General features: G+C 47.1%; 1 protein-coding gene across 1 annotated transcript; it reads left to right on the top strand.

Moving 5' to 3' along the window:
• Positions 1-14,864: 14,864 nt before the first annotated feature.
• Positions 14,865-61,537, top strand: piwil2 (piwi-like RNA-mediated gene silencing 2). The gene is made up of 16 exons (XM_068001597.1): positions 14,865-14,948; positions 16,091-16,215; positions 17,967-18,047; positions 22,249-22,362; positions 23,313-23,501; positions 24,971-25,055; positions 25,742-25,831; positions 31,911-32,024; positions 35,092-35,280; positions 37,585-37,686; positions 41,416-41,532; positions 46,448-46,536; positions 53,350-53,455; positions 54,518-54,774; positions 60,118-60,225; positions 61,381-61,537. Exons 1-16 carry the CDS (start codon positions 14,865-14,867, stop codon positions 61,535-61,537), a joined length of 2,007 nt encoding a protein of 668 aa, XP_067857698.1.
• The last annotated feature ends 10,382 nt before the right edge of the window (positions 61,538-71,919 follow it).

The following is a 71,919-nucleotide window of genomic DNA, read 5'->3' as shown; positions in this document are numbered from 1 at the left end:
CAGTGGCTGAATGTCCATGACTGCTGAAGTCATGGACATTCAGCCACCGACCTTCGGGTAAGCATACTCCAAGGCGGCCTTCGAGACACACGACAACGCAAAATCGTCGAGCAGAAATTGATAGCCAAGTTCCGCACCCATGAGGACGGCCTCAACCGGGATCTTGGGTTCATGTCACACTACACTTAACCCCACCAGCGAACAAATGTTATCTGTTTTTAATATAACGGGTCATTGACTGTCTTCCTTCTCTTTTTTTGGGGGGTTTGTATATTCGGTGGCCTTTTCAGGTGACACCTTTCTGTTTGCTCACTGTGATTGCCTTGGCAACGGGCATTGTTCTGGGATTTTAAAATGCGAAGGATTCGAAAATGTCATTTCCATACCGTTCACCTGACGAAGGAGGAAGCCTCCGAAAGCTTGTGGAATTAAAAATAAATTTGTTGGACTATAACTTGGTGTTGTAAAATTGTTTACAATTCCCTTTTTTTGAACAGAGATGTAGCATTTGCAATTCTCCATTCCTGTGGCACCATCCCCATATCTAAGGAGGATTGGAAGATTATGGCCAGAGCCTCCACAATTTCCACCCTTACTTCCCTCAGTAACCTAGGATGAATCCCATCTGGACTGGGTGACTTTTCTACTTTGAGTACTGCTTATCTTTGAAGTACCTCCTTTATCTATTTTTATCCTATCCAATATTGCTACTACCTCTTTTACTGCTCCAATGGCAGCATCCCCTTCTCTGGTGAAGACCGATGCGAAGCGTTCCTTTAATACCCCATCCATGCCCTCTGCCTCCACAAGAAGATCTCCTTTTTTGTCCCTAATCAGTCCTACCCTTTTACTATTGATATTTTTCTCTGGTTATAGGAGGTAAAATGGTAGGTCAGGGTCCATTACGATATACATTGCAAATAGCCTGTTGGAAGGCGTGAGCTCAATAAAGCAAACGCCCTTATCTCCATACTTCACATATTGCTCTTTGTAGAAAATACACTGGTACTAAGCCAGTTATAAAAACAGAAAATGCTGGAAATACTTGGCAAGTCAGGCAGCAGCCGTGGAGAAAGAAACAGAGTTAACTTTTCAGGTCAATGACCTTTTCAGTTCTGATGGAGGGTCTGCGACCTGAAACTTGAACTTTTTCTCCGCAGGTGCTGTCTGACTTGGAGTATTTCGAGCATTATCTGTTCTTATTTCAGATTTCCTGCATCCGCAGTATTTTGCTTTTTATTTTCTATGGTTCCTGCTTTGTGCCACAGGAGGGTGCTGTCGACGCTCGGCCAAACAGCAGTATGTAGTTTTGATGTCACTGATTGTCAGACTATCTCGTCTTGCTACAGAGAAAGGAAGGAATTTCCTTTTAAGCGGCGTTGGTCAGGCCCCTGAGATTGGTATGTTGCTTCGTTGCCAGCATGTAGTGCAGTCCAAGCTGTAATAATTCTTGCCCCTGCTTCGGGTAATTGAAACTGATCTATAAGGACTTGTACCAAAGCCCACATGGATGACAGTCAAATGTTGCTATTAAATCTTTTGCTATGAGGGATGGACAACTTCCACAATATAATAATCAGATATCGTTCATAGTTGAACAATGATTCTGTATTTCTCAAATCTTGGAAATTGAAAAGTTAGAATCATGCAACACAGAAAGGAGGCCATTTGGCCCATCGTGCCTGTGCTTGCTCTTTCAAAGAGCAATCCAATTCGTCCCACTGACCTCTTTCCCCTTGGCTCTGCAAACTTCTCCACATCAAAAATTCACCCAACTCCCTTTTGAAAGTTACTATTGAATCTGCTTCCACCACCCTTTCAGGCAGTGCGTTCCAGATCATAACAACTCGCTGCGTAAAAAATATGCTCCTCGTCTCCTCTCTGGTTCTCGTGCAGATTACCTTAAATCTGTGTCCTGTGGTTACCGACCCTCCTGCCAGTGGAAACAGTTTCTTATTAATTTTTTCATTAATCTTCTCTCCAATGCAAACCATCCCTGGCCAAACCGGGACCTTGTGAAGTGTCTTCGGTCTGGCTTCTTGTTCCCTATACAGAGCTGTACGTTGAAATTCACCTCTGCTATTCTGAAATTCTTCTAACCCGTGTGCTTGTCAAGTATATCAACTCAGCGTGTCTGCGATGAATTGTTTTGAGTGAGAGCTGGCTTTGTTACTTGTCTGTTATTTGACAAAGTGGATGATGTGCCTCTGGTTTGTTTGTACTCTTGTCTCCTCCCCCCACATCCACCGTCCTGGAAATCTGCTTCAGAAACTGCTGCCGGAGCTCCTCTGCACACCGTTATGCCCCCTACGCTGGCCGCTGATGAAGGGGTTTCCGGGCGCACGTCAGAAACCACTTTGGTTTCTTATATCTCACAACTTGAGCACAAAATCTAGACCGACACTCCAATGCAATACTGAGGGAATGCTGCAGTGTCAGAGGTGCTGTCTTTTGGATAAGACATTAAACCGAGGCCCCGTCTGCCTTCACGATGGATGTAAAAGATCCCCTGGCACTATTTGAAGGAGAGCCGGGGAGTTCTCCCCGGTGTCCTGGACAATATTTATCCCTCAACCAACATCACTAAAAACAGATTATCAGGTCATTATCACATTGCTGTTTGTGGGAGCTTGCTGTGCGCACAATGGCTGCTGCGTTCCCTACATTGCAACAGTGACTACACTTCACTGACTGTAAAGCTCTTTGAGATGTCCTGAGGTCATGAAAGTTGCTGTATAAATGCAAGTTCGTTCTTTATTTTTAACTGTCTGTTTGTTTTCACAGCCGCTGGGCCGCTCGGCGGGCCTGGTCCGAGGGCTCGCTTCGCTGCCGCATTTCGAAGCATACGGACGAGGAGATTACCTCGGCAAGTGGACCTGTGCTTCAGTGCCAGATAAGAATCGGCTCCGGATGTTTGAAGCTGCTTTATTGACCTCTCTCAGAACCGTTAGGCGCCGCTCGCCAGTTCGCCCCGCGCCCTAATTGTCCCGTTTGTCCTTCCCACCCCACCCCACCCAGCGTGCGTTGGCTTCGGGTGATGCGCCTCCATCGACTCGCTCAACGGTGGCAGAGGGCAAGTCCTCGAGTCGAGACGTACCTCGCACCCCACTGTGGCTCCGTGTGTTCGATCAGGAGCGAGGGGGCCCCAAGCCCCTATTCCCACTGCCGTGCATGTTTGCTTGTGCCTAACACGATGCCACAGAGAGCTTGCACTTTTTTGGCCTTTTGAATTTGAGACTTTTTCTTTAAGCAATATATAGGGGCCATAAATATCAGATCGTCACTAATAAATCCAATAAAGAATTCAGGAAAAACTTCTTCACACAGAGAGTGGTGAGAATGTGGAACTCTCTACCACAAGGAGTAGTTGAGACAAATAGAATAGAAGCATTTAAGGGGAAGCTTGATAAACACATGAGGGGGAAATGAATAGGAGGATATGTTGATAGGGTGAGATGAATTAGGGTGGGAGGAGGCTCATGTGGAGTATAAACACTGGCATAGACCATTTGGGGCGAATGGCCTGTTTCTGTGCTGTAAACTATGTGAGATGCTGCTTTCCCAGGCAGCTGGAGTGGGAGTTGCAGTGGAAATATTGTTGCATCTCACTATCATCTGGTGCCTGATAAATATTGTTTGGGTGTGGATGGGTAGGAACACTAATCCTGGCCACATATATGTTGGGGAGTAGAACATTGTGCTACTCGATCTGCATTCATTTCTTAAATATTGTACAGAAATAGATGAAGTTGTGTCTGGGGGCAGTGGGGCCCCCACGAGGGTCAACTCTGGGCCTCCTGTTAGCCATCGTACGTCATGTCGCTGGAAGCACCCTGAACTATATTGTGGTGGGTTCAAGCCCCACTCCAGAGAATTGAGCACATAATCTAGGCTGACACTCCCAGTGCAGTACTGAGTGAGTGCTGCACTGTCGGAGGTGCCGTCTCTCAGATGAGATGGTCCCACCTGCCCTCTCGGGTGGATGTAAAAGATCCCACAGCACTATTTCGAAGAAGAGCAGGGCAGTTCTCCCGGGTGTTCTGGCCAACATTTATCCCTCAACCAATGTCGCTAAAACAGATGATCTGGTCATTATTACACTGCTGTTTGTGGGATCTTGCTGTGCGCGAATTGGCTGCCACGTTTCCTACATTACAACAGTGACTACACTTCAAAAGTACGTAATTGGCTGTAAAGCGCTTGGGATGTCCTGAGGTTGTGAACGGCACTGTAGAAATGCAAGTTCTTTCTTTAGCTTAAATTGCAGGCGACCTTGTGGCATAGGTAGGAAAATGGGAGTGTGGGGGGGCTGCCAGTGGGTGAGAGGGGTGGTAGAAGGCACAGAGTTGGGATAAAAGGGGCAGTCTTGGATTAGTGGGCAGTGGCAAATGGTGCCCCCCACGGATTTGTGCTCGGGCTTCAGATTTTATGTATAAATATATAATTTATATTATAACATATATAAATTATATATTTATACAATATCTCAGCTAAGTATGCATGACCTGGTGTTGGGAGTAGAGGGGCATGTTCTGACACGTTTTTTTGTCCTGTGTCAAATAAGGAAAAAGTATCTATCTTGCGTTTTACAATTTTGAAACGTTGGCGTTAAGATGGAAGCGGCTTAACTTAACCAAACTTCAAAATGGAACCTAGTTGTCTGCAAGATTCAGGGAGGACCTTGGATGTGTAGATGAGCCAGGATGCAGAAGCTTGATTGTCGGTACTAATTAAATTGTCGGTCTTCTGAGGGACAATGAGTCTCACCAACCTTTCAGTATCAAGTATGGTTTCAGTTGCATGTAACTCGTAGGAACATATGAACAGGAGAAGACCATTCAGCCCCATCGAGCCTGTTCTGCCATTCGATTAGATCATGGATGATCAGGCAGGCCAACAGAGGAATTAATGACATCTTGGACGGTTGAACCATTAAGAGGGCTTTGCTATAAGAGGAAATGAGGTTCCCTGTTGAAAAGCTTTGGCAGGTACAGGCAAACTGGGCAAGGTATGTTTTCAGTCACCAGCAGACGAACCGAGGGGGCCTGCCTATAGGTCAATGGGTCACCCCGGGTGTGATTTACAGCCTATCGTGATTTTCAGTTTGCTGCGTTGCACTGACTCAACCATGTGCAGCAGTTAAGAGGAGATCCATAGGAGTCACCTTCCATGCAACCATTGTCAGACACTCAAAGGGGCTCCTGAAAAAAGGAAGAATTTTGGACTAAAACAAAGCAAAATGCTGCAGATGCTGGAAATCTGAAATAAAAACAGAAAATGCTGGAAACACTCAGTGGGTCAGGCAGCATCTGTGAAGAGAGAAACATAAGAACATAAGAACATAAGAAATTGGAGCAGGAGTAGGCCAATCGGCCCCTCGAGCCTGCTCCGCCATTCAATAAGATCATGGCTGATCTGATCCCAACCACAAATCTAAAGAACACAAGAAGTCGGAGCAGGACCCGGCCACATAGCCCCTGGGCCCTCTCCGCCACCCACAGGGCATTGACCGATCCGAACTCAGCTTCATGTCCAATTTCCTGCCCGCTCCCCATAACCCCTAATTCCCTTTACTTCTAGGAAACTGTCTATTTCTGTTTTAAATTTATCTAATGATGTAGCTTCCACAGCTTCCTGGGGCAGCAAATTCCACAGTCCTACCACCCTCTGAGTGAAGAAGTTTCTCCTCATCTCAGTTTTGAAAGAGCAGCCCCTTATTCTAAGATTATGCCCCCTAGTTCTAGTTTCACCCATCTTTGGGAACATCCTTACTGCATCCACCCGATCAAGACCCTTCACAATCTTATATGTTTCAATAAGATCGCCTCTCATTCTTCTGAACTCCAATGAGTAGAGTCCCAATCTACTCAACCTCTCCTCATATGTCCGCCCCCTCATCCCCGGGATTAACCGAGTGAACCTTCTTTGTACTGCCTCGAGAGCAAGTATGTCTTTTCTTAAGTATGGAGACCAAAACTGTATGCAGTATTCCAGGTACGGTCTCACCAATACCTTATATAACTGCAGCAATACCTCCTTGTTTTTATATTCTATCCCCCTAGCAATAAAAGCCAACATTCCGTTGGCTTTCTTGATCACCTGCTGCACCTGCATACCAACTTTTTGATTTTCTTGCACTAGGACCCCCAGATCCCTTTGTACTGCAGTACTTTCCAGTCTCTCGCCATTAAGAAAATAACTTGCTCTCTGATTTTTCCTGCCAAAGTGCATAACCTCACATTTTCCAATATTATATTGCATCTGCCAAATCTCCGCCCACTCACCCAGCCTGTCTATATCCCCTTGCAGGTTTTTTATGTCCTCCTCACTCTCTACTTTCCCTCCCATCTTTGTATCATCTGCAAATTTTGATATGTTGCACTCGGTCCCCTCCTCCAAATCGTTAATATAGATTGTAAAGAGTTGGGGACCCAGCACCGACCCCTGTGGAACAGGTAGATAAGGTGGTTAAAAAGGCACATGGGATACTTTCCTTTATTAGCCGAGGCATAGAATATAAGAGCAGTGAGATTATGCTAGAACTGTACAAAACATTGGTTAGGCCACAGCTTGAGTACTGCGTACAGTTCTGGTCACCACATTACAGGAAAGATGTGATTACACTAGAGAGGGTACAGTGGAGATTTAGAATCATAGAAAGGTTACAGCACGGAAGGAGGCCATTCGGCCCATTGAGTCCGCGCCGGCACTCTGCAAGAGCAATCCAGCTAGTCCTACTCCCCTGCCCTATCCCTGTAGCCCTGCAGATTTTTTCCTTTCAAGTACTTATCCAGTTCCCTTTTGAAGGCCATGATTAAATCTGCCTCCACCACCTCCTTGGGCAGTGCATTCCAGATCACAACCACTCGCTGTGTAAAAAAGTTTTTCCTCATGTCGCCTTTGGTTCTTTTGCCAATCACCTTAAATCCATGTCTTCTGGTTCTTGACCCTTCTGCCAATGGGAACAGTTTCTCTCTATCTACTCCTTAATGATTTTGAATACCTCGATCAAATCTCCTCGCAACCTTCTCAGTTCTAAGGAGAACAACCCCAGTTTCTCCAGCCTATCCACGTAACCAAAATCCCTCATCCCTGGAATCATTCTAGATTTACGAGGATGTTGCCAGGGTTGGAGAATTTTTGCTATGAGGAAAGATTGGATAGGCTGGGGTTGTTTTCTTTGAAACAAAGGAGGCTGAGGGGAGATTTAATTGAGGTGTATAAAATTATGACAGGACTAGATAGAGTGGAGAGGGAGGACCTATTTCCCTTAGCAGAGGGGTCAGTGACCAGGAGGCGTAGATTTAAAGTAATTGGTAGAAGTATTAGAGGGGAGTTGAGAATTTTTCTCACCCAGAGGGTGGTGGGGGCCTGGAACTCACTGCCTGAAAGGGTGAAAGAGGCAGAAACCCTCAACTCATTAAAAAAGTACTTGGATGTGCACTTGAAGTGCCCGTAACCTACAGGGCTACGGACCAAGTGCTGGAAAGTGGGATTAAACTAGATAACTATTTTTTGTTGGGCACGGATGTGATGGGTCGAATGGCCTCCTTCTGTGCCGTAACTTTCTGAGATTCAGACAGGAGAGTGTGGCGAGAGCCTCGTGGTCTGTGTGCAGTGTTATTGTTGAGGGACAATTCTTAGTTTGATATCACACCATCCCAGTTCAGGCATACATGGGTTTTGCTCCATGGGAGACACAAGGTTATGAGATGCAATCACATGTCTAGATTTGCAGATGATGCTAAGCTGGGAGGTATAATGAATTGTGAAAAGCGCAGAATAGCAGTTGTCAGCACAGTCCAAATGAGGAAGCACTGGGCTGAAGAGGGATTAGCATACATAAGTCGTTAAAAGTAGTAGGGGCAAAAAGAGCTTCATTGTAAGAGATGCAGACTATAAATGAAACTGGGTACCGCTGCAGTTGTAGAGTGTGGTGGTCAGATCTCGTTTGGAGTATTTGTGTTCGGCTTTGGGCACCCGCCTCGGACCCGAGCTTCTACCGATGGCTCCTCACACACTGCCCAGTGACGAGGTGACCTTTGCAGAGGAGCAAGTGAGAACGTCAACGGACGAGGAAGAAGGATGGCAGCCATCATAAGTAAAGGTAGCCGTCAAAGCCGTTCTCACCCGGAGCCCTTGCAACCAGCAACGAGAGCCACGGTAACCCTTTCAGATTCAGCTCCAATTCCTCGAGGTGGGGTGCTCCAACCAACCGTGCCACGTGGTTTCCCCCATCAACCAACGCATTTCTAAAACTGTGGTATCATCCTGCAAATAATGGGACAACTCAAGGTTTTGCTTCAAGGCTCTTGGGTGAGTTGGTTCCATTCTCTTCGCTCCTAAAATATGCCATGCAGAATAGGAGCGTTTCACGTTTAAAGCAAAAGTTGAGTCTCCATCAACAACAACTTGCATTTATACAGCGCCTTTAACGTAGTAAAACGTCCCAAGGCGCTTCACAGGAGCGTTAATTTGACACCGAGCCACATAAGGAGATATTAGGACAGGAGAGTCAAAGTAGGTTTTAAGGAGCGTCTTAAAGGTGTAGACAGGCGGAGAGGTTTAGGGAGGGAATTTCAGAGCTTTGGTTGGATGACTTTCGTTTATTTATGAATTAACCCCAACCCCCTCCCCACTTATCTGTTTAATGTAGTCGCTGTGGCTTTGCCGAGTTAATATTCTTTCTTCTCCTGCAGGCAGAGGTCTCTTAGGTAGAGGAATATCCAGCTACCTGCTGGGAGGGTTTAAACATGAAGTGGGTCAGGCAGCTGGAGACGTCTTTCCGGCAAGAGTAGCAAAGCAGTCGAGCTACGACCAAGGCAGGTAAGGACAGCGATACGAGGTGGGGGGGGGTGGTCAGAAGGAGAAAGGGCTGCAAACAGTGACTGGTGTTTGATCTTACTTGTAAGAGTGCCAATCTGCTCTTGTCGCTGACCGAGCTTCAGCTACTGAGCCTTGTAGTTAATTAGTCTACCGTGCCTAGTGGCACATGAGGCAACCTATTTCTTCCACTGCTGCCTGCCCAGACCAAAATATTTAATTCCGATCGGATTATCTCCTTGCCTTACATCCGGCAGATCACAGTTGATGTTGATATTTGCCAGTGTGCAGCAGATTCGCCTTGTCTCTGGATTGTTTCAGGAACCAAAGACATTTTTACTTTGACAGCTCATTAGTCTGACTCCCAACCCCCTACCAGGAGGTCAGTGCACTGCCTTTAGTCTGGTTCCTACCTTTCGGGTTGTCTGGCCCTACCAGGAGTTGTATTCCCGCCAGCATAGCTGATAGGAACTCTCAAGCCTTTCACCACGTCACGGTGCAGTCCCTCGGGAAAGGGGAGTTATCGGGCAGGAGGAGGTCACAAGCATAGGAAGATTTGGTGGTGGGAGTCTGGAACTCACTGCCTGAAAGGGTGGTAGAGGCAGAAACCCTCAACTCTTTTTAAAAAGTACTTGGATGTGCACCTGAAGTGCTGTAACCTACAGGGCTACAGCTGGAAAGTAGGATTAAGCTGGATAGCTGTTTTTCAGCCAGCACAGACATGATGGCCTCCTTCTGTGCCGTAACTTTCTATGATTTTATGAAGTCAGGCCGTGAAGGGATTTCAACACAAGGATGAGAATTTAACATGTTAATATGGCTGCTTGACTGTCAGGAGCAGGTTAATAATCAATATTTCCGTGACAAAAGGCATTTTTACATGAACAGGTCAATAGGCTGACTCTCAATCCCCTACCATGTGGGCAGTGCACTGCCTTTAGTCTGACTCCTACTGTTCAACCAGGCTGGCCCTGTCAGGAGTTATACTCCCGCCAGCATAGCTCATAGGAGCACACAAGGTGCAGTCCCTCAGGAAGGTACCGCAACTTGTCGATACAACAAGGGTTCCAGCCAGGGTGCATCCCGTTCCGTCGGAGAGAGTTCTTAGTGCGGGTGACTGCACTATTTGCGGGAGCTCCTCTCCCAGCAGTTAAAGTCTAGCTGCTTAGAACATGCAGGTCGGCGAGTCTGCTGTGTCTAAACGTTGACGTGAACTGCAGCTCCAAGCGTCCCCCTGCGCTGTTACACTACACGGGGTGTTGACTACCTGCTCATGGGAAAGGTGATGGGAAAAGACCATTGGGTCATCCATGCCTGACTACCCTCCCCAATCACTGGTATTGCTAACTCCTGGCGGGGGGGGGGGGGAGGCAAAAAAAAAAATAGCTTCAGGGGAAATTCTTCCCCAACTCTGTCAGAAAGACAGACTTGTATTTGTATAAGTTCTCGGAGATCATGGTTATCCATGACTCATCACTAGATATGCATAAACTACACCCAATTTCCTTAGCTTAGAACTATACAAGAATGGAAACAACCAGGCAGATAGTAAAGGCCACTTTAACTTTGGTACCTTTCAGGAGGCTACGGTACCTGTTTTCAGTGTTGCTTCTTCATTGGTTTCAGCAGAAAGAAAAAGAACAAACGACCTTGCATTTCTACAGCACCTTTCATGACCTCAGGACGTCCCAAAGCGCTTCACAGCCAATGAAGCACTTTTTGAAGCGTAGTCACTGTTATAATGTAGGAAACACGGCAGCCAATTTTCGCACAGCAAGATCCCACAAACAGCAATGAGATAATGACCAGATAATCTGGTTTATTGATGTTGATGGAGGGATAAATATTGGCCAGGACATCAGGGAGAACTCCCCAGCTCTCCTTCGAGTAGTGGCCGTGGGATCTTTTACATCCACCCGAGAGGGCGGTCGGGTCCTCTGTTTAACGTCTCACCCGAAAGACCGCGATTGCGACAGTGCAGCACTCCCCCAGTACTGCACTGGGAGTGTCGGCCTGGATTATGTGTTCAAGTTTCTAGAGTGGGACTTGAACCCGTGACCTCCTGAATCCGAGAGGTTGGAGTTCAGCACAGCGAGGTCGGAATGAACACCTCCCTGGCAGGGCGAGTGGTGCCTGGGATTTTGGGTGGTGCTGTGCCGCAGAGAGTTAGCCCGAATGCTGACAAGCCACCCAGTGGGAACGATGCTGCAGCGTCTCCCTGCAGTGGAAGGAAAAATCGCAGCAAAGGTCGTTCCAGGAGACCCTCGGCGCTTTTTGAGGGCTTTGGCAGTTTGGGAGCAGGCAGTCCCATCAACAGAGGTGCTGAGGCCCAAGTGTACCAAAGATCTAAAGATGGCGGATGATTTAATAGAAAAATGACAACAGCCTGCATCTAGCTTAATGGAGAGCAGAAAAATACACAACTTAAAAAAAAAAAAATGCGTGCACACAGACACATGAAAGATCAGGCCACAGATTTAAATTGTAAACTTAAATCAGTTGCTGGGTGGAAATGCTCATTTAGTCGTTGGGGGGGAAAATTCTACCTATTTTAAAAAGTTTTGTGTATAATATTGGGTAATATTTACATGATGTATTCTCCTTCCCCCACCCCCAGTTTTAGAGGTAGAGGGACAGCTCCTGAGTCTCCACTCTCCAACACTGAGGAACTTGCAGCCCAATTGAAGGGATTGGAGTTGGGACGAGCAACGTTTGGGAGGAACAGAGTTCTTCCTCCCTCGGCCGTATTTGCACCCGGTGACAGGAGGTTGGCTCTCTTTGAGGACGTCTCTGGGGCAGAAGAGAAAGAAACTCAGGGGTGAGTAAGTAGCACAGAACTCTGCGCTGATGTGGGCTGCTTTACTCTGCGCGCTGATGTGGGCTGCTTTACTCTGCGCGCTGATGTGGGCTGCTTTACTCTGCGCGCTGATGTGGGCTGCTTTACTCTGCGCGCTGATGTGGGCTGCTTTACTCTGCGCGCTGATGTGGGCTGCTTTACTCTGCGCGCTGATGTGGGCTGCTTTACTCTGCGCGCTGATGTGGGCTGCTTTACTCTGCGCGCTGATGTGGGCTGCTTTACTCTGCGCGCTGATGTGGGCTGCTTTACTCTGCGCGCTGATGTGGGCTGCTTTACTCTGCGCGCTGATGTGGGCTGCTTTACTCTGCGCGCTGATGTGGGCTGCTTTACTCTGCGCGCTGATGTGGGCTGCTTTACTCTGCGCGCTGATGTGGGCTGCTTTACTCTGCGCGCTGATGTGGGCTGCTTTACTCTGCGCGCTGATGTGGGCTGCTTTACTCTGCGCGCTGATGTGGGCTGCTTTACTCTGCGCGCTGATGTGGGCTGCTTTACTCTGCGCGCTGATGTGGGCTGCTTTACTCTGCGCGCTGATGTGGGCTGCTTTACTCTGCGCGCTGATGTGGGCTGCTTTCATTTTGCTAAATTTATTTTGGCCATAAAAATGCAAACATAGCACTAGGGTTCATTTCTTGAGGAATAGAATTGAAAAGCAGAGAAGCTATGTTAACCTCTTCCCACACTTGGAGCACTGTGTATAGTTCTGGTCTCCATATTACAAAATGGATATAGAGGCACTGGAGAAGGTGCAGAAAAGATTTACAAGGATGATACTAGAACTGAGAGGCTAAACATATCAGGAAAAATTGAACAGTCTGGGGCTCTTTTCTCTAGAAAAAGAGAAGGCTGAGAGGTGACCTGATAGATTTTTTTAAGATTATGAAAGGGTTTGATATGGTAGAGGTAGAGACGATGTCCCCACTTGTAGGGGTGACCGAAACTAGAGGTCGTAAATATAAGATAGTCACTAATAAATCCAATAGGGAATTAAGGTGAAACTTCTTTACCCAGAGAGTGGTTAGAATGTGGAACTCTCTACCACCAGGAGTAGTTGATGCGAATAGCATGGATGCATTTCAGGGGAAGCTCGATAAACACATGAGGGGGAAAGGAATAGAAGGATATGCTGATAGGGGGAGTATAAACACAGCCACAGACTAGTTGGGCCAAATAGCCTGCATCTGTGCTGTACATTCGCTGTAATTCAAGATCCAGTTTGTGTGGTGAACGTTTCCTGATCAAAAGCTAAACTGCTTCATTAGTCCCGGTACTGACAGCGCCTTGAACCTTGAAAAGTGCAGAAAATTGTCTCAGAAGAGTTCACCTCTCAGGCTAGGAGTTAAGCTGAGGACGGCCCTCAACCCATTTGGTCTCATTGCTCCCGTATACCAACCCTACCGTCGTCCCCTCATTCCCTCTGGCTGTTAAGCAGCTCTTGTGTTGGGATCAGGTGGCGTGTGAGCCAGGCTTCCTGGCTGATGGTCATAGCCTCTGGCTGCGTGAGGCTGTTGGGAGCCCACAGTGCAACCAGTGCACTAAAACCCAGTGTAAAAGCAGCTTGAAATGAGCTCGGCGTCCAGGTCTCAATACTTCCCAGGCAGCCGGTGCCAGCTGTGAGTCATCCTTTGTAACTCGAATTACAGCGAATGTACAGCACAGAAACAGGCCATTCGGCCCAACTGGTCCATGCCGGTGTTTATGCTCCACACGAGCCTCCTCCCACCCCTCTTCATCTCACCCTATCAGCATATCCTTCTATTCCTTTCTCCCTCATGTGTTTATCCAGCTTCCCCTTAAATGCATCGATACTATTCACCTCAACTACTCCTTGTGGTAGCAAGTTCCACATTCTAACCATTCTCTGGGTAAAGAAGTTTCTCCTGAATTTCCTATTGGATTTATTAGTGACCACCTCACCTTTATGGCCCCTAGTTTTGGACTCCACAAGTGGAAACATCTTCCCTATGTCACAGTTGTCCTTCAAAATGAATGTTCTTCAGGGGATTGTTTGAGTACTCGTTTCACCTGTTGGTTGCTGGATACTTCAGGCCGAAGCCTGAGTTGAGGAAGAGTTTTGCACCAACAGGATGCGCTGGCCGGTGCTAATTCCCATTGTATGTTTTATGTAGGGAGCCGGTTGTGAAGAAGGGGTCATCGGGAACACCCGTACCTCTGGCAGTGAACCTGATCAAAATACACTGCAGGAACGAGGCCGTGTACCAGTACCATGTCACCTTCAGGTACGTGACTCCAGCCTTTACACCTCCTTCTGGGAGCCAGGCGGGTTCACACGCTGGGATGTTGCGGGTTTACTCTTCAGGCACTGGAGCTGGGTTAGGGACGGGCCTCGAGGTTTTAATTTCAGCCCGGTGCCTTTCCCGCAAACGGGATTCACAGGCATGGGTCAGTCTTAATAATGAACCCCACTATCCAGTGAGGCCTCGTGTTACAGCAAAGAGACACTGAGTTAGAGGTAAAAAACACAAAGAGTAGAACGGGAAAAGAGCAAAGGAGAGAGACAAATAGCAGAGACGAGTCTAGGAAGAGAGAGAAGTTGTGGGGAGGCGAGTGACTGAAATGAAGAAAGTAAGAGACATTTTGTACTTCAGCATCAGCTCAAAGCATTTGAACCCAGCCTTCCCTGTAATGGAAATGTCCCCTTTTGTCAAATGTGACCCACTCACTAGTTGCCTTTCCAAGATCTGGCCAACTGTTGTGAAAGTTTGGACATCCCCGGGCTACTGCCTGCTCCAGAATTCTAATTCAGCAGCTTAGCTTGGCATTGAAAGGTCTGCAGACAGGGCCCAAATGTGGTATTAAGCTGCTTAGGCTGTATTTGCATGAAAGCAGCTGGAGGAAATGGCAGAACTTCAAATCGTTTTCATTGTATTTTGTACCTGGCATATGAATCGCTTAATTTTCACGGTATTAGTCCATAATCAAGAAGATGGCATCCAAATTTAAAGGTGAGACCCTCGGATGCATTTGCACTGCTCAGGGTGTGCCTGATTCTAACCAGTGCCGCTCTTGGTACTTAGTATTGCTGAGCGTACACATTAAACTCCTGGTTCAGTTCATTTCTTCGTAACAGTAAGCCCTGCCGTAACTTGCTTTGGTTTACTCCACTCGTACAAACATTGCTGTTCACTTCAGTCCTAATGTAGAATGCCGGAATGTACGCTACGCAATGTTGAAGGAGCATCGACCAATTACTGGACAAGTCACTGCTTTTGACGGCACCATACTCTACCTGCCTGTGGAACTACCTGAGGTCAGCTCACCTTTTACGAATTCAGTCATTGTAAAGCACAACTTTAACTGATCAATATTTGAATGCCTCTGAGTCAGAAGGTCGTGGGTTCAAGTCCCACTCCAGAGACTTGAACACATGATCTAGGCCGACAATCCCAGTGCAGTGCTGGGGGAGCGCCGCACTGTCGGAGGGGCGGCGCGGGGGGAGCGCCGCACTGTCGGAGGGGCGGCGCGGGGGGAGCGCCGCACTGTCGGAGGGGCGGCGCGGGGGGAGCGCCGCACTGTCGGAGGGGCGGCGCGGGGGGGAGCGCCGCACTGTCGGAGGGGCGGCGCGGGGGGGAGCGCCGCACTGTCGGAGGGGCGGCGCGGGGGGGAGCGCCGCACTGTCGGAGGGGCGGCGCGGGGGGGAGCGCCGCACTGTCGGAGGGGCGGTGCAGAGGGAGCGCTGTATTTATATAACACCTTCAACATAGTAAAACACCCTAAGGCCCTTCACTGGAGTGTAGATACAACTTGACACCAAGCCACGGAAGGAGATATTAGGACAACTTGGTCACATGGGTGGGTTTTAAAGAGGGTCTTAAAGGAGGAGGAGAGTGAGGTGGAGAGGTTTAGGAAGGAAATTCCAGAGCTTAGGGCCTAGGCAGCTGAAGGCACGGCCGCCAATGCTGGGGCGAAGGAAGGCAGGGATGCACAAGAGGCAGGATTTGGAGGAGCGCGGAGATCTTGGAGGGTTGTAGGGCTGGAGGAGATTAGAGATGGGGGGGAGGGGGCGAGGCCACGGAGGGATTTGAACACAAGGATGAGAGTTTTAAAAACGAGGCGTTGGTAGACCGATTTAAATAGATAAGTTTTCCATTGGGTGATTGTTTTAAACTATTACTTTTTGTAATATTAAATAACTCGTCATTATTTCTGTGCATTGCCAGTGCTAAATATGGAAAACAGGAGGTGCTGCCTCCTAAAAGTGCTCTTTATGCAGCCACAGTGAGGAATATGAGTTTTGCCCACTACTGCACGCCATGTAAATGTGAGCTGTGCTTTCAGTGTTTGGCAATGACTCTTCAAGAGTCAGATGGTGGAGGCGCCATTCTGAAGCTGGGCTATTCCAATTTGTGCATCGTTGAGAAACTGAGATCTTAATCTAGTGTTCCATGCTAGGTGGTCAGTCTCAAATCGCAAAGAAAAACCGACGGCTCGGAGGTGAACATCAAAATTCAAATGACCAAGATTCTGCAACCAAATTCTTATCTATGCGTCCCCTACTACAATGTGGTATTCAGAAGGTAATGTGGTTGTAATGTTTCCTCGTGTTAACAGATTAACACAGACCCTCTCTCTTTCTCTCCCTCTCTTTCTCATATCTCTTTCTCTCTTTCTCCCATCCTGCTTATCTTCCTGTAACTGGCTTAACACAGACCGTTTCTGCCCGCCCGCCTGGCGCGCGCTGGCGCTCTTCTTTCCTTCCTTTTCCCTCTTTCCCCCCCTTTCATATTTGGGTTAGTGTAACTAAGCCTAACAATCATGATCACAGTATATCGCTTAAACAGAATACATAAGACTCCCATTATGTCTCCCATCACCTCAGACACATACCACTACACCACTTTATACAGGTTAAACTACTCTTCCAAATTTATTTCCAAATAAAAAAAATACACTGGCGGGGAAAGTTAGCAAAACGCTATAGCAGACTATTAAAACGACATTGTGTTGAATGTTTTTAAAATGGACCATGCTTATTCCAGCTTCTCTCAGCAAACTCTTAGGAGGGTCTCTGGTGGTTGCGGAGGTCCACTGTGCAGCAGTGCAGTGAGTAAGAGACTGAAGGATGGCTGAACATCTCCACATTGGATCCCTTTGATGCTGCCCTCTCGATCTCTCTGACAATTGTCTTCAAATGAAGTTTGAGCAGACGAGCGTGCCAGCAAACAATGACCTGGAATCGTGTTTCCTGGCATCATGTCTTCCAGCTGCCGCTAGGCTGAATTCACATACAATAGCTCTGGATGATCCTAGAATATCCACGTTGAATTAGATGACTCGGACTTCTTGCATTGCTGCCATCTCATGTGTATTGCCCATCACAGTACTCATGCCATCACCACACCCGGCAGGTGCCACTGGAGTGAATATTGACTCATGGGCGTGACGTTGCTCGAGCCCGGCCCAAGTGTTGGTGCAGTGTTGGTGCAGTGTTGGTGCAGTGTTGGTGCAGTGTTGGTGCAGTGTTGGTGCAGTGTTGGTGCAGTGTTGGTGCAGTGTTGGCGCTGTGTTACTTGAAGCACTTTACTTTGTTGAGTTCTGCACTTAGCCATGTAAAGAACTTCAATGCAGTACCGTCAGTCTACAGCCTGACCGTATCAAATGACACATTACACTGCTTCGTGAATTGTACCGGTGGTGTAACTAAACACAGCCGACTCTGCACACGGAATTTCTCACTCTCCTGAAGGCAGTGGTAAATGTCGGGAATATGGTTAACGTCCCACAGAATTTTAATGGAAACGCCCCAGAATCAGGGCCCCTTGTACAGTCCCACTAAGTGAATTGTAGTGGAGCAGCCCCTTGTAATGGAGGAGCCCCAGGATCAGGGTCCCTTGCATAGTCCCACTCGGTGAATTGTAATGGAGCAGCCCCAGAGTCCTGCCCCTTGTAATGGAGGAGCCCCAGGATCAGGACCCCTTGTACAGTCCCACTTGGTGAATTGTAATGTTGGAGCCCCAGAGTCAGGGCCCCTGTACAGTGCAAATCAGTGAATTGTAATGGAGGAGCCCCAGATTCAGGCCCTAATAAGCTGGAGTGTGTTACGAGGCAATATTTCTGATGAATTCAAGCTACAAGCAGTTGAAATGGCTTGTTTTCAGTAAGTACGTTTTGTTGGTAACTGATATGGTGGGCCATGTAACAGCCCGTCATTTGATTTTCAGTTTTGTTGATCTTTATTTTACTGTATATTGCAGGGAAACAGCTAGACCATATATACTGTCAGTAAGGGTACTGTTGTATTGAAGACGCTGCTTTTTTTTATATACAGAGCCATGAGGATTCTGGAATTAAAATTGGTCGGACGAAATTTCTATGACCCAACAAATGCTATTGTTCTCCCCCCGTACAGGTGAGTGTGGTTAATGGCAAAATATCCATCGCCAAAAGCCCATTCATGACCTTGTTGTGATGGGCTCCTCCAGACTGGCGGAAAAAAGGTGACTGACGAGCTTCAATATCCAGTGGGTCCCTGAGTCCGATGGGATACATCCCACAATCTCCAGGAATTAAAGGAGGAAATTAGTGATCTGTTGGGTGGTTTTTTTTAAGAGCTCCATAAAGGATTGGAGCAGTGCCTGAGGGCAGGAGAATAGTCTTGTAGTATTTGAAAAAGGGGTACTGTACAAACCTGGTAATTACAGCCTTGCTAGCATAGTGTGGGAAATCGAAGGTGAGTACGGAGGAGGGAGCCAGTTGTCCCCTGTAGCTTACCTTTGGATAGAAGCTGATGAAACCTCACAACACAGTGAACTAGCTGACTCCATTGTATTTCCTCCATTCCCCTACCTGCAGACCACCCTGTGTATGTAGAAGAAGCAGCACTTGCTGACATTAGTCCTCAACTTACCTTTTGCCAGGGTTAACCTTTCCGTTCTAATAATTATCTTCTACACCTCTCTTGGGTCCCCTCTCGTTTTACCACCTTTCATGTCTGAAGAGCTTTTCAAACCTTTCCCCCTCACCCAGTCCCCTGACACCAGGGATTATCCCCATGCCCTTTCTCTCTGCCTGTTCCAGGGTCAGATCGTTCCCCTGTCCTTGAGTGACCAGAACGGAGCACGGCACTCACGGTGCAGCCTGACCAGAGCACACTGCAGCTTCAACATGAGTCTCAGAGTTGGATCCTGTTGATTTGGCAGTTCTGTTTGCTCATCTGCACTGATTGAATATGTCAATGTTGACTAATAATACTCCCAGATTGCTTTTGGCCAGGTTAGCTACTTCAGTATCAATCATAAAGTAAATATAGCCCCCAATTTTTTCTTGTGTTAAACCCAGTAGTGAACAGTATTGAATTTCATTTGTCACATTTCTGCCTACTTGCAAATAGTATCTCGGTGGTCCTGTAACGCCTTGGCTGCTGCGTTACACTCTACTAGTGGCCACCCCAGTCTGGTGGTATACGAGTCTGAGCAAGTTGCATTGTGTTTCTGAATCCAGCTGGTTTATGAAGATTAGGACATCCCAGAACAATGAAGGAGGTTTTTGTCGGAATAGCAGGGGCACTACCTTAATTTTCCAAAAATCTTCAGCCACAGAAGTTGTCCCAAAGAACTGGAGGGTGGTAACTGTTCACCCCTTTTCAAGAAAGGCTCGCAGTTGACCTGGGAAATCCAGCCCATTTGGTCTTACCTTGGTTATGAGTAAACCTCCAGAGTCCTTAATATGGGATTAAATTAGTGAAAGGCACAGGCTAATCGGGGACAGTCAACATGGATTTGTAATGGGGAGGTCATGCTCGACTTCATGACATGTTTTGAGGAAATCATGGTGTATAAATCAAGGGAATTCAATGGATTTTGTGTGAAACCTTTCAGCAGGTGTTATGGAGCAACATAAGAGACCTGAACGTTGAAGTATTGGTAGAAGGGTGACTGAGGGCCAGAATCCAAGAGCAAATGGCTATTTTTCAGATTGGTGGTATGTGGGTACTGGTGTACCTCCATTTATATATTGATTTGGATGTGGGCACAAAAGGAGCGATGCCAATTTGCCAATACCGATGGCAAATGGAGGAATGCAAGAAATTGCAGGACATGGGCAAGGAGGTGGCAGAGGCACAGAGGTATGAACTAGTATATTTCGGGGAAAAAGAACAGAAAAAGTAAACCTTAAATAGCAAAACTTAGAACGGGGTTGGTGGGGGGGGGGGACAGCGATTGAGGAGGATTAATAGAGAGAGTTTTAAAGGTGGCAGGGAAAGCAGAAAAGAGTGTTGAAAAGGTAATGGGATCCTGGGTTTTATTCATGAGGACATTGAATAGAAAAGAAGGAAGTGATGCTTTATTTATGTAAGACATTGGTTAGGCTGCAGTTGGCGCATTGTGTGCAGCTCTGGGTATCATAGGATAGATACGAGAGTCACGGATAGGGTTACAGCAAAGATTGAGGGAAGGGAACCAGCCAAACATGAGAATGCAGGTAACCAGGGATGGGCAACAAATGTGGACTTGTCAGGTTGTCTCATCGAAGGACAATTTGCAGTTTTCCCCTTGTCTCTAAGGGGAGTTTCTGTTGCCTGAAGTCCAAAGGATGCAGACTTGAACGTTTATGGCGGACAACTGGTTTAGCCATTCGTCCAGATCTGGCTGGACCACATAAAGCACAATCTGGTCCTGCTGCCTTCTGCCAAAACTGCTCACTATTCCAGGATCATCCTGGAATGCAAAGATAACCCCCGGCTTTTCTTCATTATAAACCGTCTTATAAAACCCCTTTCCCCTGCCCCCTCCACCCTCACCCTCAACGAAAAGTGTGAGGAGCTCATGGACTTCTTTGTCACTAAGCCCATCCGTTCAGCTGTCTCTGCCTCTTCCCTCCCTTCCCCTAGTCCACCAAGCCTAACTTCCCCTATGAGTCCCCCCTGCCCTAGCCCTGAACTCACATCTTTCTTTAGTTTCTCTCCTATCTCCCCTCATGCCCTCTCTGAGCTCATCTTGACCATGAGACCCACCTCCTGCCCCTTGACCCTATTCCCACTAAACTGCTGACCACCTAACTTCCCTTCCTGGCCCCCATGTTAGCTGATATTGTTAACGGTTCCCTCTCCTCAGGTACTGAGTCCCTCTCCCTCAAATCTGCCAGCATAACCCCCCTCAAAAAAACCACCCTTGACCCCTTTGTCCTTGCAAACTACCGCCCCATCTCTGAAGTCCTTGAACACGTCGTTGCTTCCCATATCCGTGCCCATCTTTCCCACAACTCCAAGTTTGAATCCCTCCAATCAGGTTCCCGCCCCACCACAGTACTGAGATGGCCCTTATCAAAGTCACAAATGACATCCTATGTGACAGAGACCATGGTAAACTATCCCTCCTCATCCTTCTCGACCTGTTTGCAGCCTTTGACACGGTTGACCGCACCATCTTCATCCAACACCTCTCCTCCTTCGTCCAGTTGGGTAGGACTGCTCTCTCCTGGTTTCATTCTTTTCTATCCATTCGTAGACAGAGAATCACCTGCAATGGCTTCTCTTCCCACTCCTGCACCATTACCTCTGAAGTCCCCCAAGGATCTATCCTTGGCCCCCTCCTATTTCACATCTACGTGATATCATCCGAAAACACGTTAGATTCCACAAGTACACAGATGACACCCAGCTCTACCTCGCCACCACCTCCCTCGACCTCTCCACTGTCTCTGACTTGTCACACTGCTTGTCCGACATCGAGTACTGGAAGAACAAATATTTCCTCCAACTAAATATTGGGGAGACCGAAGCCATTGTCTTTGGTCCTCGCCACAAACTCCGTTCCCTGGCCACTGACTTCATCTCTCTCCCCGGCCACTCTCTGAGGCTGAACCAGACCGTTCACAACCTTGGTGTCCTATTTGATCCTGAGATGAGCTTCTGACCACATATCCGCTCCATTACCAAGACCGCCTACTTCCATCTCTGTAATATCGCGCGTCCCTGCCCCTGCCTCAGCTCATCTGCTGCTGAAACCCTCATCCGTGCCTTTGTCACCTCTAGACTCAACTGTTCCAATGCTTTTCTGGCCGGCCTCCCATCTTCCACCCTCCATAAACTTGAGCTCATCCAAAACTCTGCTGCCCATATCCTAACTCATACCCAGTCCCGTTCACCCATCACCCCTATGCTCGCTGACCTATATTGGCTCCCCGTCCGGCAATGCCTCGATTTTAAAACTCTCATCCTCGTGTTCAAATCCCTTCATGGGCTCGCCCCTCCCTATCTCTGTCACCTCCTCCAGCCCTACAACCCACAGAGATCTCTGCGCTCATCCAATTCTGGCCTCTTGCGCATCCCCGATTTTTATCGCTCCACCATTGGCGGCCGTGCCTTCAGCTGCCTAGGCCCTAAGCTCTGGAATTCCCTCCCTAAACCTCTCCACCCCTCCACTTCCCTCTCCGCCATTAAGACGCTCCTTAAAACCTACCTCTTTGACCAAGCTTTTGGTCACCCGTCCTAATATCTCCTTACGTGGCTCGGTGTCAAATTTTGTTTGAAAATCGCTCTTGTGCAGCGCCTTGGGACGTTTCACTACATTAAAGGCGCTATATAAATGCAAGTTGTTGTTGTTGTGCAGGCTGCAGATATGGCCAGGATACTCGGCAAGCATTCGAAGGACAGACGGAGGATTGATGTTACTGGTTGATGTATCCCATAAAGTAATCCGTAACGACTCTGTCATAGATGTTATGTGAGTATCGGTTCAAGCTCCTACATATTTAACCCATTCCTGTTTGGTGCCCCAAGGTGGGATCTTTGTACTTGGTTTGTGATCTCCCGATCTAGTAATCCACTGTACTTTCAGAAACACTTTGACCTCCACACAAGCTTTGCTTAAACTCAAGGTAGATCCTTCTTGGAGACTTTACTTTCTTGACTCTCTGTACTCACTAACCCTGGGTAGGCAGGAGGGCAGCGTTGAACCCACACCTCAGGGAAGGGTATCAATGGGTATGGAGCAAAGGCAGGTAGATGGAGTTGAGGTACAGATCAGCAATGCTCTAATTGAATGGCAGAACAGGCTCGAGGGGCTGAATGGCCGCCTCCTGTTCCTACATTTCCTGATGGTAGCTTTGTATTTGCTTCTTGAAGAATTGTCATTGTAATGATGCTGGGTTAGTAACACTATCAGTTTCAGCCAGGAGACGACCTTCGGTCCATCAAGCCCACCTATCCACAGTGTCCCCTTGGTGCATTTCTAATAACCCTGAATCCCATTTGTTGACCAGAATCTGTCTAGTTCCTTCTTGAAACCCATTCAGGTTTCTTGTTCCACCCCCCCATGCCGGTAATCTGTTCCAAACTCTGTTTAATGCATACGCTCCCCTCCAGTCTTACATAGAATTTACAGGACAGGAACAGGCCATTTGGCGGAACAGGCCATTTGGCTCAACAGGACTATGCCAGTGTTTATGCTCCACACGAGCCTCCTCCCACCCCTCTTCAGCTCACCCTATCAGCATATCCATCTATTCCTTTCTCCCTCATGTATTTATCTAGCTTCCCCTTAAATGCATCTATTCTATTCGCCTCAACTACTCCTTGTGATAGTGAATTCCACATTCTAACCGCTCTTGTTGGGTTCTATTTCCTCCCGTTCGCTCCAGCATATTGTACCCCATGTGGTGCTTTTCCTTGCAGGCAGGCTATATACCAGAAGAGCAGCGAGAACTTCCAGGACGACTGTACGAAGCAGTTGGTGGGCAGCATCATCATGACCAAATACAACAATCGCACCTACCGCATCGACGACATCGACTGGAACAAGGCTCCGTCGAGCTCCTTCCGGATGGCCGATGGGAAAGACATTACGTTTTGTGACTATTACAGGTCAGCAGGTGTTTAGTTACCAAAAATATGGAGCAACTGTCGCTAACTCGTGTGGCTACCACGCTCCGTGTGTAACATAGAATTTGCAGCACAGAAACAGGCCATTCGGCCCAACTGGTCTATGCCAGTGTTTATGCTCCATACGAGCCTCCTCCCATTCCTCTTCATCTCACCCTATCACCATATCCTTCCATTCCTTTCTCCCTCATGTGTTTATCGAGCTTCCCCTTAAATGTATCTTCGCTATTCACCTCAACTACTCCTTGCGGTAGCGAGTTCCACATTCTCACCACTCTCTGGGTAAAGAGGTTTCTCCCGAATTCCTTATTGAATTTGAGTGACTATCTTATATTTACGGCCCCTGGTTTTGGACTCCCCATAAGTGGAAACATCATTTCTGTATCTGCCATATCAAACCCCTTCATCATTTTAAAGATTTCTATTGGGTCACCCCTCAGCCTTCTCTTTCTCGTAGTCAGGAGTGTGATGGAATACTCTCCACTTGCCTGGATGAGTGCAGCTCCAACAACACTCGAGAAGCTCGACACCGTCCAGGACAAAGCAGCCCGCTTGATTGGCACCCCATCCACCTCCTTAAACATTCACTCCCTTCACCACCGGCGCACAGTGGCTGCAGTGTGTACCATCCACAAGATGCACTGCAGCAACTCACCAAGGCTTCTTCGACAGCACCTCCCAAACCCGCGACCTCTACCACCTAGAAGGACAAGGGCAGCAGACGCATGGGAACAGCACCACCTGCACGCTCCCCTCCAAGTCACCCATCATCCCGACTTGGAAATATATCACCGTTCCTTCATCGTCAGTGGGTCAAAATCCTGGAACTCCCTTCCTAACAGCACTGTGGGAGAACCTTCACCACACGGACTGCAGCGGTTCAAGAAGGCGGCTCACCACCACCTTCTCAAGGGCAATTAGGGATGGGTGATAAATGCTGGCCTCGCCAGCGACGCCCACATCCCATGAACAAATAAAAAAGAATAAGAGCCCCAGCCTGTTCAGGCACAGAACGAGCCAGCAGTACCTGGGGAACTTACAACAGAAATGCTGGAAATACACAGCAGATCAGTCAGCATCTGTAAAGGGAAAAGAAAGGTGATGATTTGAGTGTATGCTTCACCGGAACTGCGTTGCGGTGCAGCGTGTACACTTTGACCATTGTGCCCTGCGTTCTCCACAGATTCCAACTGACCGGCTCTGTATTTTCTGTGTTTTATTTTGGATTTCCTGCATTTTCAGTTTAGCTCCCGTTTCTTACTGAAAGTGAGCCTTTAGCCCACCCCCACGAAAGCTTAACCAGTTTGCAGTTCACGCTCTGTGACACGGGCTGAAGCAGCCCCATTCAGAAAATGCAGAGATTTGGGATGGAATCCGCTGTGCGTGTTGTGGCGCGCTGTCTCACTGACCACTTCGCCAGGATTAGTGACCTGTTGAATTTACTATTGCAGCAAAACCTATGGGATTAGCATCCATGACCTACACCAGCCTCTCCTCGTACATCGACCGAAGCAGAAGCGTGGACCGCAGGGACAGGTACGACGTAGAATCAGAATCTTTGGAAGAGCTCTCCGATTAGTTCCACCGCTGCTCTTTCCCCATTGCCCTGCAGTTTTCTCCCCTTCAAGTATTTATCCAATTCCCTTTTGAAAGTTACTATTGAATCTGCTTCCATCTCCCTTTCAGGCAGTGCATTCCAGATCAGAACAACTCATAGCATAAAATAATTTCCCCTCATCTCCCCTCTGGATCTTTTGCCAATTACCTTAAATCTGTGTCCTCTGGTTACCGACCCTTCTGCCGCAGGAAACCATTTCTCCTTATTTACTCTTATCAAAACCCTTCATGATTTTGAATGCCTCTTTTAAATTTCCCCTTAACCACCTCTGCTGTAAGGAGAGCAATGCCAACTTCTCCAGTCTCTCCACATATCTGAAGTCCCTCGTCCTTGGTCCCATTCCAGTAAATCTCTGCAGCCTCGCCAAGGCCTTGAAATCCTCCCTAAAGTGTATGACGTGTGTCGGGATTAGTCTTTGAGCCTCGCATATTGCCAACAAAATGCGGTGTTTGCCTGTCGCACGGTGATGGTTCGCAAGTGTAGGTCTGAATGGAATTGCCCACTTAGTGTAGAACTTAGAGGCTAACTATTTTCTGTGGGCAAACCTGGTCCCAATACGAAGGCCGACTTTTAAAAATTTAGCTTTTGTCCGTTTATATGTTAGATTGTCCACAGCGAGATCCTTCTCGTGCCCGAGCTGTCCTTCATGACTGGGATACCTGATCAGATGAGGAAGGATTTCCGCGCAATGAGGGCAAGTAGCAGTTCTGCTGATTTTCTTCCACTTCACATTCAGTGTGACCTTTAAATGTGCCTTTTAGTGTCAGGAATAAAATGCTGTCAAACCAGTGCCACTAGCTGTTGTGGGCAGGTGCCTAACGTTTGGCTCAACAGAGTTGCTTTGCAGTAATAGTGATGTGCAAACTTTTTCTTTATTGTAGAATCAGACAGCACAGAAGGAGGCCATTCGGCCCATCGTGCCTGTGCCTGCTCTTTGAAAGAGCTATCCAATTAGTCCCACTGCCCTTCTCTTTCCCCATAGCCCTGCAAATGTTTTCTTTTTCAGGTAGATATCCAATTCTGTTTTGAAAATTACTGTTGAATCTGCTTCCATCACCCTTTCAGGCAGTGCGTTCCAGATGATAACTCGCTGTGTTTAAAAAAAAATATTCTCGTCTCTTTTCCCCCCCCCCCTGCCCCCGGTTCTTTTGCCAATTATCTTAAATCTGTGTCCTCTGGTTACCGAACCTCCTGCCAGTTGGAACAGTTCCTCCTTATTTACACTATCAAAACCCCTCGTGATTTTCAGTCTTCCCCTTTAACCTTGTGTTGAGAAACCTAAGTGAAGCACTAGGCCCTGTTCTGCAGGACACCACCAGGTTGATTAGATGAGTCAAGAAGATGGTGGGTTGGGTGACTTCAGGCTTAAGGTGTAAAAGCCTGTACATTTAAAGGAGGCAAGACTGAGGGAGAGGAGTCGTGTCTCAATTTTGAGGCCTTATGGAAGGGTAGGAGACCGGATGTCTTGATTTCAACACAATACAGATACAGAAGGCCGTAGGTGGGTGTATTTCTAAGTTAGACATGAGGAAAGTCCAGGGAGCACTGACCATAGCAGTATTGATAAACTAGAGAAACAACATAAGAAGAGATTAGAGGCCAGAGGTGTGAGTACTTTTCAGCATGACCACCTGTATAAGGTGAAAATGGGCGGATTTACTGAATAGCAGCCCCAAAACTGGGGGTCTGGTAGCGTAGTGGTTATGCTACTGGACTAGTAATCCTGATACCTGGACTAATAATCCAGGCAATATGAGTTCAAATCCCACCATGGCAGTTAAAATTGATTTCAGTTCTTTTTTAAAAATAACAAATCTGGAAGTAAAAAGCTGGTGCCAGGAAAAGTGACCATGAAGCTGTCGGATTGCCATAAAAAGGCACCTGGTTCACTCGTGTCCTTTAGGGAAGGAAACCTGCCGTCCTGACCCGGTCTGGGCCTATACGTGACTCCAGTCCCACATCTCTGTGGTTGGCTCTTAACTGCCCTCTGAAGTGGCCTAGCAAGCCACTCAGTTGTACCTCCACCTCGAGGGCGAGGAGGGATGGGCAATAAATAGCCAGCAGCACCCAAAACTTGAGAATTAATTTTTTAAGAAGCACCGGTAAAAGTCCCAGATTAGTGTTTGCCTCTTCAGTCACTGTAAAACTGTGGCTGTGCCCATTTCAACAAAATTGTTGAGATGTGACCTGCCCAAAGAGTGTGGTCCTGGGGGAGGATGGAAATGAGCTGTCACCTTTCAGGCTGTCCTGATAATTTTCCACAGAAAGGGATTCAAAATGTGTTCGGTATAAATTTTATAAGCAAAAGTGTGTGTTCACAAGGTCGTGGTGGGGGAAAGGCTCCTGCACCACAGACGATTAACTAGAAAGTGTTCTCCCTCAGGGCCTAAACAATAGGTAATTTGTTAGCTCCTCCAGGCAATCAGAAAAAGCACCTCACACTCATTGCGCTGTCCGTTGAATAGAAAAGGGCTTTTTGGGTACCAGAATGCTGTGCAGGTGGTCGGGCAGCAAAGGGCAGGCTAAGAAAAAGAAACAGGAGACTACGGGGAGAGGAGATTCTGCCCTAGGATGTAGGACAAGATACAGAGGGGTTTTTCTGTTTAAGTCAAATCAGAGAACTCACGAAAGGGGGGTAAGGTAGTGCATTCATTATTTTTATATAGTTATGTGAACATAAGTTTCACCAATTTCCTCAAAGTGAATCTGATCACAACTGTTGCTCTGTGTGTTCACCTTACTGTGTATTAAAGCAGCTTAATGTTCATTATCACCCTCGCTTCACCTAGAAACATCTAAGTCGGTCACCTGAAGAGATTGGAGAAATGCATGTGCGAAAGACACTTGTATCCGGTCCAGATCGTAAGGGGATGCTCTTGTTACGTCCTCGTTTTATCTTATCGTGCGAGTAGATATTGGGCAGTGAGAGTCAAATAAACGCCCATAAAACTAAAATTGGACCTCTCGGGAGTGAATGACACCATTGAACCCTACAAGGTGTCTTACGGCAGATCTTCTGACTGTCAGACTTCTACCAACTTTCGACTGTTTTGGCATGTCTACTAAGCAGTGGTTATTCCGATCCACCACAACTTAAATTTACTCCTGATGGCAGCGGGTGTTCCTTGTGAGAACTTTCAAAAAGAAAGACTTTCATTTCTATAGCGCCTCAGGACACCTCAAAGCGCTTCACAGCCAATGAAGTACCTTTTGAAGTGTAGACACTGTTGTAATATAGGAAATGTGGCAGCCAATTTGTGCACAGCAAGATCCCACAAACAGCAATGTTATAATGATCGGATAATCTGTTTTAGCAATGTTGGTTGAGGGATAAATATTGGCCCAGGACACCGGGGTGAACTCCCCTGCTCTTCTTCGAAATAGTGCCATGGGATCTTTCACGTCCACCTGAGAGGGCAGTCGGGGCCTCGGTTTAACGTTTCATCCAAAAGATGGCACCCCTGACAGTGCAGCACTCCCTCAGTACTGCACTGGGAGTGTCAGCCTAGATTAAGTGCTCAAGTCTCTGGAGTGGGACTTGAACGCATGATCTTCTGACTCAGAGGCGAGAGTACTACCCATTGAGCCATGGCTGATAGGCACCAGAGTATTCAACAGTGCTTCCAGTGGTGGTCCTGATTTCTGGGTTTCGTTTGATCTTGTAGGACCTGGCTGTGGAGGTCAACCTGAGTCCAGAGCAGCATTACCTGGCTTTGAAAAAGCTCCTGAACAACATCAAGAAGAACGCCACTGCCGGGGAGGAGCTGGCGCACTGGGGGCTCGTCATAGATGATGACATTTATAAGGTGGGTATTTGTTGCTTCACCCTGTCGGGAAGCAGCTTTCCACTCTGAGACGTTGGGGTGGGAGAGGGAAGTCGCATCAAGCACAGGCTGGCCACTTCCCCACATTGGGAGGGGAAAATCCAAGAGCCCACCTCCTGAGGAGCTCTCGTGCTGATCCTAGGGGGTCCTCCGAAAGCCATCGTGTCGTGCTGCAAAACGGCTGGGCGTGGATTTGTGAGATTCTCCCCGGGGTGAGTTTGGTACTTACCCACAGAGAGCGAGGGAAAAGTAGAGAGACAGCCTTATATAGAATTACAGATTCGTACAGCACAGAAGGAGGCCATTCGGCCCATCGTGCCTGTGCCAGCTCTTTAAAAGAGCTATCCAATTAGCCCCGCTCTTTCCCCATAGTCCTGCAAATTTTTCATTTTCAAGTTTATATCCTATTCCCTCTTGAAAGACACTATTGAATCTGCTTCCACCTCCCTTCTTCCATCAGCAGCTTCAGGCTGGCCTTGATGGAAGTCTGGCAGCAAGTTGTCTGCATCGCTGTCCCTCTTGGGTTAGGAATGGAGTATGGTTTGGAGAGATCCAAGAAAGAAAGACTTTAGGACGTACCAAAGCACTTCACAGCCAATGAAGTACTTTTTGAAGTGTAGTCACTATTGTATCGTAGGAAACGTGGCAGCCAATTTGCGTACGGACAGCAGTGGGATTAATAACCAGATAATCTGTTTGAGTGATGTTGGTTCAGAGATAAATATTGACCAGGACACTGCACTTCTTTGAATAGTGCCATTGGATCTTTTGTGTCCAACTGAGACAGTAGATGGGACCTCGGTTTAACGTCTCATCCGAAAGACGGCAACTCCAAAAGTGCAGCTCTCCCTCAGTACTGGCACGAGGAGTGTCGGCCTGGGGTTATGTGCTCAAGTCTCTGGAGTGGGGCTTGAACTCTGAGGCGAGAGTGCTACCCACTGAGCCACAGCTGACACCTTTCAAGAAACAAGGCAAGGGAACACAGGAAGAAAAGGGACTGTCATTTTTTTTTAAATGGGAGGGAGACAAAGTGAAAATTTCTCTAAAACAAGCCAATGGCTAGCTACACAACAGCACTTGAAGTTTTTTCTTTTATTTATTCATGGGATGTGGGCGTCGCTGGCAAGGCCAGCATTTATCGTCCATCCCTAATTGCCCTTGAGAAGGTGATGAGTAGCCGCCTTATTAAACTGCTGCAGTCCGTGTGGTGACGGTTCTCCCACAGTGCTGTTAGGAAGGGAGTTCCAGGATTTTGACCCAGCCACGATGAAGGAACAGCCGATATATTTCCAAGTCAGGATGGTGTGTGACTTGGAGGGGAACATTCAGGTGGTGGTGGTCCAATGTGCCTGCTGCCCTTGTCCTTCTGATGTGGAGATGCCGGTGATGGACTGGGGTGTACAAGTGTAAGGAATCTAACAACAGGTTATAGTCCAACAGTTTTATTTGAAAATCACAAGCTTTCGGAGGCTTTCTCCTTCGTCACTCACCTGACGAAGGAGAAAGCCTCCGAAAGCTTGTGATTTTCAAATAAAACTGTTGGACTATAACCTGATGTTGTAAGATTCTTTACACTTGTCCTTCTAGGTGGTAGAGGTCACTGGTTTGGGGGAGGTGCTGTTTTAGAAGCCTTGGCAAGTTGCTGCAGTGCATCTTGTAGATGGTACACACTGCAGCCATGGTGTGCTGGTGGTGAAGGGAGTGAATGTTTAGGGTGGTGGATGGGGTGCCAATCAAGCGGGCTGCTTTGTCCTGGATAATGTCGAGCTTCTTGAGTGTTGTTGGAGCTGCACTCATCCAGGCAAGTAGAGAGTATTCCATCGCACTCCTGACTTGTGCCTTGTCGATGGTGGAAAGGCTTTGGTCAGGAGGTGAGTCACTCGCTGCGGAATACCCAGCCTCAGCTGTTCTTGTAGCCACAATATTTATGTGGTTGGTCCAGTTAAGTTTCTGGTCAATGGTGACCCCCAGGATGTTGATGGTGGGAAATTTGGCGATGGTAATGCGTTGAATGTCAAGGGGAGGTGGTCATTGTCTGGCGCGAATGTTACTTGCCACTTATCAGCCCAAGCCTGGATGTTGTCCAGGTCTTGCTGCATGCGGGCGCAGACTGCTTCATTGTCTGAGGGGTTGCAAATGGAACTGAACACGTGCAATCATCAGCGAACATCCCCATTCCTGACCTTATGATGGAGGGAAGTTCATTGATGAAGCAGCTGAAGATGGTTGGGCCTCGGACACTGCCCTGAGGAACTCCTGCAGTGATATCCTGGGGCTGAGATGATTGGCCTCCAACAACCACTCCCATCTTCCTTTGTGCTAGGTATGACTCCAGCCACTGCAGAGTTTTCTCCCTGATTCCCATTGACTTCAATTTTACCAGGGCTCCTTGGTGCCACACTCGGTCAACTGCTGCCTTGATGTCAAGGGCAGTCGCTCTCACCTCACCTCTGGAATTCAGCTCTTTTTTGTCCATGTTTGGACCAAGGCTATAATGGGGTCTGGAGCCGAGTGGTCCTGGCAGAACCCAAACTGAGCATTGGTGAGCAGGTTATTGGTGAGTAAGTGCCGCTTGACAGCACTGTCGACGACACCTTCCATCACTTTGCTGATGGGACGGTAATTGGCTGGATTGGATTTGTCATGCTTTTTATGGACAGGACATAGCTGGTCAATTTTCCATTTTTTTGGGTAGATGCCAGTGTTGTAGCTGTACTGGAACAGCTTGGCTAGAGGCGCGGCTAGTTCTGGAGAACAGGTCTTCACACTGCAGCCGGGATGTTGTCGGAGCCCATTGCCTTTGCTGTATCCAGTGCGCTCAGCCATTTCTTGATATCACGTGGAGTGAATCGAATTGTATATTTTTGAGTTAGCAAGTCTGCCTCCATGATTTACTGTAATTTTTTTTCCTTTGCATTTTATTTTTCTCTTGGCTGAATTCTCTGACAGACGGAAGGAAGAGTCCTGCCTCCCGAGAAGATCATCCTGCGACACAAGTCCTTTGTTACCGGGGCTGACGTTAACTGGTCGAGAGAGGTTGCGCGGGAGATAGCGATCACGGCGGTAAGCACTGCAGCGGGCAGACACAGTTCCACAGGCTGAACTGAACTGTTCCTTTGTTTCACGGCAAGTTAAGATTGATTGATGAATTCAGTTGAGTCACAGAATACATAGAAGTTGCAGCAGGCAAACAGGCCCAGCCAGCCCGTGTCGGCATTTGCCCTCCACGCATGCAGTTAGTCCGAATCATGTTTATAAATCCCACATCCCCTTTTCCTTCACCCACCTATCCAATGTAATCTCGAATGGTGACTTAGTTTCTGCCTCGACCACTAACCCTGGAAGTGCCATCTCCTGTAGAATGCCTGAGTGCAAATTCACAAGAAGTTAGGTGTGCAAAAGACCACCCAGTTTAATGCACTCATGTCCTGTATTATAAACTGGATAGCCAGGTGGTGAAGGATAGAATACTAGAGCCTGGTCTTCAGTTGCTTCCAAGCCTTTATTCACAGAGCTGCACACAACACATACCACACCCTAGATCAGCTCCCTTTGTAAATAGATATGAGAGTTCCCAACTGATACACACCCACCTGAATACAATTAACAGTAATTGATCACATGGATACACTTAACATTGCTCCAGGCTCCAGTCTTGACCAGTGGAATGCATTTTGCTGCTGAAATCTTGTGTCCATTTTTGTCTCGATAATGGAGAGGTCACTCTGGGTGATAGAATCTCAGATGCTGACAAATGACCTGGTCGAAACTGAACTGTACTTTTTTGCAATGGTTTCAGTGGCGGTAAATGAAGTTTTTTGATAGGTTTAACGTTCGACTGTCCATTCACTTAACGCAGTCTCGAGAGCATAAGAACAATGTGAAATACCGAGGGATTAAGAGTGAGTGTAGGGGTGAAGAGGGCTGTATGGAGAGATTCACCTTCGAGTTGATGAAGGGGTTGTTAACATGAAGGGTGGATTAAGGGAAGACATAAAAGGGAAAAAGATACTGATATATGTGAGGGTCAGGGTTGTCGTGTTTATACATGAATGAGCAGAGCATTTAAAATAAGCTTGGAAACTAGCGATACTAATTAGAACATGGGTTTTTTATCGTTTAGCAATTCCTAAGGTCCATCTCGGCCTTCTATCACCCTGGCAGCTGCATGATACAATGATAGTGGAGTTGTTGACTAATCATAGCAATCAATCTCCATCAATTATTCTCCAACAGACCCAGACGTTAGGTGAGGAAAACCCCAGTGGTGGAGAGCTTTGGGAACTACAGGACCAAAGTCACTTGTTCCGGCCAAGCCTGCTACACTTACCACGTCATGTTGCAAATTACTCACATACTGTATCCCAAAATGTTATTTTCTGAAATAAAGCAATCTAACTTGCATTTGAATGAATCAGTACTAACTGATTCCACCGTCTCCCTCGGGCGCCGTCTCCATAGATTGACCACTCGCTCACTGAAATATTGTTTCCGCAGATTAGTTTTGAATTATCTAGTTCCTTTAGAATCCTAAAAACAGCAATCTCAACCATCTCTTTTCCAGTGAGAATATGCCCAATTTACATAATCCATAGAATAGAGAGAAGCGATGATGTAGGCTTGATGGAAACTTGGCTTCAGCAGGACAGAGACTGGGAACTAAGCATTCCTGGCTACAAAGTTTTCAGGAGTGATAAAGGAGGAAAAAAGTGAGATGGGATGATCTTGCTCATTGAGGCCATGGATTTAGTCATAGATGGGCAATTTGTTTTGATCTTGCCAAGACTGCGTCTGTCTGAGTAGAGTTAAGAAATAATAAGCAATGTTTTACCATACTGGGCGTATAGACCATCAAATGGTGGGAAAGAAATTAAATGAGATTTGTGGGCAATTTAGAGAGGTTTGCAATAGTAGCAGAGTTGTAATAATGGACAGGGTGGGGTGCTTGAACTACCAAAGAGTTTCTAGAATGCGTCCAGGACTGTGTCCTTGATCAGTACTCTGCACATCCAACAAAGGAGGAGTCGGTACGGAGTCAGATCCTGGGTACAGAAACAGGACAAGTAAGTCACTTGGACGTAGGAGAATGTTTGGGAATTAGTGACTCCTGTTTTTGAGGTTTTCTGCTGGATAATTTCTTCGGTTCATTGTCATCCGTCATCCATGTAAACTGGCCCCATGATCCCTACGAACTGGAGTGCACCTTTTTCAATGGTGAGACCCAGGGATTGTAATAGAGAATCCTTACTCTGTGTACGCTGGCTTCTCGATGTATCACATGCCACCACATGAATCCTCCCTTTGAAAGCCGATTCACCATACCCTCTTAATAAATCGTGGCGCGGTGTTATTATTTACAAGGTGGATGAGTCAACACTGATCAGTATAACAGTGAAATATATATTACTCTACACTGCTCAAATAAAAAAGGTCTGTCTCTGTCTCTCTCTCTGTGAGCCTTAAGCAGATATCCACTTATTGTAAACTCAGTTTAGCCTACCTCCCTGGCTAACCCAGAACAACTTAAAACATTCAGTCCTGCTTCTGGCGCCTGACTGAAAACTGACCCAATATAATCTGTAAGAGGAGAGCCCTGACACTGAGCTGTCCATCGCAGAGGCTTCCAATCAATCAATGGCTTGGTCCCCTTCTTGAAAGCTGTCAATCAGTCACTCGGCCAGACTAGGGCTGGCCTTTTATTCTGTGACCAAATAACTTGCAACTGCAACCACTCTCCCCGCCACCGCCCCCCCAAAGCAGAATTTCTTGACAGACAGCGTCTCATCCGAAAGGCGGCACCTCCGACATTGCAGCACTCCCTCAGTACTGCACTGAAGTAGATTTTGTGTTCTAGTCTCTGGAACACACAACCTTCCAACTCAGAGGTGAGAGTGCTACCGGCTGAGCTGTGGCTGACACGACAAGGAGTCAAGGGTCACTACAGCAAATGGAGAAACTGGAAAGATTTTTTCCCCCACACAGAAACATTACCCGAAGTAACTTTTGAGACTGATTTGTAACCATTTTAAAGTGTATTTGGAAAAAGAATATAAATGGGCAAAGGGAATGGGATTTCTTTCCAGAATGCTTGAAATGGTGCTGAATATTTGCTTTCTTGCTTTGACCTCAGGCCCCAATGCAATGCTGGGCGCTCTTTTACACCAAGCAGAGTGCAACCCATGCCAAGGATATGGTCAGCATCATGTCGAAGGTGGCGGAGCCCATCGGAATGAACTTCCAGCAGCCTGCGTATGTCGAGCTGAAGGACGATCGCACGCAGACGTACATCCGCACTCTACAGTCGCACCTGGAGAGCAACGTACGTTACAGGTTGCTCTTTGCACAGATTCAATAATAACTTTCAAAGGGGGATTGGATAAATACTTGAAGGGGGACAATTTGCAGAGCTACGGGGAAAGCTCTTTTGGAGAGCCGGCACCGACATGATGGGCCAAATGGCCTCCTGTGCTGTATCATTCGACGACTCGTTTGCGTCTCAGCTGTAATGTTCTTAAAATCCAAACCTACTGATCTGTGTAGTATATAATTGTGTTCGATGTAAGCAGTTGTCCAGGACTGTGCTGGCTCAGCTATGGAGCTTGACCAGGCTGTGCGAGTGGTCTGGATGCTTATTTGGCTTCTCTTTAAGGCAAAATTTAAAAAAAAGGGAGCCTCGTGGCTACTTCTTTCTGATGCCAGCCCAGAAATCACCAGATTTATTCAATTCAGTTTTGCGATTTGAATTCACGAGCTCTCGGAAGTTTGTCCAGTACTTAACCACCGTACGGCAGTGTAGTGATCTACCGGAGTAGCGGCCGGGAGGTCAAAACTGGCAAGCCTCGAGTGAGATTAGACGGCAAGAAGCTTTCTCCAGGAGAGTTAGTGGATACGTGAGACTCACTTCCACCAAAAGCTGTATCAAAATAATAACTTTCAAAAGGGAATTGGATAAATACTTGAAGGGGGGAAAAATTTGCAGGACTATGGGCAAAGGGGAGTGGGACTAATTGGATAGCTCTTTGAAAGAGCCGGCGCATGCATGATGGGCCGAATGGCCTCCTGTGCTGTTATGATTTGATGAGAAACAAAAAACCCATAATCTGTATCGATTAACTATGCAAAAGAGCCAGATGAGACTCTGGTTCAGAATGGGATCGAGTATTACACATACAAGTATAGACACGGGGAGCATTTAGCTTGCAGATCTGCTACAAGAGTACTTTTGAAATAGTGCCCGAGTCCCAGAGCTCTGAGAGCCGTCCAGTTCATACTGTGGGCCAAAAGCTACAACTGCTTGGAGCAACAGAAGTGCAGTAAATTGTGTTGCATGGCGTTTTCTGTCCTGTACCTTCCCTCGGTGACCCGTGAAGGCCAATAATCACAGATTGGCCTTCCTATTCTGCTGATGACCCACGTGAAGAGTCTCAACTCAGTTCCCAGCGGGCATGAGTTCGCAGCACAAAATCTGGGACCAGATGGCACGTGGGGCAAAGATTTCCTCAGTGTGTAAATCATTAACCCCGTCCATGATTTTGTTACACCTTCCTCTGTCAGCTTGGCTCAGTGGGCAGCACTCCCGCCTCTGAGTCAGAAGGTTGTGAGTTCCAGTCCCACTCCAGAGACAAAATCCAGGCCGACACTCCAGTACAGTGCTGAGTGAGTGAGCCTTTGGCTCAGTAGTAACATTCCTCCGTCTAAATCAGAAGGTGAAGTGTTTGAGTCTTGCTCCAGACAGCCCCAGTGAGCGGAGACTAGAATATGATCTCTAAATACTGGGTTGACATCCAGGAGGCTCCTTGTGTCCAGATGGAGTGACCACTGGCTCAGTGGTAGTATTCCCGTCTCTGTATTAGAAGTTGGGTTCAGGTCCCATTCTAGATAGCCCTAGCGATCGGAGCCTGGATCACCAGTTGGACTACCCTCTGAGTCAGAAGGTCGTGGGTTCAAGTCCCACTCCAGAGACTTGAGCCCATAATCCAGGCCGACAATCCCAGTGCAGTGCTGAGGGAGTGCTGCACTGTCGGAGCTGCCGTCTTTATGATGAGACGTTAAACTGAGGCCCGTTTACCCTCTCAGATGGACGTAAAAGATCCCATCGCAGGAGAGCTCTCCCAGTTTCCTCCTCAACAAGCATCACCAAAACAGATTCACCAGCCGTTTGTCTCATTGCAGTTCGTCAAATCTTGCTGTACACAAATTGGCTGCCACGTTTGCCTACGTAACAGTAATTACATTTCAAAAGTAATTCATTGCACCAAATTGATTACTTTGGGACGTGAAAGACACTAGAAAATGCAAACTCTTTCTTTTCCCCCATCACTGCATTCTCGGAAAGCAACGTAAACATCAAACTGGTGCAATAAAGGCACTCTTCCGAGGGTAGGGGGTGAAAGAAAATTGGGGCGGAGTAGAGGGAGCTTAACTGTGCATCTACCGAGCAGTTTACTGGATCTGGCAGTGCTCGGTGGTGACACTGGGCGTGGAAAATCCCCAGCCCTGGTGTCCCTCGTCTCATTGAGCATCAATCTTCATTAAAGATGAGACAAATGGATTGAATGTTGTCACGGTGTAATTTCACACCTTTGAGATTGAAGTAGGTTACACTTGTGTTTCATTTTCATAGTGTTCAGTTAAGATTGTGGTGTGTATCGTGACTGGTAACCGCGACGACCTGTACCACGCCATTAAGAAACTCTGCTGTGTGCAATCTCCGGTATCCTCTCAGGTAAGATTTCAGCTGGTGGACAGCAGGGAGAGCCTGGTGGTAGATGGAAGGGAACAGGCAGAAGACTGATCAAATGTAGAAGGATCTGGGTAGACCGGGCAGCTGGGCTGACAAGGGGCTGAGGTCATTTAATGTGGTCGGATGCTAATCATAAGATTAATAGAATTATAGAAAATAGGAGCAAGAGTAGGCCATTCAGCCCTTCGGGCTTGCTCCGCCATTCAAAATGATCATGGCTGATCGTCTAACTCAGACCCCTGTTCCCGCTTTTTCCCCATATCCCTTGATCCCTTCAGCATTAAGAAATATATCTATCTCCTTCTTGAATACATCTAATGACTTGGCCTCCACTGCCTTCTGTGGTAGAGAATTCCACAGGTTCACCACCCTCTGAGTGAAGAAATTTCTCCTCATCTCGCTTCTAAATGGCATACCCCGTATCCTGAGACTGTGACCCCTAGTTCTGGACTCCCCATCCATCGGGAACATCCTCCCTGCATCTAGTCTGTCGAGTCCTGTTAGAATGTTATATGTTTCGATGAGATCACCTCTCATTCTTCTAAACTTTAATGAATATAGGCCTAGTTAATCCAATCTCTCCTCATACGTCAGACCTGCCATCCCAGGAATCAGTCTGGTAAACCTTCGTTGCACTCCCTCCATGGCAAGGACATCCTCAGATAAGGAGACCAAAACTGCACACAATACTCTAGATGTGGTCTCACCAAGGCCCTGTACAACTGCAGTAAGACATCCCTGCTCCTGTACTCACATCCTCTTGCAATGAACGCCAACATACCATTCGCCTTCCTAACTGAATGCTGGCTTTCAGCGACTGGTGTACAAGGACACCCAGGTCTCGTTGCATCTCCCCTTTTCCCAATCTATCACCATTCAGATAATCTGTCTTTCTGTTTTTATAACCAAAGTGGACAACCTCACATTTATCCACGTTATACTGCATCTGCTATGTTCTTGCCCACTCACCCAACTTGTCTAAATCACATTGGAGCCTCTTTGCATCCTCCTCACAGCTCACATTCCACCCCAGCTTTGTGTCGTTTGCAACTTGGAAATGTTACATTCAGTTCCCTCATCCAAATCGTTGATATATATTGTGAATAGCCGGGGCCCAAGCACTGATCCCTGCGGTACCCCACTAGTCACCGCCTGCCACCCGGAAAAAGACCCGTTTATTCCTACTCTCTGCTTCCTGTCTGTCAACCAATTCTCAATCCATGCCAGTATATTCCCCCCAATCCCATGTGCTTTAATTTTGCACACTAACCTCTTGTGTGGGACCTTATCAAAAGCTTTCTGAAAATCCAAATACACCACATCCACTGGTTCTCCCCTATCTATTCTACTAGTTACCTCCTCAAAAAAAACTCCAGTAGATTTGTTGAGCATGATTTCCCTTTCATAAACCCATGCTGACTTTGTCCAATCCCGTTAATGCCTTCCAAGTGTTCTGTTATCACATCCTTTATAATAGACTCTAGCATTTTCCCCACTACTGATGTTAGGCTAACTGGCCTGTAATTCCCTGTTTTTTTCTCTCTCTCCTTTTTTAAATAGTGGGGTTACATTTGCCACCCTCCAATCTGTAGGAACTGTTCCAGAGTCGATAGAATTTTGGAAGATGACCACCAATGCATCCACTATTTCCAGGGCCACTTCCTTTAGTACTCTGGGATGTAGATTATCAGGCCCTGGGGATTTGTCAGCCTTTAGCCCCATTAATTTCCCTAGCACTTTTTTTTACTAATACTGATTTCCTTCAGTTCCTCTCTCTCACTAGACCCTTGGTTCCTTAACGTTTCTGGGAGGTTATTTGTGTCCTCCTTTGTGAAGACAGAACCAAAGTATGTGTTTAATTGTTCTGCCATTTCTTTGTTCCCCATTATAATTTCCCCCATTTCTGACATTTGTCTTCACTAATCTTTTTCTCTTGACATATTTGAGATTGAGGAAGGATGTTGAATGGCCCTGGAGACAGATTTGGGGGTAATGGTAGAGAGAGCAAATGGGCTCTTGGGCTGTGTTTCTAGAGGGATTACAGAGAATCAGCACAGTAACAGGTCATTCGGCCCAACTGGTCTATGCCGGTGTTTATACTCCACACGAGCTTTCTCCCATTCTATATACCTTTAACCACCCTGCCCCCTTATTCCTCTATTCCCTTCTCCCTCACGTACGCATCAAGCCTCCCCTTAAATGTGTCAGTGCGATCTGCTTTAACCACTTCATGTGGCAGCGAATTCCACATTCTCACCACTCTCTGCATAAAGAAATTCCTCCTAAATTCTTTATTTGATCTGTTAGTGGCTATATTATATTTATGCACCCCTTGTTCTGGACTCAAGTGGAAACAGTTTCTCTACATCCACCCTATCGAACCCCTTCATAATTTTAAAAAACTTCTATCAGGTCTTCTCTTATCCAGGGAAAAGAGCCCCAGCCTGCTCAATCTTTCCTGATAGTCACATCCTCTCAATTCTGGTAACATCCTGGTAAATCTTTTCTGCACTTTCTCCAGTGCTTCAATATCCTTGTTGTAGTGTGGAGACCAGAACCACACACAGTCCTCCAAGCGTGGTCTAACCAAGGTTCTATATAAATTTAACATTACCTCCCTGCTTTTGTATTCCATTCCTCTAGAAATGAATCCCAGCACTTTATTTGCACTCTTTGTGGCCTTATCAACTTGCTACTTTTGGTGATTTATGTATCTGTATTCCCAGGTCTCTCTTCTCCTCTGCCCCCATTTAGTTTCTTGTGTTGTAGCCTGCAGTGTTCCTCCTTCCACCTCTGCTTGCTTTCCACTCTGTCCTCGGCCTCCTACACTGTTCCAATGAAGCTCAATGTAAGCTCGAGGAACAGCACCTCCTCTTTCGTTTAGGCACTTTACAACCTTCCGGACTCAACACTGCTTTCAATAACTTCAGATCATAACCACCGCTCCCATTTTCTCGGCCATTACCTCCCCCTTTTGCCTCGCACCATCATTCCTTTTGTCATTTAATCACACTTGTCCTTCACCCTATCACAGATCTTCCCTTTGTTATTTTCTATCTCCCCGCCCCCCCCCCCCTTATCCCTGGCTCTGCACTTGCTTAAAAATTGTTAAATCTTTACTACTTCCAGTTCTGATGAATGGTCATCGACCTGAAACATTAACTCTTTCTCTCTCCACAGATGCTGTCTGACTTGCTGAGTGTTTCCAGCTTTTCTGATGTTCTTTCAGATTTGCAGCAATTACAGTATTTTGCCTTTGTTTTAGTCTGCTTGCTCTGTCTTTCTATCATCTTCCTGACTATAGTGTCACCAGCCCTTGGACAGATGAATGGGACCCAATGAATTCTTGGACTCATTCTGGCAGTTGAAGAAAGTTGGGGGACAGTGAGGGGATCAAGTGGGGTAATTAAGGGTAAATGGATTGAAAATAGTTAAAGGGGCAGGTTTCCAGTTCCTGTGCCTGGGCTCATTGAATCATTTGGTCGATATGGGTGGAGGAAAATCAGGAGGGGTGGGGTGCACACCCAGAGGGAGTCCGCCCGATTTTCCGTCCATTTAAACTAATGGATTCTCAGAGATTCCTCTGTCAGGTTTCCCTCTTTATCCTATGTCCAGGAACAGGATAATCCATCCCATAAAGCTTATGAGAAGTGTCGTCACGGCATCGATATGTTAATCGGTATTGTCACACTGATTTTGCTCCGCCCCCAGGTGATTAATGTGAGGACGATCTCTCAGTCGGCCCGGATGAGAAGCATCTGCCAAAAGATCCTGCTGCAGATCAACTGCAAACTGGGCGGAGAGCTGTGGGGCGTGGACATACCGCTGGTGAGTGCGTGGGCCCTTGCCTCCGAAATCGCTGGTTGCCATATATTTAGATACTAGGCGGTGCAAGTGCCACCGGGGCTGTTCTACAAACAACGGCAGCGAGTGTCAGCTTGGCTCAGTGGGTAGCACTCTCGCCTGTGAGTGAGCTTAGGTCGCGGGTTCGAGCCCTGCTCCAGGACCCGAGCACGTGATCTAGGCCGAGACTTTGGTGCAGTACTGAGGGAGTGCTGCCTTTTTAAAATGTAGATTCCATAGTTACATATTACATAGAATTTACAGCTCAGAAACAGGCCATTCGGCCCCACTGGTCCGTGCCGGTGTTTATGCTCCACACGAGCCTCCTCCCTCCCTCCTTCACCTCACGCTATCAACATATCCTTCTATTCCTTTCTCCCTCATGTGTTTATCTAGCTTCCCCTTAAATGCATCTGCTTGTCATCTCCTTGTTATAGCGAGTTGCACATTCTCACCACTCTCTGGGTAAATAAGTTTCTCCTGAATTCCCTGTTGTATTTATTGGTGACTATCTTATATTTATGGCCTCGAGTTTTGGATCCCCCCACAACAACAACAACCTGCATTTACACAGCACCGTTAACATAGTAAAACGTCCCAAGGCGCTTCACAGGAGTGGTTTTCAAACAAAATTTGACACCGAGCCACATATGGAGATATTAGGACAGGTGACCAAAGGCTTGGTCAAAGAGGTAGGTTTTAAGGAGTGTCTTAAAGGAGGAGAGAGAGAGGCGGAGAGATTTACGGAGGGAATTCTAGAGCTTAGGGCCCAGGCAGCTGAAGGCACGGCCGCCAATGGTGGAGCGATTAAAATCGGGGATGTGCAAGAGGTAAGAATTGGAGGGTTGTCGGGCTGAAGGAGGTTCCAGAGATAGGGAGGGGGGCGAGGCCACGGAGGGATTTGAAAACAAGGATGAGAACTTTAAAATCGAGGCGTTCCCGGAGTGGGAGGCAATGTAGGTCAGCGAGCACGGGGGGTGATGGGTGTGAGTTAGGACACGGGCAGCAGCGTTTTGGATGAGCTCAAGTTTATGGAGGGTGAAAGATGGGAATCCGGCCACAAGAACATTGGAATAGTCAAGTCTAGAGGTAACAAAGTGGAAACATTTTCTCTACGTCTACCCTATCAAACCCTTTCACAATTTTTAAGACCTCTGTTAGGTCACCCCTCAGCCCTCACTTTTCTAGAGAAAAGAGTCGGAGGTTTCATTATTTTGCAAGGACAAGAGGTTTATACCATGTATTGCTCGTAACAGACTCGCTGATCTCCCATGGTGTGATTCACAGGAAGTTTGCGGTCTGGAATACGGCTCTGATGCTTTGCTGTTAATGTGGCCTGTCCCTTTAAGGCCACTGCTCGGGCACTTCAGATAAGTGATCTAAATAGGTGCTGAGGTGAATTCGGGAAGTTTACAGATTGCCAGATGGTTGTACGTTTCTAACTTCAGTTCAGACTGCAAACTTCCCTCACTGAGGTGGGTCAAAGACACAAGAGGCATTCACAATGCAGTTGGAGGCCAGGCTGGGCGATTTAGAATACTTGGGGGCAAGCTTACTTGGGGTGAATCACTCTCGTTCTTGATGTTGTACCAAGCCCAACAAAATGGGGGCCTCGGTGATGACACTACCCCCGTTGTGACCCTGCAAAGCTGGCGGTGTGATCAAACAACAACTTGCATTTATATAGCGCCTTTAATGTAGTAAAATGTCCCAAGGCACTTCACAGGAGTGATATGATTCATGTGCTAAAACAAGTACAAAACATTTATTATATGAGGAAGGAGGAATGAACTTGCATTTATAAACAGCATTCGGCACTTTACAACCTTCCGGCCTCAACATTGAGTTCAACAGCTTTAGATCATAACCACTGCTCCCATTTTCTCAGACAGCAGGTGCTGGGAATGGTTCTGCTGTAACCATGTAACCTCAGGACATCCCAAAGTGCTTTACAGCCAATAAAGTAGTTTCGAAGTGTAGTCACTGTTGTAACATAGGAAACGCAGCAGCCAATTTGCGCACAGCAAGGTCCCACAAACAGCAATGTGATAATGACCTGATCATCTGTTTTTTAGTGATGTTGGTTGAGGGCTAAATATTGGCCCAGGACAATGGGGAGAACTCCCCCTGCTCCTCTTCCAGTAGTGCCATGGGATCTTTTACATCCACCCAAGAGGGCAGACGGGGCCTCGGTTTAACGTCTCATCCGAAAGACGGCTCCTCCGACAGTGCAGGACTCCCTCAGTACTGGCGCTGGGAGGGTCAGCCTGGATTTTGTGCTCAAGTCTCTGGAGCGGGGACTTGAACCCACGATCTTCTGACTCCGAGGCGAGAATGCTACCAACTGAGCCATGGCTGACACTGAGAGGAGATTCTACAAAAAATATTGTTCCCTTAGTAAAATATTCATGCAATATTACAGTTGTATAGTAACTTTTCCATCTAACAAGTTGTATCCGTAAACTGAACAGCTTTTGATAGTTACTAAATCTGGGAGGCAACAGATGATGTTGCACCTTGACTGTAGCTGTCAGCTCTTATCCTGGGCGTAGACATTCAACTGGACTGCTCTCAGCCCCTCTATTTAAGGTCCGAAAGTACAGTCTACGTGACTCTTGCTAATTAAATCATTATACCAGAGGAAAGTTACAGAACAAACAATCTCAGGGTATAAATGGCTAAATGCATTCCTTTCACAGGTGTGACCTTGTACATTTGTTTTTGCAGTTAACAATTCTGCAGTCTAACTTCTTCCCACAATTAAATGAAGGGCCTCAGGAAATAATTGAAACTTTAAACTCAAGTCAACAGCTAAACCACGAGGATTACACAAAACATTTCTTCCTGTGTTGGGAATGCCAGTCTGTCACTGCACCTTGACAACGATGGCACCAAGCTACCCTGAAGATGTCCCACGTCCCCTGTATCGCTGTGAAGCTGGGAGCAGCCACACTCTCTCCAGCACTCGGGGGTCTGCATGTTTCCACAGCCCTTGTATGTTTATCAGAGGATTGTTAACAACAAAAGGGTCATTAAACCGTCGGTACTGTAAGAGTCAGCTTCAATTCAAGTGTTCAGTGGTTTACGTGGTGCTTCAATTCAGAATCTAATCGCCTCTATCCTAGGCAGGCTTCTACATGATACAAAGCAGACTTGTCCTGTTACTAAAATTTCGCTTTAAAATCTCACTAACATCCCTCAACTAACACCATCAAAAAGAGATTATCTGGTCATTTGTCTGCTGTTCGTGGGACCTTGTTATGTAGCTATTGTATTCCCCTTACATTACAGTACACTTCAAAAGTACTTTAATGGCTGCAGAGCACTTTGGGATGACCTGAGGTCGTGAAAAGTGCTATAGAAATGGTTAGGTCCAGTGACGGCCCTCGATGCAGGGGCTTCCCTCTCTTCTTTCAGCCGTCTTCTCACTCCACTAGCCTGTTGTGATTTGATTGCTTCTTGTTTGTATAATTTCCTTCAAATATCTCAGCACGCGTACAGCTACTTGCCTTGCCAATTCAGGCCCACCCTGTCTCTGTGCTGAACTCCTGGTCAGGCTACACTTCTTTCACAGTAGAAGCTCATCCCCGTCACAGGCTGCATTTTTAAAAGTTAGGTCCCTCCTTTTGGATTGTGCTCCTGTCTCTGATGTTTTGTAACTATGATGTGGTCAGATAATTTTGATGCCCACACAGTACGTTCGAAAGAAAGATAGAAAGATCTTGCATTTATATAGCGCCTTTCATCACCTCAGGGCGTCCCAGAGCCAGTGAAGTACTTTTGAAGTGTGTTCACTGTTGTAATGCAGAAAACGCGGCAGCCAATTTGCGCACAGCAAGCTCCCACAATCAGCAACGAGATAAATACTGGCCAGGGCAACGGGGAGAACTCCCCTGCTCTTCTTCGAAATAGTGATGTCGGACCTTTTACATCCACCTGAGGGCGCAGACGGGGTTTAACGTCTCATCTGAAAAGCGGATGGAATTTATTCCTTTCCCTCCTGTCACCACCCTTATTTATTGTCTGGTTACCCTGCTGTGTTTCATTGTAGTGACAGAACCAGTGTGTTAAGGTGGCGTTGGTAGAGGGATTGCTGGGGCAGATGTCTCTGCTTTATTTATTAAGCCAGTACTTCTGGCCCTGGTTTGCTCCCTTTGTGACGAGGGCGGTAACGGTACTGTGGACAGGGAGTGCGTGCCATGCGCATTACATTTAATACAGGTAATGCAAGAAAGATATGCACCTCGTGGTGCAGAACCTTTAGTCAGTCATGAGTGCTATCAGAATGAAGAAAGATCTTGCCATGTAGGTGATCTTTTGGCAAAACACTAACCCCGGGCAGACTTGGCGCATTTAACTGTACAGATTTGATATTTAGTTTGGCGATGAGAATTACGTAGAATTGACAGCGCAGAAACAGGCCATTCGGCCCAACCGGTTGATGCCTGTGTTTCTGCTCCACACGAGCCGCCTCCTACTCTATTTACTTCACCTATTGACATATCAACAATAACTTGCATTTATACAGCGCCTTTCATGACTTCTGGATGTCCCAAACCACTTTATAGCCAATGAAGTGTTTTTTAAAGTGTAGTTACTATTGTAATGTAGGAAACGCGATAGCCAGTGTGACACCTTCTATTCCTGTCTCCCTCATGTACTTATCTAGCTTACCCTTAAATGCATCTATGCTATTTGCTTCAGCCAGATATCCAAATGAGTAAAATATCAAGAGGTAGCCCTATCCCATTTGCTGATTGATGTTAATCTCTGTCGAGTGGCAGCCGTGTCCATACCCGGTGTGTAACGGAGGACCCTTGGCCTATCTCAGATTAATGTAACTGCGTTATCTATTTGTGTGGCCGTCAGTGCTCAGCTCTGTGTGTCTGCCCTGTTTCAGAAGCAGCTGATGGTGATAGGGATGGACGTGTATCACGACCCTGTCAGGGGGAAGCAGTCTGTTGTTGGATTCGTTGCCAGCCTGAATAAGTAAGTCCCTGCTGCTTTGTGTCATTTGAATTGTTCAATGCTGTCACTAAAACAATATTTATCTCCGAGGGATCGTTCTGTGCCCGCTGCCACTGTGTCACTTTAAGCGGCGCCCACTTGGTGGCTCAGCAGCTGAGCCAGGAAGGGCCCGGGGACGTTTGTAGCCCTGCGCTGATCTCACCCGGCAGGCAGTACAGAGGCCACACTTAACCTCAGCACCCCCTGGTTTAGGGGCGTGTACAACTGCCTAGGGTTCCTGCTTGTGATCACTGTTTACCGATTGCTTGTGAAAAGTGTGTGGGTGTTGGGTGAGGATAGGGACTGGCTTCGCCGTCATGTCCCCTGCAGACAGACAGCCTAGCTGTCACCGCAGCACAGACACTTGCACCCCAGTGCTTCCCGGGAAGAAGGGAGGCAATTGTTGCGAAAATATTTCAAGTCAAAGAGCATGCTCTCTTTCCGACGGGCTCAGGGCCTTAATGTGATCAGTGGGAGGCGAGTACGCTGTGTGTTCAGATATCTCCCTGCGACTGACAACAAGGGAGGTTTTTTTTTGAAGACATGCTAGACTTACAGAACAATGCTGGTCTTGATGTTGTAAAGCAACTTTCAACTTAAGGGCTCTTTATCAGATTAGTGGGAAGATTAAAGCTCGTGAGCGTCATACAGCTGTTTACAGCACTGTAATTAGTGAACGGTGGGGCGGGACAAACACGGAATATGACTTTGCTGGGGAGGGCTCGATCGAGAGCATGTGGGTATTGGTACAGAAAATGGGGGTAAACACATGCATATGGGGATGCTGGGATGGTTTAACTGCAGCACACCATGATACTAGGGCAGTGCATGAGCGACAAATGAGGTGGGTGATGGCACTGGGGCCGTGTGAGGGGCAAACGCAGAACTGGGATGGCGAAGGAGAAAGAAATGAAGGATGTGATGTTGCAAGGACAACATAGAATGAGTAAAGATGGGGTGTGGGAGCAATGATGTTCAGAAAGACTGGACTCCAGAGTTGTTTTCATAGGAACATAGGAACAGGAGGAGGCCATTCAGCCCCTCGTGCCCGCTCCGCCATTTGATGAGATCATGGCTGATCTGTGATCTAACTCCATATACCTGCCTTTGGCCCATATCCCTTAATACCTTTGGTTGCCAAAAAGCTATCGATCTCAGATTTAAATTTAGCAATTGAGCTAGTATCAATTGCCGTTTGCGGAAGAGAGTTCCAAACTTCTACCACCCTTTGTGTGTAGAAATGTTTTCTAATCTCACTCCTGAAAGGTCTGGCTCTAATTTTTAGACTGTGTCCCCTACTCCTAGAATCCCCAACCAGCGGAAATAGTTTCTCTCTATCCACCCTATCCGTTCCCCTTAATATCTTAAATTTCGATCAGATCACCCCTTAACCTTCTAAACGCTAGAGAATACAACCCCAATTTGTGTAATCTCTCCTCGTAACTTAACCCTTGAAGTCCGGGTATCATTCTAGTAAACCTACGCTGCACTCCCTCCAAGGCTAATATGTCCTTCTGAAGGTGCGGTGCCCAGAACTGCTCACAGTACTCCAGGTGTGGTCTAACCAGGGTTTTGTATAGCTGCAGCATAACTTCTGCCCCCTTGTACTCCAGTCCTCTCGATATAAAGGCCAGCATTCCATTAGCCTTCTTGATTATTTTCTGCACCTGTTCATGACACTTCGATGATCGATGTACCTGAACCCCGAAGTCCCTTTGGACACCCACTGTTTTTAACTTTTTACCATTTTCAAGTATGATTTTTTTTGCACCACTGTGTCTTTCATTCCAGTAAGGTTAGAAATTGCCAGCAGCAATGTTACTGCACAGACACTTAATGTACTCCTAGCAGATGGCTCCCTCTACTATTTTAATGGACATCATTAACCCATTTATTTGAAGTGGGTTAGCAAGTCCATTAAAATGATGGAGGGGAGTTTGGTGCGAGCTCGTTAAAGAGTTGTATGGCGAAATTGCCTGGTTATTTTTATCATGTTATTTAATTCTACTGTCATTATCTGAGTCTTGAAGACAGCTGTGGTCAGTGCGAGGAACAACTAAGAGCTCAATGCCCTTTCCTCGATCCCTATGTCATGTTCTCAAACATTAATCTACTGAGGGAGGGTGCATGGGACGTGCCACAAGGATGACAGGGATATACCCAGAGTGAGACTGCGGTGCAAGGTATCTACAAGGTCAGAGGTGATCTCTGTACAGGACTGAGTCTTCCCTCATTTGCTGCAAAGATGCTAGCAGAACAGTTTTCCACTGACTATACCTCTGAAGCTACCAGATGCAGTAACTATTGGTTCGATCTCTGGGAGATGGACAGAAACTGGGGGCTGGCCAGAAACACAAACTGGAAGAAACAATTTTTTATTTAACAGGATTTCAATCTTGTTGCCAAATTTGCTCCAGGTCGGACAGAGGCCCATGCAAGTAGGCTTGATGACCAGTATGAGATGTTTTGAATGGGCTGTTTTTTTTGTTTGTAGAGCTGGATGGAGCTTAAGGGTTCTTCTACAGTCCGGACTGAGGAGCTGGGAGACACAAAACTAAGGTGCTATAGCGCCACCACTTGTGGGAGGGTGCAGTTACAGGGTGACACGTTTACATAGGTCGTTTCCATGTTAAATGTGGAGAACAGGGGCTGAATGGCCTACTCCTGTTCCTATGTTCCTAAATGAGAAAAGATTTCAACCATCTGTCGAATACTACACCTTTAAGAAGGGAGTGAGAATATTTGACAGCATACCTCATCAGTAATATTGCATACCATCAGCTAATCAAAGGTTAATCAGAACATTGCAATGTTATTAAATAACGTGAGAATGTAAACAGAAGTATTCAGTACTTTTTAAATAAATTTTTGGGGGATGTTTGGCGTTGAATGCGAGTCATCTGAAGTGACACTACTGCTGAGGTTGTGCCAAGCCAGGTCAGTATAGGGAGCTCTGATACATGAGAGAAGTTACTTGACGGAGAGGGCCCTGGTATGAGGGAGGATAACATGGAGGTGCTTTCAATATTGGCTGAAATTAGGGATTGCCATTCTGAACATGACTTGTAATGCACAGTATTGTGCAGCTTCTTTTGCATGTTTTTGAGGAATTGCACTTTCTGTTAGATGACTGAGGTGTGGAGTGATTTGTTTATGTAAATCGGTGGCGTTCAAACTTCATGACTGCAGACTCTTTTCCAGTCCTGCGTTTTCCTATGACTCTCTTCTTCCCCCATTGGAGCACTCCCGCAACTATTGACAGACTCCCGAGGTCCTCCTGTGCTCACTCTTGAAAGAAAAGTGTTGGCTATAGTTACAGAAAGTGTTTCGATATACGACAGCAACAAGTCAATGTAGGGACAAAAACCTAGAATACAACAGTCCTCGAGGCACTGTACTCAGGACACGTGACAGACAGAAACCCAATGGCCTCGTGTCGCAAATGAATATTGGAGATTTATGAGAGACCCAGCCATTGCTGGTAATTGAGCCGAAGACCAGATACATTCATGTTAATTAATCTTGTATTCAGTTGTTAAGGTTTCATGTGTAAAATATTAACTCGCCCCTCCCGATCTCTGTAACCTCCTACAACCCTCCGAGATCTCCAATTCTGGCCTCTTGTTCATCCCTGATTTCCATCGCCCCACCATTGGCGGCCGTGCCATCAGCTGCCTCGGCCCTAAGGCTTGGAATCCCCTCCCTAAACCAGTCCACCTCTCCACTCTCCTCCTTTAAGGCGCTGCTACCTCTTTGACTAAGCTTTTGATCACCTGCCCTAATATCTCCTTATGTGGCAAATTTTGTTCGATAACGCGCCTTGGGACGATTTACTACATTAAAGGCGCTATATAAATGCAAGTTGTTGTTGTAAGTGCTCAGCTCGCCTCACCCCCGAGAACAGGTCAGATTAGGAGATTGCAGTTCGCCTGTAAAACTGGTTTTCAGTTGCCCCTATCGAATTGTGAATTGCTCATTACATAACACTCACCGATCCTGAACGTCAGCATTCCAGCGGGATGCCTGGAATTCTTTATGGTTGTTGAATAGCTGGCTCAAAGTTACACAAAACTACACGGCAAGTCATGTGCAGAGCAGTATATATAAATCTTGAATGTATGGAGCTGAAAAACCGAGGGGCGTTAGGCGTGCCAGGCGTGTCTGTTCAAGTGCGGGTCAGGGAAGAGGGATCTATGTGCTCCAGGTCGCACGTTTACACGTATAAGTGAATCCCATCACCCTGTGGATTTGCTCTCCGATTGGCAACCCGGCTTATCGCTGCAACCACTTTGGATCAAAAAAGGATAGAACAGGCTACTTTCTAAATGGTAAAAAGCTAAAAACAGTGGATGTCCAAAGGGACTTAGGGGTTCAGGTACATAGATCATTGACGTGTCATGAACAGGTGCAGAAAATAATCAAGAAGGCTAATGGAATGCTGGCCTTTATATCTAGAGGACTGGAGTACAAGGGGGCAGAAGTTATGCTGCAGCTATACAAAACCCTGGTTAGACCGCACCTGGAGTACTGTGAGCAGTTCTGGGCACCGCACCTTCGGAAGGACATATTGGCCTTGGAGGGAGTGCAGCGTAGGTTTACTCGAATGATACCCGGACTTCAAGGGTTAAGTTACGAGGAGAGATTACACAAATTGGGGTTGTATTCTCTGGAGTTTCGAAGGTTATGGGGTGATCTGATTGAAGTTTATAAGATATTAAGGGGAACGGACAGGGTGGATAGAGAGAAACTATTTCCACTGGATGGGAATTCTAGGAGTTGGGGGGGCACAGTCTAAAAATTAGAGCCAGACCTTTCAGGAGCGAGATTAGCAAACATTTCTGCACACAAAGGGTGGTAGAAGTTTGGAACTCTCTTCTGCAAAGGGCAATTGATACTAGCTCAATTGCTAAATTTAAATGTGAGATAGATGGCTTTTTGGCAACCAAAGGTATTAAGGGATATGGGCCAAAGGCAGGTATATGGAGTTAGATCACAGATCAGCCATGATCTTCTCAAATGGCGGGCTGAATGGCCTACTCCTGTTCCTATGTTCCTGTAACCCCAAGTGCCTGTGACACTTCGGCACTGCCAGCCCACGGACTGAGGAGACCACCTCCGTCCATGTGACCCTATCATTCACTGTTCCATCCCCTGGACTTGTTATGACCCCGAGCCGTCATTTCTCATCAAAATGATGGGGCTCCGTCCCGTTTGGATCTGCATGCTGGTGTTGCACTTAATGGAGCTGGTACATTTTCCTTCCTTGTATGCTGATTGGATTTAGTCGCACTAGCGAGAAAGGAGAGGCAATATAAACTAAATGGTACGATTGCAAAAGGGTTCAGGAACGAAGAGACCTGGGGGCTTACGTACACACAGGACAAGTTGATGAGGCTGTTAAAGCATACGGAATCTTTGGCTTTATAACTACAAGAGTACAAAAGCAAGGGAGTTATGCTAAACCATTATAAATCATTGGTAAGGCCCCGGCTGGAGTATCGTGTTCAATTCTGGGCACCACACTTTAGGGAGGATGTGAAGGCCTTAGAAAGAGTGCAGAAGAGATTTACTAGAATAGTGCCAGGGATGAGAGACTTCAGTCATGTGGAGAGACTGGAGAATCTGGGATTGTTCTCCTTAGAGCAGAGAAGGTTGAGGGGAGATTTAATTGAGCTGTTCAAAATTATGAGGGGTTTTGATAGAATAAATAGGGAGGAACTGGTGGGAGGGTCAGAAACCAGAGACAACAGATTTAAGATGATTGGCAAAAGAAGCAGAGGGGAGATGGGAATATTTTTTATCGCAGCGAGTTGTTAGGATCTGGAATGCGCTGCCTGAAAGGGCGGTGGAAGCAGATTCAATAGTAACTTTCAAAGGGGAATTGAACAAATACTTGAAGGGGAATAAATTTGCAGGGCTATGGGGAAAGAGCAGAGGAGTGGGACTAAGCACAGGCACGAAGGGCCGAATGATGGTTCCATGATTCTAGGGGGCTTGTGGTTAGTGAGCATTGTCTTGCATTTGTCTCCAATCCCTACTAGACGAACAAGAGGCTCGCTGCTGGATGCCCAGGTAGCACAGGACGTTGTTGGAGAGTGTTTTGTTGGTCATACTCAACTGTGAGGAGGTCAGCACCCCACCATCACTCTGTATCTGAACAGGCTCCTTTAAAAAGAGGAACCTCAAGATCCTATTGTATGTCAGGCACACAGTTTCTGGAGACTGGATAATTAGGGATGGTGATCAATACCTTAAAACCTACCTCTTTGACCAAGCTTTTGGTCACCTGTCCTAATGTCTCCTCCTTTGGCTTTGGTGTCAGTGTTTGTTTGATTACGCTCCTGTGAAGCACCTTGGGACGTTTTACTACTTTAAAGGTGCTGTACAAATGCAAGTTGTTGGGTAAAGTCGGCATTCCCACATTCCCAGCCGGAAGCCACGCCACCACCCGCGTCCCGACTCACCGACCCCGCACCCCCTTCGGGTGCGGGATTGGTGGATTGACCCTCTGACCCCGTGCGGCACGTTCTCTAACTCACTTGGTGACCCTGTTCATCTGTTTGAGTTTCGGGTTGTCCCAAGCTGTAACCTTAGAGGTCGGGAGGGGAAAGGGGCCGGATGGGGTTTTAATCCAGAGCACCTCGCTGCACAATTCTGCAACCAAAGCTTTAGTGGTGCTGCAAAGTGTGGTTAGAGCAGACTAAAGCTGCAGATCACAGGACGGAATAGAATTAAAAGCTGAAGTGAAGGGGATGTGTTTTTTTAGTTACACTCTGCTGTGTTTCATCCTCCCAGGGCAATGACCAAGTGGTACTCAAAGGTGGTGTTTCAGATGCCTAATCAGGAAATCATCGATGGCTTAAAGATCTGCTTGGTGGCATCGCTCAAGAAATACTACGAGGTAGTAATCTGCATTTCAGTAAGCGGGGTTCTGTCCCGAATAGAATGCCTTTTCCTTTGTTTCTGTCGGCACAGACACTCCCGTAAAGTAAACTTACCGATGCCGGCACCCTGAGACGTGCACGAAGCCCACTTGGGTGGGGTGGAGCGCTTGTGTGCCTCCATCAGCAACGAGCAGCAGCGTGACGGGGCCTAGCTCTGGCCAAGGGCGGGCTTACCCTACAGGCCAGCAATGTGCTTCTTTACACTGTACGGATCTGCCTCTAACATCAGGGATCCATTAACCTGCAGCTAACTCCTGCCTAATCAGAGGCACAGTGTAAAGGATGCAGAATTGGCAGCAAGGGAACCAGCTTGGAAATGGCTCTGGTATATAAATGTGGTATAACTGGCACGTAGCATTATAAATGCTTCGAATAGTGTTGCTGTTTGATATACACTTCACTGCACTTAGAGCGGGCGGGGGGGCCCGGGGGCAGCCCCCGGGAGCGGGCGGGGGGTCCCGGGGGCAGCCCCCGGGAGCGGGCGGGGGGTCCCGGGGGCAGCCCCCGGGAGCGGGCGGGGGGTCCCGGGGGCAGCCCCCGGGAGCGGGCGGGGGGTCCCGGGGGCAGCCCCCGGGAGCGGGCGGGGGGTCCCGGGGGCAGCCCCCGGGAGCGGGCGGGGGGTCCCGGGGGCAGCCCCCGGGAGCGGGCGGGGGGTCCCGGGGGCAGCCCCTTAGGACCCAAGGGCACCCGCTCAGTGTGTGCTAATCCTCTAGTTTCAGTGCATGCTTTTTCTCTGGTCCCTTTTGTGTGTCTCCCTTTTCTCTCTCTCACATGTTCAACATTGGCTCTGTACACGATATGCAGAAAGTGGCCCAACTTGAAGTGGAGTTAACAGCTGCCTTAACCAAACTGAAATGAGCAGAGAGAAGCTGGAGGCTGACATTTGCTGCTGTGTTTTGTTTAACTCTCGTCTCCCGGGCAGCAGTTGAAGATTCTGCCGAGCTTTTATCTCCAGAAGCGTCGGGCTTGCTGTGTGGAATGTTTTCACTGACGCTGCGTACCTCGATCCTTGTGTGCAGATTAACCACTGCCTCCCGGAGAAGATTGCCGTCTACCGGGACGGGGTGTCCGATGGCCAGCTGAGCACGGTGACGGACTACGAGCTTCCTCAGCTCCTGAAGTGCTTCGAGGTGTTCAGTGACTATCACCCGAAGATGATGGTGATTGTGGTGCAGAAGAGGATCAGCTCCAACATGTACCAGCACGCACTGTCGGGGAGGTTCGAAGTGCCGCCTCCTGGAACTGTATTAGATCACACCATCACCAACAAGGAATGGTGAGCTTCAGTCTCTCGTGAACAACCCTCTGCTGGCGTGTTAGCTGCCCCCCCCCACCTCACACCACCCTCTGCTGGTGTGTGAGCCGCCCCTCCCCCTGCAGGTAAGGGACATTGCACAGTGTAAGAGGCCCACGCAGGGTAAGGGAATAGAAGGCCCTTACAACAAATGCTGAATCTGCGGCACACTGTATTAAGGAGGTGTACCTGTACTTTCTGCCATGGGAACTCTAGGACCCCGGTGGTTTGTAGTAATAACCAGATCTAGGATCTGGCATTATCCATTGCCATCAGTGGTCAAAGTGTAGGGTGCAAATCCAATTACATAGAATATACAGCACAGAAACAGGCCATTCGGCACAACTGGTCTATGCCGGTGTTTATCTCCACACGAGCCTCCTCCCACCATAATTATCTCACCCGATCAGCATATCCTTCTGTTCCTTTCTCCCTCATGTATTTATCTAGCTTCCCCTTAAATGCATCTATGCTATTTGCCTCACCCACTCCTTGCGGTAGCGAGTTCCACATTCTCACCACTCTCTGGGTAAAGAAGTTTCTCCTGAATTCCTTAGCGACTATTTTATATTAATGAACTCTAGTCCTGGTCTCCCCCACAAGTGGAAACAACTTCTGTACGTCCATCCTATCAAACCCCACCATAATTTTGAAGCTCTCTATTAGGTCACCCCTTAGCCTTCTCTTTTCTAGGTGGTTAATTCCTTTTAACGCCAATTAAACCATAGTATCAGGACCTGCTATAAGCCAGCTTGATTGTCCATCACAAGGAGTATTGCAGGGGTGCAAGACTAGTGAGTTGAACACGGAAGTCCTCTTTGTTTGGTCTAGTTTGTCCTGCCTCAATTGTACTGCGCTGTGGTCCTGCCTCAATTGTACTGCGCTGTGGTCCTGCCTCTTTCCAGTCTAAGAACTGTTTAACTAACTATCGAGGAGCCACTTGAAAGGGTTTCCCCACCTCAATTTGGACGTGCTGTCCATCGCCTGTACAGTTCTTGTGCTATCAGCCGTTCCTCACTGGTGAGATTGGGACCCTGTGGTAAAGTAATGGGCGAATTGAAGTTAAAATTTAGTTTAAAATTTAACTTTAAAACAAACTGCAAGTTAGTTAACGGTTAACAGAAACTGCAAGTCAATAGCGGCTAAGTCAATCAGCTATAAGTGATTGCCTGAATAGAGGGTAATTTCTGTGAGCTGGAAGCTGATTGAGCCGTTGTAACTGGTGTTCTCAAAAGGTGTATGAAGTAGTCTGCTGAAGCACAGAGCACATCGCGAGTGGGAACTTGAGAATTTGATGAGTGTGGGAATTGGGTGTAGAGGGGGGGAAGAAGGTGCTAAATTTAAAAAAAAACAGACCAAAAAGTAATTATCTATAAATGAATGTAGACTAAGATATGACAGAGCAGGCTGTGTGTCTGGACTGCACTATGTGGGAGTTTGTGGATAGTGAGAGTGTCCTGTGCGAACACATTGGCAGTAGATGTCTCCGGCTCAGAGTCATTGACCTCGTAGAGAGGTACAGGATCAGAACGGGGTTGGTGTGATCCATAGTGAACAGGGTAAGGGGAACCCAGGTGAGATAGAAAACGAGGGTCCGCAGAAACTGATCCTGTCCAACAGGTACAATGTACTCGCTACCTGTGAGGATAAGGATAAAGACTGTCAGGAGGACAGTCAGAATGCTGACCATGGCACCCTGGAGCAGGAGGCTGCCCAAAGGCTGGGGTGGGGAGGAGGAGAAGCATGATGAGGTAGTTGTAGGGGATTCAATGATTAGGGAAGACAGATTGCATCCTTTGTAAGCAGGATCGAGAGTCCCACATAGTATGTTGCCTACCTGGTGCCAGGGTGAGGGACATTTCGAACCTTAAAAGGAGATTTGAGAGGGAAGGGGAGGATCCAGTCGTCGTGGTCCATGTTGAGACCGACAACATAGGCAAGCGGGTCCTGTTCAGAGAGCACTAGGAGCTAAATTTAAAAAAACCAAGACCTCAAGGGTTATAATCTCTGGATTCTCACCCAAGCCACGTGCAAATTGGCATAGGGATAAGCACATTAGGGAGGTGAACACCTGGCTGAAGGAGGGGTGTGGGAAAGTGGGGTTCCATTTTATGGGACACTGCCACCAGTACTGGGACAGGAAGGAGCTCTACCGTTGGGACGGCCGCCATCTGAACCGGGCTGGGGCAGGGTCCTCGCGGAAAGGATAGACAGGGCGGTCACAAGGACTTTAAACTTGTAAATGCTGGAGGGAGGGCTCAAGTGGAAACGGCAGTATAAATAATAATTCTAAAACAAACAAAAAGGAAGAGAGTAGAGTAATAGTCAGAAATGATGTTTTAGGCAGTACAGGTAAAGGGAAAACTAAAAGATGTAAAGTAATTAAATCGGGAGAGAAATGAGAAACGTGTGAGAAAAACATGAGAGCAGAAGGGCAGGTTAGGGTGTGGGGTCAAATAACTATTTATACAAGACATGGAGTATAAGGAACAAATTGAATGAATTGCAGGCGCAAATTCAACTTAGAGAGTACGACATGGCTGCAAGACAGCCAGGACTGGGAACTGAATATACCACGTTACAAGGTCTATAGGAAGGATAGGGAGACTGGTAGAGGGGGAGAAGTAGCCTTAGTGATTAAGGATGAAATTACTTCAATGATAAGAAGCAAGCAGGCAGTGGAGACTGTATGGGTAGAATTAAGAAATAGAGAAGGATTTAGTGGGTGTTGTGTACAGGCCCCCTGGTAGCAGCTGGGAAATGGCAGAATGTATAAATGCAGAGATTAGACAAGCATGTAGCAAAGGCAGAGTGGTTTTAATGGGGGATTTTAACTTTCATATAGATTGGAATAAGCCGACGAGCTCATGTCAGAAAGGTAGCGAATTCCTTGTGTTCAGGACAGCTTTCTACAACAATATGTCCTCGAACCAACAAGGGGGCAGGCCATAGTAGATTTAATAATGAGTAGTGAGCCAGTTTTGGTTAATAGCTTAATGGTGTGTGAACATTTATCTAATAGCGATCATAATATGATCGAGTTCAACGTTGTGTTTGAAAGGGAGAAACCAGCTTCAGCTACTAAGATCCTAAAGTTAGGTAAGGCCGACTTCAATGGGATGAGACAGAGACTGTCCATGGTGAACTGGGCAAATCTGTTAACGGGTAAAACGACAGAAGGTCAGTGGGAGGTGTTCAAAAAAGAATTTAACGTGATATAGAACCAGTTTATCCACCTAAGAGGCAAGAGCTCCACTTGCCAAAAAAAAATGCCATGGATGACAGAAGAGATAAGGGACAACATAAAACTAAAATAAAAAGCTTCCAAAAATAGCACAGATCCTGGAGACTGGGAGAGATACAAAGAACAGCCAACGGGTGACAAAACAGATAGTAAGAACTATAAAAAGGGAGTATGAAAAGAAACTTGCAAAGGATATCAAAATCAACACAAAAAGTTTTACAATTGTATTAGGAGAAAGAAGGTGATCAAGGGCAGTGTGGGCCCCTTAAAAACTGATAATGGTGAGATTGTAAATGAAAATAAGGAAATGGCGGACACGTTAAATAATTACCTTGCATCAGTATTTACAGTAGAGGAAGAGGATAGCATGACAGACATCCCAAGGAAATTAATAATTAATGTAATCAAATTAACAGGAATGAAGAAAATAATGGCACTAAAGAGTGACAAATCCCCAGGACCAGATTGTTTCCATCCCAGGGTTTTGCAGGAAGTAGGTGAGAACATTGCAGATGCCCTAACTATAATCGTCCAAAGTTCTCTCGATTCAGGAACCGTTCCTTTAGATTGGAAAATTGCACATGTCACTCCGCTATTTAAGAAAAGTGAGAGAGGGAAACCAGGGAATTATAGACCAGTTAGCCTGATATCTGTTGGGAAATTGCTAGAGTCTATAATTAAGGATAGAGTGACTGAACACTGTGGAAAATTTTCAGCTGATCAGAGAGAGCCAGCATGGGTTTATAAAGGGTAGGTCATGCCTGACAAACCTGATTGAATTTTTTGAAGAGGTGACTAAAGTAGTGGACAGGGGAATGTCAATGGGTGTTGTTTATATGGACTTCCAGAAGGCATTTGATAAGGTCCCACATAAGAGACTGTTAGCTAAAGTTGAAGCTCATGGAATTGAGGGCAAATTATTGACCTGGTTAGGAAATTGGCTGAACGGCAGGCGACAGAGAGTGGGGATAATGGGCAGGTACTCAAATTGGCAGGATTTGACTAGTGGAATCCCACAGGGATCTGTGTTGGGGCCTCAATTATTCACTGTATTTATTAATGACTTAGATGAAGGGATAGAGAGCTACATATCCAAGTTTGTGACACAAAGATATCATTGTCAGCAGTGTAGATGGAAGCATAAAATTAGAGATATTAATAGATTAAGTGAATGGACAAAACTGTGGTAAATGGATCTCAATGTAGGCAAGTGCGAGGTCATCCACTTTGGACCTAAAAAAGATAGATCAGAGTACTTTCTAAATGGTGAAAAGTTCGAAACAGTGGAGGCCCAAAGAGACTTAGGGGTCCATGTCCATAGATCATTAAAATGTCACAGACAGGTACAGAAAATAATCAAAAAGGCTAATGGAATGTTGGCCTTTAGAGGATCAGAATACAAGGGGATAGAAGTTATGCTACAGCTATACAAAGCCCTGGTTAGACCACACCTGGAGTACTGTGTTCAGTTCTGGGCACTACACCTTCGGAAGGACATATTGGCCTTGGAGGGAGTGCAGCGTAGATTTACTAGAATGATACCGGGACTCCAAGGGTTAAATTACGAGGAGCGATGACACAAACTAGGGTTGTATTCCCTGGAATTTAGAAGATTAAGGGGTGATTTGATTGAAGTTTTCAAGATATTAGGGGGAACTGATGGGGTAGAAAAAGAGAAACTATTTCCGCTGGTTGGGGAGTCCAGGACGAGGGGATATAGCCTAAAAATTATAGACAGGAGTGAAGTTAGGAAACACTTCTACATGCAAAGGGTGGGAGAAGTTTGGAACACTCTTCCGCAAACGGCAGTTAATGCAAGTTCAATTGTTCTGCGCTTGATAGATTTTTGTTAACCAAAGGTATTAAGGGATATGGGACTACAGCGGGTATATGGAGTTAGGTCACAGATCAGCCATGATCTTATTGAATGGCGGAACAGGCTCGAGAGGCTAAATGGCCTACTTCTGTTCCTATGTTATGTCCATCCAGCTCCAATGTGCACGAAACACGTGCAGGAGGTGTATCTAGCCACACTGAACTTTGTTGCTCTCAATACTTGTTGTGGTTTTCCTGTTTTGAAGGACTGACTTCTTCCTGTTGGCCCATACCGTTCGACAGGGCTGTGGGATGCCGACACACTACATCTGTGTGTTCAACAGTCTGAAGCTCAGCCCTGACCATATGCAAAGGTAAGGCGGGCAGGGCTTTGAAAGCACGAATGAAATAAGCTTTACATTTTCCCCTATCAAGGAAAAGGGAAGAGAGTTTGAGTATGGGAGCTCTCCCACATGCAAATCCTGTCCTTATCAACTACTAGTCATCTCTGGTCACGTTGCACACGGAAAGTCGCGGCCAAGTGTAGCCTTTTGAAAGAAAGAACGAACTACAGCACCTTTCACGACCTCAGGACGTCCCAAATAATTCACAGCCAAATGAAGTGTAGTCACTGTTGTAATGTAGGGAACGCAGCAGCCAATTTGCCGGTCCCACAAACAGCAATGGGATAATGACCGGATAATCTGTTTTTTAGTGATGTTGGTTGAGGGATGAATGTTGGCCCAGGACACCGGGAAGAACTCCCCTGCTCTTCTTTGAAATAACACCGTAGGATCTTTTACATCCGCCTGAAAGGGCATCGTTGTAACATCTCATCTGAATTACGGCACTCCTGACAGTGCAGCACTCTCTCGGTACTGCACCAGGACTGTCAGCCAAGTCTCTGGAGTGAGACTTGAACCCGCTATCTTCTAACTCGGAGGTGAGAGTGCTACCCGCTGAGCCGCGGCAGACACAAGTATTGGGGTCAGCTTGTTTTCTGCAAGCTCACGTACACAGGTTTTACTGGAGCAGTTGCTGTGGGAGTGCAGCCTTGACGCTCCCAGTGCCAGTACTGAGGGAGTGCTGCATTGTCGGAGGTGGCGTAACTCAGATGAGAAGTTAAACCGAGGCCCGCCCTCTCAGGTGGGCGTAAAAGATCCCACAACATTGTTGGAAGAAGAGCAGGGGGAGTTCCCCCTGGTGTCCTGCACCAATATTTATCCCTCAACCAACATTTCTTTTTTAAAAAAAAAGCAGATTAACTGGTCATTTATTTAATTGCTGTTTGTGGGATCTTGCTGTGCGCAAACTGGCTGCCGCGTTTCCCGCCATTACAACAGTGACTACACTTCAAAAAGTACCTCATTGACTCTGAAGTGCTTGGGAGGTCCTCAGGATGTGAAAGGCGCTGTAGAAATGCAAGTCCTTTTATTGGCGCACTTGACTGTGCTCGCTGCGTGCTGTCAGGTCGCTCATCCACTTCATCCCAATCGAGCCCCTGCCTTTTGTTTTTTTTTTTTTTGCAGGCTCACCTTCAAGCTGTGCCACCTGTACTGGAACTGGTCGGGCACGATCCGGGTGCCGGCGCCCTGCAAGTACGCCCACAAGCTGGCCTTCCTGTGCGGCCAGTCTCTGCACCAAGAGCCGGCCGCCCAGCTCTCGGAGCTGCTGTTCTACCTGTGAAGCCGCAAAGGAAACCAGGATTGCGGCATGAACAGAGGGAAACCGTTGGGACGGTGGTGGGGGGGGAGGCGTGTGCCCTGGAGCAACAGGGTGTCTTCCCCACAATGGGAGTCCTGTTCAGGGCGGGAAAGAGGCTTATTTCCACCTGCCGAGCCCTCGTTCGTTTATTCCAGCTACAGAGGTATTCTCTATTTAAAGCAGGTTCTTTTTGTTTTCCAAGCAACATGCAGTTCAAAGGAAATGACAAAACGAGCTGGTGGAGGCTAAAAAACCAAACAAATAATGTCTCGGGCTGAATGGGTTTGTAGGTTTGTTCAAGGGATAGATTTCACAGGTCAAAATGAGTGCTGGCTACTTGCAAACTGCCCCCCCCCCCCCCCCCCCCCGGTGCAGCAGACTTGGTTCTGGGGTTTAATGCTCAAAAGTGTGGCTCGTGGCAGGACTTGGTGTGCATTGCACCGTGTGCCGAAAATTTGGCAGGGGCCCCACGATTCGACATGTGAAAGAAGGAATGGATACAGCAGCTTTGATCCTGTCCCCTCCTCTCCTCAGGTAGTGGCAGTTTGCTCGTAACTGAGCAAGTCAGAAGGCAAGGGAGAGAACAAACCATTAGTGGCGTATCTTATCCTGAGCTAATGTCCATTGTGATCGTCCAGTTCCTGTAAAATTCCACTGGCTGCAGCCTCCAGGACTGCAAGCCTTTGACTCGAGTTAGACAGGGCATTGTTTTAGCCGTATAGGAATAGGAGTAGGCCATTCAGCCCTTCGAGCCTGTTACGTGTTAACAGGAGGAGGCCATTCAGCTCCTTGAGCTTGATCTGCCATTCAATTAGATCATGGCTGATCTGTATCTTAACCCCATCTACCCGCCTTGGTTCAGTAACCCTTAATACTCTTGCCTAACAAAAACCCATCGATCTCAGTTTTGACATTTTCAATTGACTCCCGGGCTCAGCAGCTTTTTGGGAAGAGAGAGTTTCCAGCATTGAGCTTACACTCTGGGCAGCATCAGAAAGTAGGTAGCAGGTCCGTCAGCAGGAGAAAAGAATGGGTTAACATTAGTTGTAACGAGCTGACCCAATGCGTTAACCTGTCTCTCTCTCTCCGGGGGTTTTTGTTTTCAGTTGTGCTCACACTTGACGCCCCACTTGCACGTTGTTCAGGATGAGATGGATGGGCACCGGTTCCATTGTTAAACCAGACAATCTGTGCTGGATTGCAACAGCCCCTCAGCATTGACCGCTGGCCATTTTTTCCTCCTGACCTTGTTCTGCGTAGACAGCACCTTGCCCAAAAGCAACCATCCATCTCGTTCTTACAAGTTTCAGGAACTTGCCCCCCAATATAAAACCCCACGTACAACCCTCACTGGTGGATTTGCTGGTAGTTAGCGTTTGTTTCAGTCCGTGCCGTTGGTTTACAAGGTCTGCCGTTTGTTTGGGGTTATTTAATTTGCAGCGTGTGTTTCCTCGACATTTCCCCCACCCCGAGCACAGTGCGCGCGTCCAAAACTGTCGATTGGAAGTACAGTACGGAGGTGCAATGTTGATGGGGAAGTTCATTTAAAGGGGAGAAGAAACAAAGTTCTGCGGATGCTGGAAGTCCGAAATGAAAACACAAACTGCAGGAAACACTCAGCAGGTCAGGCAGCATCTGTGGAGAGAGATAAACAGAGTTAACATCGAGTTACATCGAAACTACAGCACAGAGACAGGCCATTTGGCCCAACTGGTCCATGCCGGTATTTATGCGCCACATTAGCCTCCTCCCTCCCCACTTCATTGGACCCTATCTGTAGATGCTTCCATTCCTTTCTCCCTCAGGCGCTTATCTTGCTTCCCCTTAAATGCATCTCTGCTATTCACCTCAACTACACCTTGTGGTAGCAAGTTCCACATTCTTACCACTCTCTGGGTAAAGAAGTTTCTCCTGAATTCCCTATTGGATTTATTAGAATCATAGAATTGTTACAGCACAGAAGGAGGCCATTCGACCCATCGAGCCTGTGCCGGCTCTTTGTAAGAGCATTCCAGTTAGTCCCACTCCCCCGCTCTTTCCCCGTAGCCCTGCAAATTTTTTTCTCCAAGTACTTATCCAATTCCTTTTTGAAAGCCATGATTGAATCTGCCTCCACCAACCTTTCAGGCAGCGCATTCCAGATCATAACAACTCGCTGCGTAAAAAAAGTTTTTCCTCATGTCGCCTTTGGTTCTTTTGCCAATCACCTTAAATCTGTGTCCTCTGGTTCTTGACCTTTCTGCCATTGGGAACAGTTTCTCTTTATTTACTTTATCTAAACCCTTCATGATATCAAATCTCCTCTTAACCTTCTCTGCTCTAAGGAGAACAACCCCAGCTTCTCCAGTCTATCCACGTAACTGAAGCCCCTCATCCCTAGAACCATTCTAGTAAATCCTTTCTGTACCCTCTCTAAGGCCTTCATGTTCTTCCTAAAGTGCGGAGCCCAGAATTGAACACAATACTCCAACTGTGGCCGAACCAAAGGTTCAACATAACTTCCGTGCTTTTGTACTCTGTGCCTCTATTTATAAAGCCCAGGATCCCGTATGCTTTTTTAACTGCTTTCTCAACCTGTCCTGCCACCTTCAACGATTTGTGCACATATACCCCCAGATCTCTCTGTTCCTGCACCCCCTTTAGAATTGTGCCCTTTAGTTTATATTGCCTCTCTTCGTTCTTCCTGCCATAATGTATCAATTTGCACTTTCCTGCTTTAAATTCCATCTGCCATGTGTCCGCCCATTCCACCAGCCTGTCTATGTCCTCTTGAAGTCTACCACTGTCCTCCTCGCTGTTCACTTGCACTTCCAAGTTTTGTGTCATCTGCAAATTTGGAAATTGTGCCCCGTACTCCCAAGTCATTAATATTTATCAAAAAAAGCTGCGGTCCTCGTACCGACCCCTGGGGAACACCACTGTACACCTCCCTCCAGTCCGAGAAACAAAGTTCACCGCTACTCTGTTTCCTGTCACTTAGCCAATTTCGTATCCATGCTGCCACTGCCCCTTTTATTCCATTGGCTTCAATTTTGCTGACAAGCCTATTATGTGGCACTTTATCAAACGCCTTTTGAAAGTCCATATACACCACATCAACCACGTTGCCCTCATCAACCCTCTCTGTTACCTCATCAAAAAACTCAATCAAGTTAGTTAAACATGATTTGTCTTTAACAAATCCATGCTGGCTTCCCTTTATTAACCCACACTTGTCCAAGAGACTGTTAATTTTGTCCCAGATTATCGTTTCTAAAAGTTTCCCCACCACCGAGGTTAAACTGACTGGCCTGTAATTGCTGGGTTTATCCTTACGCCCATTTTTGCGACAGTTATATATTTATGACCTCTAGCTTTCGACTCCCCCACAAGTGGAAACATTTTCTCTACGTTGGAAACATTTTCTCTACATTTCAGGACAAGCTTCCTCTCTCTGCAGATGCTGCCTGACTGGCTGAGTGTTTCCATACGAACAATGACGGACAGGTAAAGACCCTCTGGTCCATCCAGCCCGTCCCACGCAACTGCGATGCCTTGTGTATCACAATACAGACACTCCCCGCCTCACCCAAAACCATGTGAGAGGCGGGAAAACAGATTTAAAAGACCCAGGCCAATTTGGCGGGGGGGGCGGAGGTGGGGGGATATCTGGACAATTCATCTCTGACCCCTTTTGGTGATTGAAACTCATTCAGGAGATCACCCTGGCTTGATTGATGTTATACAGTATCTACCTTTTGTACGAGGCAATCTCCGTCCCAGCCAGAAACAGGTCCAGCTCTCGCTTGAAGGAATTCAGCGAATCGGCGCCCACCCCCCGAGCCGGCAGCCGTTTCCAGAGATCCACTATTCTCTGGGGAGAAGAGAACTCTGAGTTCCCGGCATTTTCCGTTTTAATTCCATTTAAAGGGGATGTTTGCTACAGTCCGATCCAAGTAAAAGAAATGGGTTGTTTGGGCCGTATGACCTTTTCCTGTTCCTAAAAAAAAAAAGAGACGGAGACCCTGCGTATAGTGGAGTGTTTGGGAGCAGCTGGATAAAGGGAAGTTGCCTTGCTCCTCTTTGTCCCCATTAAGAGGTTGCTGTTGTACTGGAACTGCTGATTTACAAATGAGAAGACTCTCTTTCCCTTTGCTGCAGAACACTTGTTAGATGTTTTAGTTTGCGATCTCCGTCCCTTTTCCCTGAGCGTTTTTGCATTTTTGATTGAAATTTGCTTCAAGTGATGAAGACATGTTTTCCTTTCGAAAGGTATTTGCAATTTTTTAATTGTAATATCTCCTAAATATGCCATATGTGGCCCTACCTGTAAGTTGGACCAAACGCACTGTTGGTCAGTTGGAAGTTCCGGATGCATTAATGAGCTGTTGAAGTACTCATGGGGAAGGTGAGCAGTCCACAAGCGTGTGTAGCCAGTGGCCTGTGCTAGGGGCCACTTCGATCAGATATTGTCCCATCTGTTTTGTTCAGACAGTTTATAGCAAAAGATTTTTTTTTCGCATCTCGGGATGTGGGCGTCGCTGGCAAGGCCGGCATTTATTGCCCATCCCTAGTTGCCCCTTGAGAAGGTGGCGGTGGGCCTTCTTCTTGAAACGCTGCAGTCCGTGTGGTGAAGGTGCTCCCGCAGCGCTGTTAGGTTGGGAGTTCCAGGATTTTGACCCAGCGACGCAGATGTACCTGCGTGTACCTTTTTTTAATGTTGTGCACTTTTTCCAGGTTGGTTACTTTGTTGGTAGGTTTCTGGATCTCCAGGCTCAATGATGTGCTCCTGAATGATGCGTAGTGTGAGCGAGCTCCTCCTTTCCCCATTGCTGACTGCAAAGCTGTGCGAGCATCAGATTGCTTCAGTCCAGTCTTGATGCCGTCTAATGCAGAATGAAGATCATCGCTGTAAATTGAGCAAAAATAAAGGGAGAGCTTTTCTTACAAGCGATCAGTTAATCGTTCTGTCTCGCAGGACAAGGGATTCACAAGCTGGCCTGCAGTAGGTAAATTGAAATCATTTAGTTTGACTTGGTTTTTACGAACTCTTCAACTTGAAGATTTAACTTCTGCAGCAGACATCCGTGAGGGAAGAAGTGGGGATGGAGTGAGCAGCTCAAGTCCATGCTAGCACGTCAACCCCATCTCCTAAAAATCCAACGGGATGGAACATAGGAACAGGAAGTAGGCCATTCAGCCCCTCGCGCCTATCCCGCCATTCAATCAGATCATGGCTGATCTGTATCTCGACTCCATTTGCTCGTCCTGGTTCCAATACCCTTAATACCCTTACCCATTAAAAATCTATCAATCTCAGTTCTGACATTTTCAATTGATCCCCAGCATTCACATCTTTTTAGGGGACAGATTTCCACCACCCTTTGTGTGAAGAAGTGCTTCCTGACATCACCCCTGGACGGCCTAGCTCTAATTTTAAGGTTATGCCCCCTTGTTCTGGACTCCCCCCACCAGAGGAAATAGTTTTTCTCTATCGACCCTATCGAATCCTTTAATCATCTCAAACACCTCAATTAGATCACCCCTTAATCTTCTATGCTCAATGGTTGGTACTCAATACTGCAAGAGATGCACTTGTAAACACACCAAGGATTATTACTGTCTGCTAATTAATTTTTAAAAAACCATAACCTACATCTGGCTTGGTATCCAGTGCCTGGTTACTCCTGACAGAGTACAGTATGCAGATGAACATGTGGCCTTCGACCACTGCCTTGTCCATCAGGTTACATCAGTCTAACCATCCAGTTAGTTAAGAGGAGACAAATCCTGCCTTAATTTGGTGTGTCACAAGGTTTTTTTTAATTGTTTGTGATCACGGCGAAGCATGGTTGAAGGAATATACTTGTATTGTGTACCGATCAAGCCTTTCATGGATTGGTATAGCGTGGGCCCCGATCCTTAAACCTAACCTCACAACTGCACCCCCCACCTGTCCAACTATGTGTCCTTCACTGCCCACGCTAGCTATTCTTGTGGGCTGCCTCAGTGAGACTGACCAATTCGTGTTAGGTTACAGGCAGTTCTGTGTGATGGGGCCCCCACTCGATTGAGACTGTCTCAGGCTCCTTTCACTTAGGGTGCATCAACAATACCAGCTTCATGTCAATGCGAAAACACGTTCAGCTTCACGTGGACATTAAACTTGTGGAGTGTCGAGGCCCAAACTCACTCTGAAGCGAAGGCCGTCTGTTCCAGTCTTGCGTGTCTCCAGCCCTGTCTCAAGTTGAGCCCCGACTCCAGATTCAGACTGCCTTTACTCTATCGACGCAGCGTCAAGGCCGAGCATTCTTGCTTCACATTCCATGCTACAGTCCTGGTGTGAGTGCAGCATTGGAGCTGGCATGGAGACTTCCATCTATCACTGCCAGACTGGGCTAGACTTGAATTTAGGTCATGGATGATTCCACTGCCCTGTTCGGATGCCAGATACAACAAACGTGTTCATATTTTATTGGTGAGTCAGGATTGAACAGAGACCTGTCGTTGTGCTAAAGAATCTGCATCCGATTCCATTCAGCTAATATGGAGTTCAGTCTGTGTCTGTCTCTCTCTCTCTCAACCCCCTCTGGTCTCTGGCTCTGTCCCATCGAATGATGGGTCTGCCAGTTGGAGGTGCGGAGCTTCTCAACAAACCAGTCAGGCCAGGCAGCTGGATGTGTGAGCCTGTGTTCACATACGTAATGTCTTTCAGCACCGCTCATTCCAAACCTCGGCGTCCTCATCAGCTATATAATGGGCATCTGTCTGCAGCATGTTGGAAGGACCTTTGCAAGGCAGTTTGTAGTGTACCGCCACCTAGAATCATTCGGCCTGTCGTACCTGTGCCGGCTCTTTGAAAGAGCTATCCGATTAGTCCCACTCCCCCCCACCCCCGCTCTTACCCCATGGCACAAAGCAAATTTTCCCTTTTCAAGCATATATCTGATTCCCTTTTGAAAGTTGCCATCGAATCTACTTCCACCTCCCTTTCAGGCCGCACGTTCCAGATCACAACTCGCTGTGTGGTGTGGGGTGGGGGGGGGGGGGGGGAAGAAAAAAAGTTCTCCTTATCACCCCCTCTGGTACTTTTGCTAATCATCTTAAACTGTTCTTGACATCCAACTCCCATTACCCTGCTACCAGGGTAAACTGCCAACTGCTTAATCCAGGGTCTTGTGGAAGAGGCTTTGGTAAGGATATGTGCCCATTAGGAGGTGTTCTCTCTGTCTATCTATCTCTCTATCTCTATCTCTCTCTTCTTCCTTCTTCTCTTCCCCCCCCCACCCCCGGTGGTGCTGCTCAGCAGGTTGGTGTGGCCTGCTCCCTTCCGTCCCTGCAACCGTTTCCGCTTATTGCCCCAAATCGACCTTGCGGCTTGGCCCCGGAGCGTGCGTGCGGGCGAAGGGAGCCTTTTCACTGCAGCTCTGGCAGCTCCATGAAAGGGGGCAGTTTGGATGTACACCTTATATGCCCACAAGAGTAACTAGTTTAGGATTTCTTTTTGTTTTTGTGAAGAAAAAGACCAGAGCATCCTTCTCACCGCAGTCCCAAGAATGGTGTCCGGGCTGAAGTTCACCCTACCGCGTCCAAGGTCAAATCGTGACGATGAAGCTGTCGAATTGTCGTAAAAACCTAACTGGTTCACTAATGCCATTCAGGGAAGGAAACCTGCTCTCCTTGCCCAGTCTGGCCTAAACATGGCTCCAGTCTCACACCAACATAGTTGTCTCTGAAATGGCCTAGTAAGCCACTCAGTTGTATCGCCACCTTCTCAGAGCAGCTAAGGATGGGGCAATAAATGCCAGCCTTGCCAGTGATGCCTACATCCTGAGAATGAATTTTTTAAAAAAACATCTGGGCTGATGTCTGATGAGATCCCTCTTGAGCTGTGTGGAGTCCTAATACCGTGCTTTGTACACCTGCCACGTTCTCCCACCGGCTGGCCAGTTACTCGAGAGTCTGAGGGCAGTGTTCTGGATCCGGGGTGGGGGGGGGACTTGACTAACGCATCTACAAGAAGACCTGCTGCCTCTCCACCTAGAGGAGATGCTTCAAGACTATCCCTTACGATGCCATCTAACACGTTGGCGGAGATACCGAATGGGATGGTGATGGTGGCCAACCTTGCTGTGCCCCATTTTTGAACGAGAGGGGCGCAGCCACCCTCGCATGGATCTTGGAGCTGGATTACACATACTGGATAAAATCCAACATTCAGACATCTCCACTCTCCTCGTCATATTTTTGCTCCCCCCAATTACATGGCACAGTAGCTCTCTGAAGCTGTACCATTCAGCTATCGCCCCTGTCCTCGCTGACCGGTAAATGGGCTTCTGGTCCACCAACATCTCATTTAAAATTCTTGCCCTTGCTATACCAATCACAGTGTCACAGCACAGGAGGAGGCCATTCGGCCCATCATGTCTGTGCCGGCTCTTTGAAAGAGCAATCCTATTAGTCCCGTTCCCCTGCTCTTGCCTGATAGCCCTGTAAATTTTTTCCCTTCAAGTATTTATCCAATTCCCTTTTGAAAGTTACTATTGAATCTGCTTCCACCGCCCTTTCGGGCAGTACATTCCAGATCATCACAACTCACTGCGTAAAAAAATGTTTCCTCATCTCGCCTCTGGCTCTTTTGCCGATCTCCTTAAATCTGTGTCCTCTGGTTACCGACCCTTCTGCCACTGGAAACGGTTTCTCCTTATTTACTCGATCAAACCTTTTCATGATTTTGAACACCTCTATCAAATCTCCCCTTAATCTTCTCTGCTCTAAGGAGAACAATCCCAGCTTCTCCAGTCTCTCCACATAACTGAAGTCTCTCATCCCTGGCACTATTCTAGTAAATCTCTTCTGCACCCTCTCTAAGGCTTTGACATCCTTCCTAAAGTGCGGTGCCCAGAATTGAACACAATACTCCAGCTGAGGCCTGACCAGTGTTTTATAAAGGTTTAGCATAACTTCCTTGCTTTTGTACTCTGCCTCTATTAATAAAGCCCAGTATCCCATGTGCTTTTTTAAACAGCCTTCTCAACTTGACCTACCACCTTCAAAGATTTGTGTACATGCACCCCCAAGTGTCTCTGTTCTGCACCCCCTTTAAAATTGTACCATTTAGTTTATATTACCTCTCATTCTTCCTACCGAAATGTATCACTTCACACTTCTCTGCGTTAAATTTCATCTGCCATGTGTCTGCCCATTTCACCAGCCTGCCTATGTCCTCCTGAAGTCTGTTTCTATCTTCCACATTGTTTATTTCCATGTTTTGTCATATGCAAACTTTGAAATTATACCCAAATCCAGGTCATCAATATATATTGAAAAGAGCAGTGGTCCTGATACTGACCCCCTGGGAAACAGCACTATGTATTTCCCTCTAGTCTAAAAAACAGTCGTTCACCATTACTGTGGTGTCTGTCCCTTAGCCAATTTTGTATCCACCCTATCACTGTCCCTTTAATCCCATGGGCTTTAATTTTGCTATCAAGTCTATTATGTGGTACTTTATCAAACGCCTTTTGGAAGTCCATATACATAACATTAACCGCACTACCCTCATCGACCCTCTTCGTTACTTCATCAAAGAACTCAATCAAGTTAGTCAAACATGATTTTCCTTTAACAAATCCATGCTGACTTTAATTTATTAGCCCATACTTTTCCAAGTTCCAATTAATTTTTTTCCAGATTATTGCCTCTAAAAGTTTCACCACCACCGACATTAGGCTGACTGGCCTGTAATTGCCAGGTTTATCCCTTTCTCCGTTTTTGAACAGGGGTGTTGCATTTGCAATCCCCAGTCTTCCGGCACCGTCCCCATATCGAAGGAGGATTGGAAGATTGTGGCCGGAGCCTCCGCAATTTCCACCCTTACTTCCCTCAGTAACCTCGGATGGATCCCATCTGGACCGGGTGACTTTTCTACTTTGAGTACTGCTAATCTTTTAAGTACCTCCTCTTTATTTTTATCCTATCCAATATCTCTACTACCTCCTCTCCTCTCTTCCTTTAAGACGCTCCTTAAAACCTACCTCTTGCCCAAGCTTTTGGCCACCTGTCCTAATATCTCCTTACGTGGCTCGGTGTCAAATTTTGTTTCATAACCCTCCTGTGAAGCGACTTGGGAACATTAACTATGTTAAAGGCGCTATATAAATGCAAGTTGTTGTTACCTTGCGTCTCCCAATCCATAACTTCTTCTCGCCCTACAACTCTTCCCCCCCCCCGCCCCCCCCCCCCCCCCCCGCCCCCAACTATCTATTCCAGCCTCTTGTGCATCTCCTCACCCTTGGCCCCATCATTGATGACCCCACTTTCAGTCCCACTCTGGAATTCCCTCCACTTCCTTCCTTTCCTTTAAGACCCTCCTTAAAAGCCCA

Source organism: Heptranchias perlo, chromosome 20 (genome assembly GCF_035084215.1).
Source record: "Heptranchias perlo isolate sHepPer1 chromosome 20, sHepPer1.hap1, whole genome shotgun sequence".
Taxonomy (NCBI): Eukaryota; Metazoa; Chordata; class Chondrichthyes; order Hexanchiformes; family Hexanchidae; genus Heptranchias; species Heptranchias perlo.
Note: the sequence above shows the minus strand (reverse complement) of the source record. Positions and strands in the feature narration are given on the sequence as shown.

Coding starts and splice junctions, on each gene's coding strand:
- piwil2 (XM_068001597.1), top strand. CDS start 14,865: ATGTTGAAGGAGCATCGACCAATTACTGGACAAGTCACTGCTTTTGAC. Junction 32,025..35,091: donor GGGAGATAGCGATCACGGCG/GTAAGCACTGCA, acceptor CTTTGACCTCAG/GCCCCAATGCAATGCTGGGC. Junction 53,456..54,517: donor CGCTCAAGAAATACTACGAG/GTAGTAATCTGC, acceptor CCTTGTGTGCAG/ATTAACCACTGCCTCCCGGA.